We start from the raw sequence: 72,089 nt of genomic DNA, 5'->3' as shown, positions 1-72,089 counted from the left end.
CCCCGCCAATTCAGTGTAGCTGAATATGTATGAGGAACTAGCAATATATTTAAAGCCTAATACGAAAATCAGGCGAACATCTATCTGTGCTCCGAAATGAGAGCGGAAGAAAGTAGCGAACCCCGCCAATTCAGTATAGATGAATGAGTATGAGGAACTAGCAATATATAAAAGCCCAATACGAAAATCAGGCAAACACCTATCTGTGTTCCGAAATGAGAGCGCAAGAAATTAGCTAACCCCGCCAATTCAGTGTAGATGAATGAGTATGAGGAACAAGCAATATATTTAAAGCGCATTACGAAAATCAGGCGAACACCTATCTGTGCTCCGAAATGGGAGCGCAAGAAAGTAGCGAACCCCGCCAATTCAGTGTAGCTGAATATGTATGAGGAACTAGCAATATATTTAAAGCCTAATACGAAAATCACGCGAACACCTATCTGTGCTCCAAAATGAGAGCGCAAGAAATTAGCTAACCCCGCCAATTCAGTGTAGATGAATGAGTATGAAGAACTAGCAATATATTTAAAGCCCAATACGAAAATCAGGCGAACACCTATCTGTGCTCCAAAATGGGAGCGCAAGAAAGTAGCGAACCCCGCCAATTCAGTGTAGATGAATGAGTATGAGGAACAAGCAATATATTTAAAGCCTAATACGAAAATCAGGCGAACACCTATCTGTGCTCCGAAATGAGAGCGCAAGAAATTAGCTAACCCCGCCAATTCAGTGTAGATGAATGAGTATGAGGAACTAGCAATATATTTAAAGCCTAATACGAAAATCAGGCGAACATCTATCTGTGCTCCGAAATGAGAGCGGAAGAAAGTAGCGAACCCCGCCAATTCAGTATAGATGAATGAGTATGAGGAACTAGCAATATATAAAAGCCCAATACGAAAATCAGGCAAACACCTATCTGTGTTCCGAAATGAGAGCGCAAGAAATTAGCTAAACCCGCCAATTCAGTCTAGATGAATGAGTATGAAGAACTAGCAATATATTTAAAGCCCAATACGAAAATCAGGCGAACACCTATCTGTGCTCCGAAATGGGAGCGCAAGAAAGTAGCGAACCCCGCCAATTCAGTGTAGATGAATGAGTATGAGGAACTAGCAATATATTTAAAGCCTAATATGAAAATCAGGCGAACACCTATCTGTGCTCCGAAATGGGAGCGCAAGAAATTGGCGAACCCCGCCAATTCAGTCTAGATGAATGCGTACGAGGAACTAACAATATATTTAAAGCCTAATACGAAAATCAGGCGAACACCTATCTGTGCTCCGAAATGAGAGCGGAAGAAAGTAGCGAACCCCGCCAATTCAGTCTAGATGAATGAGTATGAAGAACTAGCAATATATTTAAAGCCCAATAGGAAAATCAGGCGAACACCTATTTGTGCTCCGAAATGGGAGCGCAAGAAATTAGCGAACCCCGCCAATTCAGTCTAGATGAATGCGTACGAGGAACTAACAATATATTTAAAGCCTAATACGAAAATCAGGCGAACACCTATCTGTGCTCCGAAATGAGAGCGCAAGAAATTAGCTAACCCCGCCAATTCAGTCTAGATGAATGAGTATGAAGAACTAGCAATATATTTAAAGCCCAATACGAAAATCAGGCGAACACCCATCTGTGCTCCGAAATGGGCGCGCAAGAATGTAGCGAACCCCGCCAATTCAGTGCAGATGATTGAGTATGAGGAACAAACAATATATTTAAAGCCTAATACGAAAATCAGGCGAACACCTATCTGTGCTCCGAAATGAGAGCGGAAGAAAGTAGCGAACCCCGCCAATTCAGTCTAGATGAATGAATATGAAGAACTAGCAATATATTTAAAGCTCAATACGGAAATCAGGCGAACACCTATCTGTGCTCCGAAATTGGAGCGCAAGAAAGTAGCGAACCCCGCCAATTCAGTCTAGATGAATGAGTATCAGGAACAAGCAATATATATAAAGCCCAATACGAAAATCAGGCGAACACCTATCTGTGCTCCGAAATGGGAGCGCAAGAAAGTAGCGAACCCCGCCAATTGAGTCTAGATGAATGATTATGAAGAACTAGCAATATATTTAAAGCCCAATACGAAAATCAGGCGAACACCTATCTGTGCTCCGAAATGGGAGCGCAAGAAAGTAGCGAACCCCGCCAATTCAGTGTAGATGAATGAGTATGAGGAACTAGCAATATATTTAAAGCCTAATACGAAAATCAGGCGAACATCTATCTGTGCTCCGAAATGAGAGCGGAAGAAAGTAGCGAACCCCGCCAATTCAGTATAGATGAATGAGTATGAGGAACTAGCAATATATAAAAGCCCAATACGAAAATCAGGCAAACACCTATCTGTGTTCCGAAATGAGAGCGCAAGAAATTAGCTAACCCCGCCAATTCAGTCTAGATGAATGAGTATGAAGAACTAGCAATATATTTAAAGCCCAATACGAAAATCAGGCGAACACCTATCTGTGCTCCGAAATGGGAGCGCAAGAAAGTAGCGAACCCCGCCAATTCAGTGTAGATGAATGAGTATGAGGAACTAGCAATATATTTAAAGCCTAATACGAAAATCAGGCGAACACCTATCTGTGCTCCGATATGGGAGCGCAAGAAAGTAGCGAACCCCGCCAATTCAGTCTAGATGAATGAATATGAAGAACTAGCAATATATTTAAAGCTCAATACGGAAATCAGGCGAACACCTATCTGTGCTCCGAAATGGGAGCGCAAGAAAGTAGCGAACCCCGCCAATTCAGTCTAGATGAATGAGTATGAGGAACTAGCAATATAGAAAAGCCCAATACGAAAATCAGGCAAACACCTATCTGGGCTCTGAAAAGGGAGCGCAATAAATTAGCGAACCCCGCCAATTCAGTCTAGATGAATGCGTACGAGGAACTAGCAATATATTTAAAGCCTAATACGAAAATCACGCGAACACCTATCTGTGCTCCGAAATGAGAGCGCAAGAAATTAGCTAACCCCGCCAATTCAGTGTAGATGAATGAGTATGAAGAACTAGCAATATATTTAAAGCCCAATACGAAAATCAGGCGAACACCTATCTGTGCTCCAAAATGGGAGCGCAAGAAAGTAGCGAACCCCGCCAATTCAGTGTAGATGAATGAGTATGAGGAACTAGCAATATATTTAAAGCCTAATACGAAAATCAGGCGAACACCTATCTGTGCTCCGAAATGAGAGCGCAAGAAATTAGCTAACCCCGCCAATTCAGTCTAGATGAATGAGTATGAGGAACTAGCAATATATTTAAAGCCTAATACGAAAATCAGGCGAACATCTATCTGTGCTCCGAAATGAGAGCGGAAGAAAGTAGCGAACCCCGCCAATTCAGTATAGATGAATGAGTATGAGGAACTAGCAATATATAAAAGCCCAATACGAAAATCAGGCAAACACCTATCTGTGTTCCGAAATGAGAGCGCAAGAAATTAGCTAAACCCGCCAATTCAGTCTAGATGAATGAGTATGAAGAACTAGCAATATATTTAAAGCCCAATACGAAAATCAGGCGAACACCTATCTGTGCTCCGAAATGGGAGCGCAAGAAAGTAGCGAACCCCGCCAATTCAGTGTAGATGAATGAGTATGAGGAACTAGCAATATATTTAAAGCCTAATATGAAAATCAGGCGAACACCTATCTGTGCTCCGAAATGGGAGCGCAAGAAATTAGCGAACCCCGCCAATTCAGTCTAGATGAATGCGTACGAGGAACTAACAATATATTTAAAGCCTAATACGAAAATCAGGCGAACACCTATCTGTGCTCCGAAATGAGAGCGGAAGAAAGTAGCGAACCCCGCCAATTCAGTCTAGATGAATGAGTATGAAGAACTAGCAATATATTTAAAGCCCAATAGGAAAATCAGGCGAACACCTATTTGTGCTCCGAAATGGGAGCGCAAGAAATTAGCGAACCCCGCCAATTCAGTCTAGATGAATGCGTACGAGGAACTAACAATATATTTAAAGCCTAATACGAAAATCAGGCGAACACCTATCTGTGCTCCGAAATGAGAGCGCAAGAAATTAGCTAACCCCGCCAATTCAGTCTAGATGAATGAGTATGAAGAACTAGCAATATATTTAAAGCCCAATACGAAAATCAGGCGAACACCCATCTGTGCTCCGAAATGGGCGCGCAAGAATGTAGCGAACCCCGCCAATTCAGTGCAGATGATTGAGTATGAGGAACAAACAATATATTTAAAGCCTAATACGAAAATCAGGCGAACACCTATCTGTGCTCCGAAATGAGAGCGGAAGAAAGTAGCGAACCCCGCCAATTCAGTCTAGATGAATGAATATGAAGAACTAGCAATATATTTAAAGCTCAATACGGAAATCAGGCGAACACCTATCTGTGCTCCGAAATTGGAGCGCAAGAAAGTAGCGAACCCCGCCAATTCAGTCTAGATGAATGAGTATCAGGAACAAGCAATATATATAAAGCCCAATACGAAAATCAGGCGAACACCTATCTGTGCTCCGAAATGGGAGCGCAAGAAAGTAGCGAACCCCGCCAATTCAGTCTAGATGAATGATTATGAAGAACTAGCAATATCTTTAAAGCCCAATACGAAAATCAGGCGAACACCTATCTGTGCTCCGAAATGGGAGCGCAAGAAAGTAGCGAACCCCGCCAATTCAGTGTAGATGAATGAGTATGAGGAACTAGCAATATATTTAAAGCCTAATACGAAAATCAGGCGAACACCTATCTGTGCTCCGATATGGGAGCGCAAGAAAGTAGCGAACCCCGCCAATTCAGTCTAGATGAATGAATATGAAGAACTAGCAATATATTTAAAGCTCAATACGGAAATCAGGCGAACACCTATCTGTGCTCCGAAATGGGAGCGCAAGAAAGTAGCGAACCCCGCCAATTCAGTCTAGATGAATGAGTATGAGGAACTAGCAATATAGAAAAGCCCAATACGAAAATCAGGCAAACACCTATCTGTGCTCCGAAAAGGGAGCGCAATAAATTAGCGAACCCCGCCAATTCAGTCTAGATGAATGCGTACGAGGAACTAGCAATATATTTAAAGCCTAATACGAAAATCACGCGAACACCTATCTGTGCTCCGAAATGAGAGCGCAAGAAATTAGCTAACCCCGCCAATTCAGTCTAGATGAATGAGTATGAAGAACTAGCAATATATTTAAAGCCCAATACGAAAATCAGGCGAACACCTATCTGTGCTCCGAAATGGGAGCGCAAGAAAGTAGCGAACCCCGCCAATTCAGTGTAGATGAATGAGTATGAGGAACTAGCAATATATTTAAAGCCTAATACGAAAATCAGGCGAACACCTATCTGTGCTCCGAAAAGGGAGCGCAATAAATTAGCGAACCCCGCCAATTCAGTCTAGATGAATGCGTACGAGTAACTAACAATATATTTAAAGCCTAATACGAAAATCAGGCGAACGCCTATCTGTGCTCCGAAATGAGAGCGGAAGAAAGTAGCGAACCCCGCCTATTCAGTCTAGATGAATGAGTATGAAGAACTAACAATATATTTCAAGCCCAATACGAAAATCAGGCGAACACCTATCTGTGCTCCGAAATGGGAGCGCAAGAAAGTAGCGAACCCCGCCAATTCAGTATAGATGAATGAGTATGAGGAACTAGCAATATATAAAAGCCCAATACGAAAATCAGGCAAACAGCTATCTGTGTTCCGAAATGAGAGCGCAAGAAATTAGCTAACCCCGCCAATTCAGTCTAGATGAATGAGTATGAAGAACTAGCAATATATTTAAAGCCCAATACGAAAATCAGGCGAACACCTATCTGTGCTCCGAAATGGGAGCGCAAGAAAGTAGCGAACCCCGCCAATTCAGTGTAGATGAATGAGTATGAGGAACTAGCAATATATTTAAAGCCTAATACGAAAATCAGGCGAACACCTATCTGTGCTCCGAAATTGGAGCGCAAGAAATTAGCGAACCCCGCCAATTCAGTCTAGATGAATGCGTACGAGGAACTAACAATATATTTAAAGCCTATTACGAAAATCAGGCGAACACCTATCTGTGCTCCGAAATGAGAGCGGAAGAAAGTAGCGAATCCCGCCAATTCAGTCTAGATGAATGAGTATGAGGAACTAGCAATATATTCAAAGCCCAATACGAAAATCAGGCGAACACCTATCTGTGCTCCGAAATGGGAGCGCAAGAAAGTAGCGAACCCCGCCAATTCAGTGTAGATGAATGAGTATGAGGAACAAACAATGTATTTAAAGCGCATTACGAAAATCAGGCGAACACCTATCTGTGCTCCGAAATGGGAGCGCAAGAAAGTTGCGAACCCCGCCAATTCAGTGTAGATGAATGAGTATGAGGAACTAGCAATATATTTAAAGCCTAATACGAAAATCAGGCGAACACCTATCTGTGCTCCGAAAAGGGAGCGCAATAAATTAGCGAACCCCGCCAATTCAGTCTAGATGAATGCGTACGAGGAACTAACAATATATTTAAAGCCTAATACGAAAATCAGGCGAACACCTATCTGTGCTCCGAAATGAGAGCGGAAGAAAGTAGCGAACCCCGCCAATTCAGTCTAGATGAATGAGTATGAAGAACTAGCAATATATTTAAAACCCAATACGAAAATCAGGCGAACACCTATCTGTGCTCCGAAATGGGAGCGCAAGAAAGTAGCGAACCCCGCCAATTCAGTGTAGATAAATGAGTATGAGGAACAAACAATATATTTAAAGCGCATTACGAAAATCAGGCGAACACCTATCTGTGCTCCGAAATGGGAGCGCAAGAAAGTAGCGAACCCCGCCAATTCAGTGTAGATGAATGAGTATGAGGAACTAGCAATATATTTAAAGCCTAATAAGAAAATCAGGCGAACACCTATCTGTGCTCCGAAATGGGAGCGCAAGAAAGCAGCGAATCCCGCCAATTCAGTGTAGATGAATGAGTATGAGGAACTAGCAATATATTTAAAGCCTAATACGAAAATCAGGCGAACACCTATCTGTGCTCCGAAATGGAAGCGTAAGAAATTAGCGAACCCCACCAATTCGGTCTAGATGAATGAGTATGAGGAACAAGCAATATATTTAAACCCTAATACGAAAATCAGGCGAACACCTATCTGTGCTCCGAAATGAGAGCGCAAGAAATTAGCTAACCCCGCCAATTCAGTCTAGATGAATGAGTATGAAGAACTAGCAATATATTTAAAGCCCAATACGAAAATCAGGCGAACACCTATCTGTGCTCCGAAATGGGAGCGCAAGAAAGTAGCGAACCCCGCCAATTCAGTGTAGATGAATGAGTATGAGGAACTAGCAATATATTTAAAGCCTAATACGAAAATCAGGCGAACATCTATCTGTGCTCCGAAATGAGAGCGGAAGAAAGTGGCGAACCTCGCCAATTCAGTATAGATGAATGAGTATGAGGAACTAGCAATATATAAAAGCCCAATACGAAAATCAGGCAAACACCTATCTGTGTTCCGAAATTAGAGCGCAAGAAATTAGCTAACCCCGCCAATTCAGTCTAGATGAATGAGTATGATGAACTAGCAATATATTTAAAGCCCAATACGAAAATCAGGCGAACACCTATCTGTGCTCCGAAATGGGAGCGCAAGAAAGTAGCGAACCCCGCCAATTCAGTGTAGATGAATGAGTATGAGGAACAAACAATATATTTAAAGCGCATTACGAAAATCAGGCGAACACCTATCTGTGCTCCGAAATGGGAGCGCAAGAAAGTAGCGAACCCCGCCAATTCAGTGTAGCTGAATGAGTATGAGGAACTAGCAATATATTTAAAGCCTAATACGAAAATCAGGCGAACATCTATCTGTGCTCCGAAATGAGAGCGGAAGAAAGTAGCGAACCCCGCCAATTCAGTATAGATGAATGAGTATGAGGAACTAGCAATATATAAAAGCCCAATACGAAAATCAGGCAAACACCTATCTGTGTTCCGAAATGAGAGCGCAAGAAATTAGCTAACCCCGCCAATTCAGTCTAGATGAATGAGTATGAAGAACTAGCAATATATTTAAAGCCCAATACGAAAATCAGGCGAACACCTATCTGTGCTCCGAAATGGGAGCGCAAGAAAGTAGCGAACCCCGCCAATTCAGTGTAGATGAATGAGTATGAGGAACTAGCAATATATTTAAAGCCTAATACGAAAATCAGGCGAACACCTATCTGTGCTCCGAAATTGGAGCGCAAGAAATTAGCGAACCCCGCCAATTCTCTCTAGATGAATGCGTACGAGGAACTAACAATATATTTAAAGCCTAATACGAAAATCAGGCGAACACCTATCTGTGCTCCGAAATGAGAGCGGAAGAAAGTAGCGAATCCCGCCAATTCAGTCTAGATGAAGGAGTATGAGGAACTAGCAATATATTCAAAGCCCAATACGAAAATCAGGCGAACACCTATCTGTGCTCCGAAATGGGAGCGCAAGAAAGTAGCGAACCCCGCCAATTCAGTGTAGATGAATGAGTATGAGGAACAAACAATGTATTTAAAGCGCATTACGAAAATCAGGCGAACACCTATCTGTGCTCCGAAATGGGAGCGCAAGAAAGTAGCGAACCCCGCCAATTCAGTGTAGATGAATGAGTATGAGGAACTAGCAATATATTTAAAGCCTAATACGAAAATCAGGCGAACACCTATCTGTGCTCCGAAAAGGGAGCGCAATAAATTAGCGAACCCCGCCAATTCAGTCTAGATGAATGCGTACGAGGAACTAACAATATATTTAAAGCCTAATACGAAAATCAGGCGAACACCTATCTGTGCTCCGAAATGAGAGCGGAAGAAAGTAGCGAACCCCGCCAATTCAGTCTAGATGAATGAGTATGAGGAACAAACAATATATTTAAAGCGCATTACGAAAATCAGGCGAACACCTATCTGTGCTCCGAAATGGGAGCGCAAGAAAGTAGCGAACCCCGCCAATTCAGAGTAGATGAATGAGTATGAGGAACTAGCAATATATTTAAAGCCTAATACGAAAATCAGGCGAACACCTATCTGTGCTCCGAAATGGGAGCGCAAGAAAGTAGCGAATCCCGACAATTCAGTGTAGATGAATGAGTATGAGGAACTAGCAATATATTTAAAGCCTAATACGAAAATCAGGCGAACACCTATCTGTGCTCCGAAATGGAAGCGTAAGAAATTAGCGAACCCCACCAATTCAGTCTAGATGAATGAGTATGAGGAACAAGCAATATATTTAAACCCTAATACGAAACTCAGGCGAACACCTATCTGTGCTCTGAAATGAGAGCGCAAGAAATTAGCTAACCCCGCCAATTCAGTCTACATGAATGAGTATGAAGAACTAGCAATATATTTAAAGCCCAATACGAAAATCAGGCGAACACCTATCTGTGCTCCGAAATGGGAGCGCAAGAAAGTAGCGAACCCCGCCAATTCAGTGTAGATGAATGAGTATGAGGAACAAACAATATATTTAAAGCGCATTACGAAAATCAGGCGAACACCTATCTGTGCTCCGAAATGGGAGCGCAAGAAAGTAGCGAACCCCGCCAATTCAGTGTAGATGAATGAGTATGAGGAACTAGCAATATATTTAAAGCCTAATACGAAAATCAGGCGAACACCTATCTGTGCTCCGAAATGGGAGCGCAAGAAAGTAGCGAATCCCGCCAATTCAGTGTAGATGAATGAGTATGAGGAACTAGCAATATATTTAAAGCCTAATACGAAAATCAGGCGAACACCTATCTGTGCTCCGAAATGGAAGCGTAAGAAATTAGCGAACCCCACCAATTCAGTCTAGATGAATGAGTATGAGGAACAAGCAATATATTTAAACCCTAATACGAAAATCAGGCGAACACCTATCTGTGCTCCGAAATGAGAGCGCAAGAAATTAGCTAACCCCGCCAATTCAGTCTAGATGAATGAGTATGAAGAACTAGCAATATATTTAAAGCCCAATACGAAAATCAGGCGAACACCTATCTGTGCTCCGAAATGGGAGCGCAAGAAAGTAGCGAACCCCGCCAATTCAGTGTAGATGAATGAGAATGAGGAACTAGCAATATATTTAAAGCCTAATACGAAAATCAGGCGAACACCAATCTGTGCTCCGAAATGGGAGCGCAAGAAATTAGCGAACCCCGCCAATTCAGTCTAGATGAATGCGCACGAGGAACTAACAATATATTTAAAGCCTAATACGAAAATCAGGCGAACACCTATCTGTGCTCCGAAATGAGAGCGGAAGAAAGCAGCGAACCCCGCCAATTCAGTCTAGATGAATGAGTATGAAGAACTAGCAATATATTTAAAGCCCAATACGAAAATCAGGCGAACACCTATTTGTGCTCCGAAATGGGAGCGCAAGAAATTACGCGAACCCCGCCAATTTAGTCTAGATGAATGCGTACGAGGAACTAACAATATATTTAAAGCCTAATACGAAAATCAGGCGAACACCTATCTGTGCTCCGAAATGAGAGCGCAAGAAATTAGCTAACCCCGCCAATTCAGTCTAGATGAATGAGTATGAAGAACTAGCAATATATTTAAAGCCCAATACGAAAATCAGGCGAACACCTATCTGTGCTCCGAAATGGGAGCGCAAGAAAGTAGCGAACACCGCCAATTCAGTGTAGATGAATGAGTATGAGGAACAAACAATATATTTAAAGCCTAATACGAAAATCAGGCGAACACCTATCTGCGCTCCGAAATGAGACCGGAAGAAAGTAGCGAACCCCGCCAATTCAGTCTAGATGAATGAATATGAAGAACTAGCAATATATTTAAAGCTCAATACGGAAATCAGGTGAACACCTATCTGTGCTCCGAAATGGGAGCGCAAGAAAGTAGCGAACCCCGCCAATTCAGTCTAGATGAATGAGTATCAGGAACAAGCAATATATATAAAGCCCAATACGAAAATCAGGCGAACACCTATCTGTGCTCCGAAATGAGAGCGCAAGAAATTAGCTAACCCCGCCAATTCAGTCTAGATGAATGAGTATGAAGAACTAGCAATATATTTAAAGCCCAATACGAAAATCAGGCGAACACCTATCTGTGCTCCGAAATGGGAGCGCAAGAAAGTAGCGAACACCGCCAATTCAGTGTAGATGAATGAGTATGAGGAACAAACAATATATTTAAAGCCTAATACGAAAATCAGGCGAACACCTATCTGCGCTCCGAAATGAGACCGGAAGAAAGTAGCGAACCCCGCCAATTCAGTCTAGATGAATGAATATGAAGAACTAGCAATATATTTAAAGCTCAATACGGAAATCAGGCGAACACCTATCTGTGCTCCGAAATGGGAGCGCAAGAAAGTAGCGAACCCCGCCAATTCAGTCTAGATGAATGAGTATCAGGAACAAGCAATATATTTAAAGCCTAATACGAAAATCAGGCGAACATCTATCTGTGCTCCGAAATGAGAGCGGAAGAAAGTAGCGAACCTCGCCAATTCAGTATAGATGAATGAGTATGAGGAACTAGCAATATATAAAAGCCCAATACGAAAATCAGGCAAACACCTATCTGTGTTCCGAAATTAGAGCGCAAGAAATTAGCTAACCCCGCCAATTCAGTCTAGACGAATGAGTATGATGAACTAGCAATATATTTAAAGCCCAATACGAAAATCAGGCGAACACCTATCTGTGCTCCGAAATGGGAGCGCAAGAAAGTAGCGAACCCCGCCAATTCAGTGTAGATGAATGAATATGAAGAACTAGCAATATATTTAAAGCTCAATACGGAAATCAGGCGAACACCTATCTGTGCTCCGAAATGGGAGCGCAAGAAAGTAGCGAACCCCGCCAATTCAGTCTAGATGAATGAGTATGAGGAACTAGCAATATAGAAAAGCCCAATACGAAAATCAGGCAAACACCTATCTGTGCTCCGAAAAGGGAGCGCAATAAATTAGCGAACCCCGCCAATTCAGTCTAGATGAATGCGTACGAGGAACTAGCAATATATTTAAAGCCTAATACGAAAATCACGCGAACACCTATCTGTGCTCCGAAATGAGAGCGCAAGAAATTAGCTAACCCCGCCAATTCAGTCTAGATGAATGAGTATGAAGAACTAGCAATATATTTAAAGCCCAATACGAAAATCAGGCGAACACCTATCTGTGCTCCGAAATGAGAGCGCAAGAAATTAGCTAACCCCACCAATTCAGTCTAGATGAATGAGTATGAAGAACTAGCAATATATTTAAAGCCCAATACGAAAATCAGGCGAACACCTATCTGTGCTCCGAAATGGGAGCGCAAGAAAGTAGCGAACCCCGCCAATTCAGTGTAGATGAATGAGTATGAGGAACAAACAATATATTTAAAGCGCATTACGAAAATCAGGCGAACACCTATCTGTGCTCCGAAATGGGAGCGCAAGAAAGTAGCGAACCCCGCCAATTCAGTGTAGCTGAATGAGTATGAGGAACTAGCAATATATTTAAAGCCTAATACGAAAATCAGGCGAACATCTATCTGTGCTCCGAAATGAGAGCGGAAGAAAGTAGCGAACCCCGCCAATTCAGTATAGATGAATGAGTATGAGGAACTAGCAATATATAAAAGCCCAATACGAAAATCAGGCAAACACCTATCTGTGTTCCGAAATGAGAGCGCAAGAAATTAGCTAACCCCGCCAATTCAGTCTAGATGAATGAGTATGAAGAACTAGCAATATATTTAAAGCCCAATACGAAAATCAGGCGAACACCTATCTGTGCTCCGAAATGGGAGCGCAAGAAAGTAGCGAACCCCGCCAATTCAGTGTAGATGAATGAGTATGAGGAACTAGCAATATATTTAAAGCCTAATACGAAAATCAGGCGAACACCTATCTGTGCTCCGAAATTGGAGCGCAAGAAATTAGCGAACCCCGCCAATTCTCTCTAGATGAATGCGTACGAGGAACTAACAATATATTTAAAGCCTAATACGAAAATCAGGCGAACACCTATCTGTGCTCCGAAATGAGAGCGGAAGAAAGTAGCGAATCCCGCCAATTCAGTCTAGATGAATGAGTATGAGGAACTAGCAATATATTCAAAGCCCAATACGAAAATCAGGCGAACACCTATCTGTGCTCCGAAATGGGAGCGCAAGAAAGTAGCGAACCCCGCCAATTCAGTGTAGATGAATGAGTATGAGGAACAAACAATGTATTTAAAGCGCATTACGAAAATCAGGCGAACACCTATCTGTGCTCCGAAATGGGAGCGCAAGAAAGTAGCGAACCCCGCCAATTCAGTGTAGATGAATGAGTATGAGGAACTAGCAATATATTTAAAGCCTAATACGAAAATCAGGCGAACACCTATCTGTGCTCCGAAAAGGGAGCGCAATAAATTAGCGAACCCCGCCAATTCAGTCTAAATGAATGCGTACGAGGAACTAACAATATATTTAAAGCCTAATACGAAAATCAGGCGAACACCTATCGGTGCTCCGAAATGAGAGCGGAAGAAAGTAGCGAACCCCGCCAATTCAGTCTAGATGAATGAGTATGAGGAACAAACAATATATTTAAAGCGCATTACGAAAATCAGGCGAACACCTATCTGTGCTCCGAAATGGGAGCGCAAGAAAGTAGCGAACCCCGCCAATTCAGAGTAGATGAATGAGTATGAGGAACTAGCAATATATTTAAAGCCTAATACGAAAATCAGGCGAACACCTATCTGTGCTCCGAAATGGGAGCGCAAGAAAGTAGCGAATCCCGACAATTCAGTGTAGATGAATGAGTATGAGGAACTAGCAATATATTTAAAGCCTAATACGAAAATCAGGCGAACACCTATCTGTGCTCCGAAATGGAAGCGTAAGAAATTAGCGAACCCCACCAATTCAGTCTAGATGAATGAGTATGAGGAACAAGCAATATATTTAAACCCTAATACGAAACTCAGGCGAACACCTATCTGGGCTCTGAAATGAGAGCGCAAGAAATTAGCTAACCCCGCCAATTCAGTCTACATGAATGAGTATGAAGAACTAGCAATATATTTAAAGCCCAATACGAAAATCAGGCGAACACCTATCTGTGCTCCGAAATGGGAGCGCAAGAAAGTAGCGAACCCCGCCAATTCAGTGTAGATGAATGAGTATGAGGAACAAACAATATATTTAAAGCGCATTACGAAAATCAGGCGAACACCTATCTGTGCTCCGAAATGGGAGCGCAAGAAAGTAGCGAACCCCGCCAATTCAGTGTAGATGAATGAGTATGAGGAACTAGCAATATATTTAAAGCCTAATACGAAAATCAGGCGAACACCTATCTGTGCTCCGAAATGGGAGCGCAAGAAAGTAGCGAATCCCGCCAATTCAGTGTAGATGAATGAGTATGAGGAACTAGCAATATATTTAAAGCCTAATACGAAAATCAGGCGAACACCTATCTGTGCTCCGAAATGGAAGCGTAAGAAATTAGCGAACCCCACCAATTCAGTCTAGATGAATGAGTATGAGGAACAAGCAATATATTTAAACCCTAATACGAAAATCAGGCGAACACCTATCTGTGCTCCGAAATGAGAGCGCAAGAAATTAGCTAACCCCGCCAATTCAGTCTAGATGAATGAGTATGAAGAACTAGCAATATATTTAAAGCCCAATACGAAAATCAGGCGAACACCTATCTGTGCTCCGAAATGGGAGCGCAAGAAAGTAGCGAACCCCGCCAATTCAGTGTAGATGAATGAGTATGAGGAACAAACAATATATTTAAAGCGCATTACGAAAATCAGGCGAACACCTATCTGTGCTCCGAAATGGGAGCGCAAGAAAGTAGCGAACCCCGCCAATTCAGTGTAGATGAATGAGTATGAGGAACTAGCAATATATTTAAAGCCTAATACGAAAATCAGGCGAACATATATCTGTGCTCCGAAATGAGAGCGGAAGAAAGTAGCGAACCCCGCCAATTCAGTATAGATGAATGAGTATGAGGAACTAGCAATATATAAAAGCCCAATACGAAAATCAGGCAAACACCTATCTGTGTTCCGAAATTAGAGCGCAAGAAATTAGCTAACCCAACCAATTCAGTCTAGATGAATGAGTATCAGGAACAAGCAATATATATAAAGCCCAATACGAAAATCAGGCGAACACCTATCTGTGCTCCGAAATGAGAGCGCAAGAAATTAGCTAACCCCGCCAATTCAGTCTAGATGAATGAGTATGAAGAACTAGCAATATATTTAAAGCCCAATACGAAAATCAGGCGAACACCTATCTGTGCTCCGAAATGGGAGCGCAAGAAAGTAGCGAACACCGCCAATTCAGTGTAGATGAATGAGTATGAGGAACAAACAATATATTTAAAGCCTAATACGAAAATCAGGCGAACACCTATCTGCGCTCCGAAATGAGACCGGAAGAAAGTAGCGAACCCCGCCAATTCAGTCTAGATGAATGAATATGAAGAACTAGCAATATATTTAAAGCTCAATACGGAAATCAGGCGAACACCTATCTGTGCTCCGAAATGGGAGCGCAAGAAAGTAGCGAACCCCGCCAATTCAGTCTAGATGAATGAGTATCAGGAACAAGCAATATATTTAAAGCCTAATACGAAAATCAGGCGAACATCTATCTGTGCTCCGAAATGAGAGCGGAAGAAAGTAGCGAACCTCGCCAATTCAGTATAGATGAATGAGTATGAGGAACTAGCAATATATAAAAGCCCAATACGAAAATCAGGCAAACACCTATCTGTGTTCCGAAATTAGAGCGCAAGAAATTAGCTAACCCCGCCAATTCAGTCTAGATGAATGAGTATGATGAACTAGCAATATATTTAAAGCCCAATACGAAAATCAGGCGAACACCTATCTGTGCTCCGAAATGGGAGCGCAAGAAAGTAGCGAACCCCGCCAATTCAGTGTAGATGAATGAATATGAAGAACTAGCAATATATTTAAAGCTCAATACGGAAATCAGGCGAACACCTATCTGTGCTCCGAAATGGGAGCGCAAGAAAGTAGCGAACCCCGCCAATTCAGTCTAGATGAATGAGTATGAGGAACTAGCAATATAGAAAAGCCCAATACGAAAATCAGGCAAACACCTATCTGTGCTCCGAAAAGGGAGCGCAATAAATTAGCGAACCCCGCCAATTCAGTCTAGATGAATGCGTACGAGGAACTAGCAATATATTTAAAGCCTAATACGAAAATCACGCGAACACCTATCTGTGCTCCGAAATGAGAGCGCAAGAAATTAGCTAACCCCGCCAATTCAGTCTAGATGAATGAGTATGAAGAACTAGCAATATATTTAAAGCCCAATACGAAAATCAGGCGAACACCTATCTGTGCTCCGAAATGAGAGCGCAAGAAATTAGCTAACCCCACCAATTCAGTCTAGATGAATGAGTATGAAGAACTAGCAATATATTTAAAGCCCAATACGAAAATCAGGCGAACACCTATCTGTGCTCCGAAATGGGAGCGCAAGAAAGTAGCGAACCCCGGCAATTCAGTGTAGATGAATGAGTATGAGGAACAAACAATATATTTAAAGCGCATTACGAAAATCAGGCGAACACCTATCTGTGCTCCGAAATGGGAGCGCAAGAAAGTAGCGAACCCCGCCAATTCAGTGTAGCTGAATGAGTATGAGGAACTAGCAATATATTTAAAGCCTAATACGAAAATCAGGCGAACATCTATCTGTGCTCCGAAATGAGAGCGGAAGAAAGTAGCGAACCCCGCCAATTCAGTATAGATGAATGAGTATGAGGAACTAGCAATATATAAAAGCCCAATACGAAAATCAGGCAAACACCTATCTGTGTTCCGAAATGAGAGCGCAAGAAATTAGCTAACCCCGCCAATTCAGTCTAGATGAATGAGTATGAAGAACTAGCAATATATTTAAAGCCCAATACGAAAATCAGGCGAACACCTATCTGTGCTCCGAAATGGGAGCGCAAGAAAGTAGCGAACCCCGCCAATTCAGTGTAGATGAATGAGTATGAGGAACTAGCAATATATTTAAAGCCTAATACGAAAATCAGGCGAACACCTATCTGTGCTCCGAAATTGGAGCGCAAGAAATTAGCGAACCCCGCCAATTCTCTCTAGATGAATGCGTACGAGGAACTAACAATATATTTAAAGCCTAATACGAAAATCAGGCGAACACCTATCTGTGCTCCGAAATGAGAGCGGAAGAAAGTAGCGAATCCCGCCAATTCAGTCTAGATGAATGAGTATGAGGAACTAGCAATATATTCAAAGCCCAATACGAAAATCAGGCGAACACCTATCTGTGCTCCGAAATGGGAGCGCAAGAAAGTAGCGAACCCCGCCAATTCAGTGTAGATGAATGAGTATGAGGAACAAACAATGTATTTAAAGCGCATTACGAAAATCAGGCGAACACCTATCTGTGCTCCGAAATGGGAGCGCAAGAAAGTAGCGAACCCCGCCAATTCAGTGTAGATGAATGAGTATGAGGAACTAGCAATATATTTAAAGCCTAATACGAAAATCAGGCGAACACCTATCTGTGCTCCGAAAAGGGAGCGCAATAAATTAGCGAACCCCGCCAATTCAGTCTAGATGAATGCGTACGAGGAACTAACAATATATTTAAAGCCTAATACGAAAATCAGGCGAACACCTATCTGTGCTCCGAAATGAGAGCGGAAGAAAGTAGCGAACCCCGCCAATTCAGTCTAGATGAATGAGTATGAGGAACAAACAATATATTTAAAGCGCATTACGAAAATCAGGCGAACACCTATCTGTGCTCCGAAATGGGAGCGCAAGAAAGTAGCGAACCCCGCCAATTCAGAGTAGATGAATGAGTATGAGGAACTAGCAATATATTTAAAGCCTAATACGAAAATCAGGCGAACACCTATCTGTGCTCCGAAATGGGAGCGCAAGAAAGTAGCGAATCCCGACAATTCAGTGTAGATGAATGAGTATGAGGAACTAGCAATATATTTAAAGCCTAATACGAAAATCAGGCGAACACCTATCTGTGCTCCGAAATGGAAGCGTAAGAAATTAGCGAACCCCACCAATTCAGTCTAGATGAATGAGTATGAGGAACAAGCAATATATTTAAACCCTAATACGAAACTCAGGCGAACACCTATCTGTGCTCTGAAATGAGAGCGCAAGAAATTAGCTAACCCCGCCAATTCAGTCTACATGAATGAGTATGAAGAACTAGCAATATATTTAAAGCCCAATACGAAAATCAGGCGAACACCTATCTGTGCTCCGAAATGGGAGCGCAAGAAAGTAGCGAACCCCGCCAATTCAGTGTAGATGAATGAGTATGAGGAACAAACAATATATTTAAAGCGCATTACGAAAATCAGGCGAACACCTATCTGTGCTCCGAAATGGGAGCGCAAGAAAGTAGCGAACCCCGCCAATTCAGTGTAGATGAATGAGTATGAGGAACTAGCAATATATTTAAAGCCTAATACGAAAATCAGGCGAACACCTATCTGTGCTCCGAAATGGGAGCGCAAGAAAGTAGCGAATCCCGCCAATTCAGTGTAGATGAATGAGTATGAGGAACTAGCAATATATTTAAAGCCTAATACGAAAATCAGGCGAACACCTATCTGTGCTCCGAAATGGAAGCGTAAGAAATTAGCGAACCCCACCAATTCAGTCTAGATGAATGAGTATGAGGAACAAGCAATATATTTAAACCCTAATACGAAAATCAGGCGAACACCTATCTGTGCTCCGAAATGAGAGCGCAAGAAATTAGCTAACCCCGCCAATTCAGTCTAGATGAATGAGTATGAAGAACTAGCAATATATTTAAAGCCCAATACGAAAATCAGGCGAACACCTATCTGTGCTCCGAAATGGGAGCGCAAGAAAGTAGCGAACCCCGCCAATTCAGTGTAGATGAATGAGTATGAGGAACAAACAATATATTTAAAGCGCATTACGAAAATCAGGCGAACACCTATCTGTGCTCCGAAATGGGAGCGCAAGAAAGTAGCGAACCCCGCCAATTCAGTGTAGATGAATGAGTATGAGGAACTAGCAATATATTTAAAGCCTAATACGAAAATCAGGCGAACATATATCTGTGCTCCGAAATGAGAGCGGAAGAAAGTAGCGAACCCCGCCAATTCAGTATAGATGAATGAGTATGAGGAACTAGCAATATATAAAAGCCCAATACGAAAATCAGGCAAACACCTATCTGTGTTCCGAAATTAGAGCGCAAGAAATTAGCTAACCCAACCAATTCAGTCTAGATGAATGAGTATGAAGAACTAGCAATATATTTAAAGCCCAATACGAAAATCAGGCGAACACCTATCTGTGCACCGAAATGGGAGCGCAAGAAAGTAGCGAACCCCGCCAATTCAGTGTAGATGAATGAGAATGAGGAACTAGCAATATATTTAAAGCCTAATACGAAAATCAGGCGAACACCAGTCTGTGCTCCGAAATGGGAGCGCAAGAAATTAGCGAACCCCGCCAATTCAGTCTAGATGAATGCGCACGAGGAACTAACAATATATTTAAAGCCTAATACGAAAATCAGGCGAACACCTATCTGTGCTCCGAAATGAGAGCGGAAGAAAGCAGCGAACCCCGCCAATTCAGTCTAGATGAATGAGTATGAAGAACTAGCAATATATTTAAAGCCCAATACGAAAATCAGGCGAACACCTATTTGTGCTCCGAAATGGGAGCGCAAGAAATTACGCGAACCCCGCCAATTTAGTCTAGATGAATGCGTACGAGGAACTAACAATATATTTAAAGCCTAATACGAAAATCAGGCGAACACCTATCTGTGCTCCGAAATGAGAGCGCAAGAAATTAGCTAACCCCGCCAATTCAGTCTAGATGAATGAGTATGAAGAACTAGCAATATATTTAAAGCCCAATACGAAAATCAGGCGAACACCTATCTGTGCTCCGAAATGGGAGCGCAAGAAAGTAGCGAACACCGCCAATTCAGTGTAGATGAATGAGTATGAGGAACAAACAATATATTTAAAGCCTAATACGAAAATCAGGCGAACACCTATCTGCGCTCCGAAATGAGACCGGAAGAAAGTAGCGAACCCCGCCAATTCAGTCTAGATGAATGAATATGAAGAACTAGCAATATATTTAAAGCTCAATACGGAAATCAGGCGAACACCTATCTGTGCTCCGAAATGGGAGCGCAAGAAAGTAGCGAACCCCGCCAATTCAGTCTAGATGAATGAGTATCAGGAACAAGCAATATATATAAAGCCCAATACGAAAATCAGGCGAACACCTATCTATGCTCCGAAATGGGAGCGCAAGAAAGTAGCGAACCCCGCCAATTCAGTGTAGATGAATGAGTATGATGAACTAGCAATATATTTAAAGCCTAATACGAAAATCAGGCGAACACCTATCTGTGCTCCGAAATGGGAGCGCAAGAAATTAGCGAACCCCGCCAATTCAGTCTAGATGAATGCGTACGAGGAACTAACAATATATTTAAAGCCTAATACGAAAATCAGGCGAACACCTATCTGTGCTCCGAAATGAGAGCGGAAGAAAGTAGCGAACCCCGCCAATTCAGTCTAGATGAATGAGTATGAGGAACAAACAATATATTTAAAGCGCATTACGAAAATCAGGCGAACACCTATCTGTGCTCCGAAATGGGAGCGCAAGAAAGTAGCGAACCCCGCCAATTCAGAGTAGATGAATGAGTATGAGGAACTAGCAATATATTTAAAGCCTAATACGAAAATCAGGCGAACACCTATCTGTGCTCCGAAATGGGAGCGCAAGAAAGTAGCGAATCCCGACAATTCAGTGTAGATGAATGAGTATGAGGAACTAGCAATATATTTAAAGCCTAATACGAAAATCAGGCGAACACCTATCTGTGCTCCGAAATGGAAGCGTAAGAAATTAGCGAACCCCACCAATTCAGTCTAGATGAATGAGTATGAGGAACAAGCAATATATTTAAACCCTAATACGAAACTCAGGCGAACACCTATCTGTGCTCTGAAATGAGAGCGCAAGAAATTAGCTAACCCCGCCAATTCAGTCTACATGAATGAGTATGAAGAACTAGCAATATATTTAAAGCGCATTACGAAAATCAGGCGAACACCTATCTGTGCTCCGAAATGGGAGCGCAAGAAAGTAGCGAACCCCGCCAATTCAGTGTAGATGAATGAGTATGAGGAACTAGCAATATATTTAAAGCCTAATACGAAAATCAGGCGAACACCTATCTGTGCTCCGAAATGGGAGCGCAAGAAAGTAGCGAATCCCGCCAATTCAGTGTAGATGAATGAGTATGAGGAACTAGCAATATATTTAAAGCCTAATACGAAAATCAGGCGAACACCTATCTGTGCTCCGAAATGGAAGCGTAAGAAATTAGCGAACCCCACCAATTCAGTCTAGATGAATGAGTATGAGGAACAAGCAATATATTTAAACCCTAATACGAAAATCAGGCGAACACCTATCTGTGCTCCGAAATGAGAGCGCAAGAAATTAGCTAACCCCGCCAATTCAGTCTAGATGAATGAGTATGAAGAACTAGCAATATATTTAAAGCCCAATACGAAAATCAGGCGAACACCTATCTGTGCTCCGAAATGGGAGCGCAAGAAAGTAGCGAACCCCGCCAATTCAGTGTAGATGAATGAGTATGAGGAACAAACAATATATTTAAAGCGCATTACGAAAATCAGGCGAACACCTATCTGTGCTCCGAAATGGGAGCGCAAGAAAGTAGCGAACCCCGCCAATTCAGTGTAGATGAATGAGTATGAGGAACTAGCAATATATTTAAAGCCTAATACGAAAATCAGGCGAACATATATCTGTGCTCCGAAATGAGAGCGGAAGAAAGTAGCGAACCCCGCCAATTCAGTATAGATGAATGAGTATGAGGAACTAGCAATATATAAAAGCCCAATACGAAAATCAGGCAAACACCTATCTGTGTTCCGAAATTAGAGCGCAAGAAATTAGCTAACCCAACCAATTCAGTCTAGATGAATGAGTATGAAGAACTAGCAATATATTTAAAGCCCAATACGAAAATCAGGCGAACACCTATCTGTGCACCGAAATGGGAGCGCAAGAAAGTAGCGAACCCCGCCAATTCAGTGTAGATGAATGAGAATGAGGAACTAGCAATATATTTAAAGCCTAATACGAAAATCAGGCGAACACCAATCTGTGCTCCGAAATGGGAGCGCAAGAAATTAGCGAACCCCGCCAATTCAGTCTAGATGAATGCGCACGAGGAACTAACAATATATTTAAAGCCTAATACGAAAATCAGGCGAACACCTATCTGTGCTCCGAAATGAGAGCGGAAGAAAGCAGCGAACCCCGCCAATTCAGTCTAGATGAATGAGTATGAAGAACTAGCAATATATTTAAAGCCCAATACGAAAATCAGGCGAACACCTATTTGTGCTCCGAAATGGGAGCGCAAGAAATTACGCGAACCCCGCCAATTTAGTCTAGATGAATGCGTACGAGGAACTAACAATATATTTAAAGCCTAATACGAAAATCAGGCGAACACCTATCTGTGCTCCGAAATGAGAGCGCAAGAAATTAGCTAACCCCGCCAATTCAGTCTAGATGAATGAGTATGAAGAACTAGCAATATATTTAAAGCCCAATACGAAAATCAGGCGAACACCTATCTGTGCTCCGAAATGGGAGCGCAAGAAAGTAGCGAACACCGCCAATTCAGTGTAGATGAATGAGTATGAGGAACAAACAATATATTTAAAGCCTAATACGAAAATCAGGCGAACACCTATCTGCGCTCCGAAATGAGACCGGAAGAAAGTAGCGAACCCCGCCAATTCAGTCTAGATGAATGAATATGAAGAACTAGCAATATATTTAAAGCTCAATACGGAAATCAGGCGAACACCTATCTGTGCTCCGAAATGGGAGCGCAAGAAAGTAGCGAACCCCGCCAATTCAGTCTAGATGAATGAGTATCAGGAACAAGCAATATATATAAAGCCCAATACGAAAATCAGGCGAACACCTATCTATGCTCCGAAATGGGAGCGCAAGAAAGTAGCGAACCCCGCCAATTCAGTGTAGATGAATGAGTATGATGAACTAGCAATATATTTAAAGCCTAATACGAAAATCAGGCGAACACCTATCTGTGCTCCGAAATGGGAGCGCAAGAAATTAGCGAACCCCGCCAATTCAGTCTAGATGAATGCGTACGAGGAACTAACAATATATTTAAAGCCTAATACGAAAATCAGGCGAACATCTATCTGTGCTCCGAAATGAGAGCGGAAGAAAGTAGCGAACCCCGCCAATTCAGTATAGATGAATGAGTATGAGGAACTAGCAATATAGAAAAGCCCAATACGAAAATCAGGCAAACACCTATCTGTGTTCGAAATGAGAGCGCAAGAAGTGAGCTAACCCCGCCAATTCAGTCTAGATGAATGAGTATGAAGAACTAGCAATATATTTAAAGCCCAATACGAAAATCAGGCGAACACCTATCTGTGCGCCGAAATGGGAGCGCAAGAAAGTAGCGAACCCCGCCAATTCAGTGTAGATGAATGAGTATGAGGAACAAACAATATATTTAAAGCGCATTACGAAAATCAGGCGAACACCTATCTGTGCTCCGAAATGGGAGCGCAAGAAAGTAGCGAACCCCGCCAATTCAGTGTAGATGAATGAGTATGAGGAACTAGCAATATATTTAAAGCCTAATACGAAAATCAGGCGAACACCTATCTGTGCTCCGAAATGGGAGCGCAAGAAAGTAGCGAATCCCGCCAATTCAGTGTAGATGAATGAGTATGAGGAACTAGCAATATATTTAAAGCCTAATACGAAAATCAGGCGAACACCTATCTGTGCTCCGAAATGGAAGCGTAAGAAATTAGCGAACCCCACCAATTCAGTCTAGATGAATGAGTATGAGGAACAAGCAATATATTTAAACCCTAATACGAAAATCAGGCGAACACCTATCTGTGCTCCGAAATGAGAGCGCAAGAAATTAGCTAACCCCGCCAATTCAGTCTAGATGAATGAGTATGAAGAACTAGCAATATATTTAAACCCTAATACGAAAATCAGGCGAACACCTATCTGTGCTCCGAAATGAGAGCGCAAGAAATTAGCTAACCCCGCCAATTCAGTCTAGATGAATGAGTATGAAGAACTAGCAATATATTTAAAGCCCAATACGAAAATCAGGCGAACACCTATCTGTGCTCCGAAATGGGAGCGCAAGAAAGTAGCGAACCCCGCCAATTCAGTGTAGATGAATGAGTATGAGGAACAAACAATATATTTAAAGCGCATTACGAAAATCAGGCGAACACCTATCTGTGCTCCGAAATGGGAGCGCAAGAAAGTAGCGAACCCCGCCAATTCAGTGTAGATGAATGAGTATGAGGAACTAGCAATATATTTAAAGCCTAATACGAAAATCAGGCGAACATATATCTGTGCTCCGAAATGAGAGCGGAAGAAAGTAGCGAACCCCGCCAATTCAGTATAGATGAATGAGTATGAGGAACTAGCAATATATAAAAGCCCAATACGAAAATCAGGCAAACACCTATCTGTGTTCCGAAATTAGAGCGCAAGAAATTAGCTAACCCAACCAATTCAGTCTAGATGAATGAGTATGAAGAACTAGCAATATATTTAAAGCCCAATACGAAAATCAGGCGAACACCTATCTGTGCACCGAAATGGGAGCGCAAGAAAGTAGCGAACCCCGCCAATTCAGTGTAGATGAATGAGAATGAGGAACTAGCAATATATTTAAAGCCTAATACGAAAATCAGGCGAACACCAATCTGTGCTCCGAAATGGGAGCGCAAGAAATTAGCGAACCCCGCCAATTCAGTCTAGATGAATGCGCACGAGGAACTAACAATATATTTAAAGCCTAATACGAAAATCAGGCGAACACCTATCTGTGCTCCGAAATGAGAGCGGAAGAAAGCAGCGAACCCCGCCAATTCAGTCTAGATGAATGAGTATGAAGAACTAGCAATATATTTAAAGCCCAATACGAAAATCAGGCGAACACCTATTTGTGCTCCGAAATGGGAGCGCAAGAAATTACGCGAACCCCGCCAATTTAGTCTAGATGAATGCGTACGAGGAACTAACAATATATTTAAAGCCTAATACGAAAATCAGGCGAACACCTATCTGTGCTCCGAAATGGGAGCGCAAGAAAGTAGCGAACCCCGCCAATTCAGTGTAGATGAATGAGTATGAGGAACTAGCAATATATTTAAAGCCTAATACGAAAATCAGGCGAACACCTATCTGTGCTCTGAAAAGGGAGCGCAATAAATTAGCGAACCCCGCCTATTCAGTCTAGATGAATGCGTACGAGGAACTAACAATATATTTGAAGCCTAATACGAAAATCAGGCGAACACCTATCTGTGCTCCGAAATGAGAGCGGAAGAAAGTAGCGAACCCCGCCAATTCAGTCTAGATGAATGAGTATGAAGAACTAGCAATACATTTAAAGCCCAATACGACAATCAGGCGAACACCTATGTGTGCTCCGAAATGGGAGCGCAAGAAAGTAGCGAACCCCGCCAATTCAGTGTAGATGAATGAGTATGAGGAACAAACAATGTATTTAAAGCGCATTACGAAAATCAGGCGAACACCTATCTGTGCTCCGAAATGGGAGCGCAAGAAAGTAGCGAACCCCGCCAATTCAGTGTAGATGAATGAGTATGAGGAACTAGCAATATATTTAAAGCCTAATACGAAAATCAGGCGAACACCTATCTGTGCTCCGAAATGCAAGCGTAAGAAATTAGCGAACCCCGCCAATTCAGTCTAGATGAATGAGTATGAGGAACAAGCAATATATTTAAACCCTAATACGAAAATCAGGCGAACACCTATCTGTGCTCCGAAATGAGAGCGCAAGAAATTAGCTAACCCCGCCAATTCAGTCTAGATGAATGAGTATGAAGAACTAGCAATATATTTAAAGCCCAATACGAAAATCAGGCGAATACCTATCTGTGCTCCGAAATGGGAGCGCAAGAAAGTAGCGAACCCCGCCAATTCAGTGTAGATGAATGAGTATGAGGAACTAGCAATATATTTTAAGCCTAATACGAAAATCAGGCGAACATCTATCAGTGCTCCGAAATGAGAGCGGAAGAAAGTAGCGAACCCCGACAATTCAGTCTAGATGAATGAGTATGAAGAACTAGCAATATATTTAAAGCCCAATACGAAAATCAGGCGAACACCTATCTGTGCTCCGAAATGAGAGCGCAAGAAATTAGCTAACCCCGCCAATTCAGTCTAGATGAATGAGTATGAAGAACTAGCAATATATTTAAAGCCCAATGCGAAAATGAGGCGAACACCTATCTGTGCTCCCAAATGGGAGCGCAAGAAAGTAGCGAACCCCGCCTTTTCAGTGTAGATGAATGAGTATGAGGAACTAGCAATATATTTAAAGCCCAATACGAAAATCAGGCGAACACCTATCTGTGGTCCGAAATGGGAACGCAAGAAAGTAGTGAACCCCGCCAATTCAGTGTAGATGAATGAGTCTGAGGAACAAACAATATATTTAAAGCCCAATAGGAAAATCAGGCGAACACCTATCTGTGCTCCGAAATGGGAGCGCAAGAAATTTGCGAACCCCGCCAATTCAGTGTAGATGAATGAGTATGAAGAACTAACAATATATTTAGAGCCTAATACGAAAATCAGGTGAACACCTATCTGTGCTCCGAAATGAGAGCGGAAGAAAGTAGCGAACCCCGCCAATTCAGTCTAGATGAATGAGTATGAAGAACTAGCAATATATTTAAAGCCCAATACGAAAATCAGGCGAACACCTATTTGTGCTCCGAAATGGGAGCGCAAGAAATTAGCGAACCCCGTCAATTCAGTCTAGATGAATGCGTACGAGGAACTAACAATATATTTATAGCCTAATACGAAAATCAGGCGAACACCTATCTGTGCTCCGAAATGAGAGCGCAAGAAATTAGCTAACCCCGCCAATTCAGTCTAGATGAATGAGTATGAAGAACTAGCAATATATTTAAAGCCCAATACGAAAATCAGGCGAACACCTATCTGTGCTCCGAAATGAGAGCGCAAGAAATTAGCTAACCCCGCCAATTCAGTCTAGATGAATGAGTACGAAGAACTAGCAATATATTTAAAGCCCAATACGAAAATCAGGCGAACACCTGTTTGTGCTCCGAAATGGGAGCGCAAGAAATTAGCGAACCCCGTCAATTCAGTCTAGATGAATGCGTACGAGGAACTAACACTTTATTTAAAGCCTAATACGAAAATCAGGCGAACACCTATCTGTGCTCCGAAATGAGAGCGCAAGAAATTAGCTAACCCCGCCAAATCAGTCTAGATGAATGAGTATGAAGAACTAGCAATATATTTAAAGCCCAATACGAAAATCAGGCGAACACCTATCTGTGCTCCGAAATGAGAGCGCAAGAAATTAGCTAACCCCGCCAATTCAGTCTAGATGAATGAGTATGAAGAACTAGCAATATATTTAAAGCCCAATACGAAAATGAGGCGAACGCCTATCTGTGCTCCCAAATGGGAGCGCAAGAAAGTAGCGAACCCCGCCAATTCAGTCTAGATGAATGAGTATGAAGAACTAGCAATATATTTAAAGCCCAATACGAAAATCAGGCGAACACCTATCTGTGCTCCGAAATGGGAGCGCAAGAAAGTAGCGAACCCCGCCAATTCAGTGTAGATGAATGAGTATGAGGAACAAACAATATATTTAAAGCGCATTACGAAAATCAGGCGAAAACCTATCTGTGCTCCGAAATGGGAGCGCAAGAAATTAGCTAACCCCGCCAATTCAGTCTAGATGAATGAGTATGAAGAACTAGCAATATATTTAAAGCCCAATACGAAAATCAGGCGAATACCTATCTGTGCTCCGAAATGGGAGCGCAAGAAAGTAGCGAACCCCGCGAATTCAGTGTAGATGAATGAGTATGAGGAACAAACAATATATTTAAAGCGCATTACGAAAATCAGGCGAACACCTATCTGTGCTCCGAAATGGGAGCGCAAGAAAGTAGCGAACCCCGCCAATTCAGTGTAGATGAATGAGTATGAGGAACTAGCAATATATTTTCAGCCTAATACGAAAATCAGGCGAACATCTATCTGTGCTCCGAAATGAGAGCGGAAGAAAGTAGCGAACCCCGCCAATTCAGTCTAGATGAATGAGTATGAAGAACTAGCAATATATTTAAAGCCCAATACGAAAATCAGGCGAACACCTGTTTGTGCTCCGAAATGGAAGCGCAAGCAATTAGCGAACCCCGTCAATTCAGTCTAGATGAATGCGTACGAGGAACTAACACTTTATTTAAAGCCTAATACGAAAATCAGGCGAACACCTATCTGTGCTCCGAAATGAGAGCGCAAGAAATTAGCTAACCCCGCCAAATCAGTCTAGATGAGTGAGTATGAAGAACTAGCAATATATTTAAAGCCCAATACGAAAATCAGGCGAACACCTATCTGTGCTCCGAAATGAGAGCGCAAGAAATTAGCTAACCCCGCCAATTCAGTCTAGATGAATGAGTATGAAGAACTAGCAATATATGTAAAGCCCAATACGAAAATGAGGCGAACGCCTATCTGTGCTCCCAAATGGGAGCGCAAGAAAGTAGCGAACCCCGCCAATTCAGTGTTGATGAATGAGTATGAGGAACTAGCAATATATTTAAAGCCTAATACGAAAATCAGGCGAACGCCTATCTGTGCTCCCAAATGGGAGCGCAAGAAAGTAGCGAACCCCGCCAATTCAGTGTTGATGAATGAGTATGAGGAACTAGCAATATATTTAAAGCCTAATACGAAAATCAGGCGAACACCTATCTGTGGTCCGAAATGGGAGCGCAAGAAAGTAGTGAACCCCGCCAATTCAGTGTAGATGAATGAGTCTGAGGAACAAGCAATATATTTAAAGCCCAATACGAAAATCAGGCGAACACCTATCTGTGCTCCGAAATGGGAGCGCAAGAAATTAGCGAACCCCGCCAATTCAGTGTAGATGAATGAGTATGAAGAACTAAATATATTTAGTGCCTAATACGAAAATCAGGCGAACACCTATCTGTGCTCCGAAATGAGAGCGGAAGAAAGTAGCGAACCCCGCCAATTCAGTCTAGATGAATGAGTATGAAGAACTAGCAATATATTTAAAGCCCAATACGAAAATCAGGCGAACACCTGTTTGTGCTCCGAAATGGGAGCGCAAGAAATTAGCGAACCCCGTCAATTCAGTCTAGATGAATGCGTACGAGGAACTAACACTTTATTTAAAGCCTAATACGAAAATCAGGCGAACACCTATCTGTGCTCCGAAATGAGAGCGCAAGAAATTAGCTAACCCCGCCAAATCAGTCTAGATGAATGAGTATGAAGAACTAGCAATATATTTAAAGCCCAATACGAAAATCAGGCGAACACCTATCTGTGCTCCGAAATGAGAGCGCAAGAAATTAGCTAACCCCGCCAATTCAGTCTAGATGAATGAGTAGGAAGAACTAGCAATATATGTAAAGCCCAATACGAAAATGAGGCGAACGCCTATCTGTGCTCCCAAATGGGAGCGCAAGAAAGTAGCGAACCCCGCCAATTCAGTGTTGATGAATGAGTATGAGGAACTAGCAATATATTTAAAGCCTAATACGAAAATCAGGCGAACACCTATCTGTGGTCCGAAATGGGAGCGCAAGAAAGTAGTGAACCCCGCCAATTCAGTGTAGATGAATGAGTCTGAGGAACAAGCAATATATTTAAAGCCCAATACGAAAATCAGGCGAACACCTATCTGTGCTCCGAAATGGGAGCGCAAGAAATTAGCGAACCCCGCCAATTCAGTGTAGATGAATGAGTATGAAGAACTAAATATATTTAGTGCCTAATACGAAAATCAGGCGAACACCTATCTGTGCTCCGAAATGAGAGCGGAAGAAAGTAGCGAACCCCGCCAATTCAGTCTAGATGAATGAGTATGAAGAACTAGCAATATATTTAAATCCCAATACGAAAATCAGGCGCACACCTATCTGTGCTCCGAAATGGGAGCGCAAGAAAGTAGCGAACCCCGCCAATTCAGTGTAGATGAATGAGTATGAGGAACAAACAATATATTTAAAGCGCATTACGAAAATCAGGCGAAAACCTATCTGTGCTCCGAAATGGGAGCGCAAGAAAGTAGCGAACCCCGCCAATTCAGTGTAGATGAATGAGTATGAGGAACTAGCAATATATTTAAAGCCTAATACGAAAATTAGGCGAACACCTATCTGTGCTCCGAAATGGAAGCGTAAGAAATTAGCGAACCACGCCAATTCAGTCTAGATGAATGAGTATGAGGAACTAGCAATATATTTAAACCCTAATGCGAAAATCAGGCGAACACCTATCTGTGCTCCGAAATGAGAGCGCAAGAAATTAGCTAACCCCGCCAGTTCAGTCTAGATGAATGAGTATGAAGAACTAGCAATATATTCAAAGCCCAATACGAAAATCAGGCGAATACCTATCTGTGCTCCGAAATGGGAGCGCAAGAAAGTAGCGAACCCCGCCAATTCAGTGTAGATGAATGAGTATGAGGAACAAACAATATATTTAAAGCGCATTACGAAAATCAGGCGAACACCTATCTGTGCTCCGAAATGGGAGCGCAAGAAAGTAGCGAACCCCGCCAATTCAGTGTAGATGAATGAGTATGAAGAACTAGCAATATATTTAAAGCCCAATACGAAAATCAGGCGAACACCTGTTTGTGCTCCGAAATGGGAGCGCAAGAAATTAGCGAACCCCGTCAATTCAGTCTAGATGAATGCGTACGAGGAACTAACACTTTATTTAAAGCCTAATACGAAAATCAGGCGAACACCTATCTGTGCTCCGAAATGAGAGCGCAAGAAATTAGCTAACCCCGCCAAATCAGTCTAGATGAATGAGTATGAAGAACTAGCAATATATTTAAAGCCCAATACGAAAATCAGGCGAACACCTATCTGTGCTCCGAAATGAGAGCGCAAGAAATTAGCTAACCCCGCCAATTCAGTCTAGATGAATGAGTATGAAGAACTAGCAATATATTTAAAGCCCAATACGAAAATGAGGCGAACGCCTATCTGTGCTCCCAAATGGGAGCGCAAGAAAGTAGCGAACCCCGCCAATTCAGTGTTGATGAATGAGTATGAGGAACTAGCAATATATTTAAAGCCTAATACGAAAATCAGGCGAACACCTATCTGTGGTCCGAAATGGGAGCGCAAGAAAGTATTGAACCCCAACAATTCAGTGTAGATGAATGAGTCTGAGGAACAAGCAATATATTTAAAGCCCAATACGAAAATCAGGCGAACACCTATCTGTGCTCCGAAATGGGAGCGCAAGAAATTAGCGAACCCCGCCAATTCAGTGTAGATGAATGAGTATGAAGAACTAAATATATTTAGAGCTATTACGAAAATCAGGCGAACACCTATCTGTGCTCCGAAATGAGAGCGGAAGAAAGTAGCGAACCCCGCCAATTCAGTCTAGATGAATGAGTATGAAGAACTAGCAATATATTTAAAGCCCAATACGAAAATCAGGCGAACACCTATTTCTGCTCCGAAAAGGGAGCGCAAGAAATTAGCGAACCCCGTGAATTCAGTCTAGATGAATGCGTACGAGGAACTAACAATATACTTAAAGCCTAATACGAAAATCAGGCGAACACCTATCTGTGCTCCGAAATGAGAGCGCAAGAAATTAGCTAACCCCGCCAATTCAGTCTAGATGAATGAGTATGAAGAACTAGCAATATATTTAAAGCCCAATACGAAAATCAGGCGAACACCTATCTGTGCTCCGAAATGGGAGCGCAAGAAAGTAGCCAACCCCGCCAATTCAGTGTAGATGAATGAGTATGAGGAACTAGCAATATATTTAAAGCCTAATACGAAAATCAGGCGAACACCTATCTGTGGTCCGAAATGGAAGCGCAAGAAATTAGCGAACCCCGCCAATTCAGTCTAGATGAATGAGTATGAGGAACAAGCAATATATTTAAAGCCCAATACGAAAATCAGGCGAACACCTATCTGTGCTCCGAAATGGGAGCGCAAGAAAGTAGTGAACCCCACCAATTCAGTGTAGATGAATCAGTCTGAGGAACAAGCAATATATTTAAAGCCCAATACGAAAATCAGGCGAACACCTATCTGTGCTCCGAAATGGGAGCGCAAGAAATTAGCGAACCCCGCCAATTCAGTGTAGATTAATGAGTATGAAGAACTAGCAATATATTTAAAGCCCAATACGAAAATCAGGCGAACACCTATCTGTGCTCCGAAATGAGAGCGGAAGAAAGTAGCGAACCCCGCCAATTCAGTCTAGATGAATGAGTATGAAGAACTAGCAATATATTTAAAGCCCAATACGAAAATCAGGCGAACACCTGTTTGTGCTCCAAAATGGGAGCGCAAGAAATTAGCGAACCCCGTCAATTCAGTCTAGATGAATGCGTACGAGGAACTAACACTTTATTTAAAGCCTAATACGAAAATCAGGCGAACACCTATCTGTGCTCCGAAATGAGAGCGCAAGAAATTAGCTAACCCCGCCAATTCAGTCTAGATGAATGAGTATGAAGAACTAGCAATATATTTAAAGCCCAATACGAAAATCAGGCGAACACCTATCTGTGCTCCGAAATGAGAGCGCAAGAAATTAGCTAACCCCGCCAATTCAGTCTAGATGAATGAGTATGAAGAACTAGCAATATATTTAAAGCCCAATACGAAAATGAGGCGAACACCTATCTGTGCTCCGAAATGGGAGCGCAAGAAATTAGCGAACCCCGTCAATTCAGTCTAGATGAATGCGTACGAGGAACTAACAATATATTTAAAGCCTAATACGAAAATCAGGCGAACACCTATCTGTGCTCCGAAATGAGAGCGCAAGAAATTAGCTAACCCCGCCAATTCAGTCTAGATGAATGAGTATGAAGAACTAGCAATATATTTAAAGCCCAATACGAAAATGAGGCGAACACCTATCCGTGCTCCGAAATGAGAGCGGAAGAAAGTAGGGAACCCCGCCAATTCAGTCTAGATGAATGAGTATGAAGAACTAGCAATATATTTAAAGTCCAATACGAAAATCAGGCGAACACCTATTTGTGCTCCGAAATGGGAGCGCAAGAAATTAGCGAACCCCGTCAATTCAGTCTAGATGAATGCGTACGAGGAACTAACAATATATTTAAATCCTAATACGAAAATCAGGCGAACACCTATCTGTGCTCCGAAATGAGAGCGCAAGCAATTAGCTAACCCCGCCAATTCAGTCTAGATGAATGAGTATGAAGAACTAGCAATATATTTAAAGCCCAATACGAAAATGAGGCGAACACCTATCTGTGCTCCGAAATGGGAGCGCAAGAAAGTAGCGAACCCCGCCATTTCAGTGTAGATGAATGAGTATGAGGAACTAGCAATATATTTAAAGCCTAATACAAAAATCAGGCGAACACCTATCTGTGCTCCGAAATGGGAGTGCAAGAAATTAGCGAACCCCGCCAATTAAGTATAGATGAATGAGTATGAGGAACAAGCAATATATTTAAAGCCCAATACGAAAATCAGGCGAACACCTATCTGTGCTCCGAAATGGGAGCGCAAGAAATTAGCGAACCCCGCCAATTCAGTATAGATGAATGAGTATGAGGAACTAGCAATATATTTAAAGCCTAATACGAAAATCAGGCGAACACCTATCTGTGCTCCGAAATGGGAGCGAAATAAAGTAGCGAACCCCGCCAATTCAGTGTAGATGAATGAGTATGAGGAACTAGCAATATATTTAAAGCCTAATACGAAAATCAGGTGAACACCTATCTGTGCTCCGAAATGGGAGCGCAAGAAATTAGCGAACCCCGCCAATTCAGTCTAGATGAATGCGTACGAGGAACTAACAATATATTTAAAGCCCAACACGAAAATCAGGCGAACACCTATCTGTGCTCCGAAATGGGAGCGAAATAAAGTAGCGAACCCCGCCAATTCAGTGTAGATGAATGAGTATGAGGAACTAGCAATATATTTAAAGCCTAATACGAAAATCAGGTGAACACCTATCTGTGCTCCGAAATGGGAGCGCAAGAAATTAGCGAATCACGCCAATTCAGTACAGATGAATGAGTATGAGGAACTAGCAATATATTTAAATCCTAATACGAAAATCAGGCGAACACCTATCTGTGCTCCTAAATGGGAGCGGAAGAAAGTAGCGAACCCCGCCAATTCAGTGTAGATGAATGAGTATGAGGAACAAACAATATATTTAAAGCGCATTACGAAAATCAGGCGAACACCTATCTGTGCTCCGAAATGGGAGCGCAAGAAAGTAGCGAACCCCGCCAATTCAGTGTAGATGAATGAGTATGAGGATCTAGCAATATATTTAAAGCCTAATACGAAAATCAGGCGAACACCTATCTGTGCTCCGAAATGGGAGCGCAAGAAAGTAGCGAACCCCGCCAATTCAGTCTAGATGAATGAGTATCAGGAACAAGCAATATATATAAAGCCCAATACGAAAATCAGGCGAACACCTATCTGTGCTCCGAAATGGGAGCGCAAGAAAGTAGCGAACCCCGCCAATTCAGTGTAGATGAATGAGTATGATGAACTAGCAATATATTTAAAGCTTAATACGAAAATCAGGCGAACACCTATCTGTGCTCCGAAATGGGAGCGCAAGAAATTAGCGAACCCCGCCAATTCAGTCTAGATGAATGCGTACGAGGAACTAACAATATATTTAAAGCCTAATACGAAAATCAGGCGAACATCTATCTGTGCTCCGAAATGAGAGCGGAAGAAAGTAGCGAACCCCGCCAATTCAGTATAGATGAATGAGTATGAGGAACTAGCAATATATATAAAGCCCAATACGAAAATCAGGCGAACACCTATCTGTGCTCCGAAATGGGAGTGCAAGAAATTAGCGAACCCCGCCAATTCAGTCTAGATGAATGAGCATAAGCAACTAGCAATATATATAAAGCCCAATACGAAAATCAGGCGAACACCCATTTGTGATACGAAATGGGAGCGCAAGAAATTAGCGAACCCCGCCAATTCAGTCTAGATGAATGAGTATGAGGAACTAGCAATATATATAAAGCCCAATACGAAAATCAGGCAACCACCCATTTGCGCTCCGAAATGGGAGCGCAAGAAATTAGCGAACCCCGCCAATTCAGTCTAGATGAATGCGTACGAGGAACTACCAATCTATTTTAAGCCGAATACGAAAATCAGGCGAACACCTATCTGTGCTCCGAAATGAGAGCGGAAGAAAGCAGCGAACCCCGCCAATTCAGTCTAGATAAATGCGTACGAGGAACTACCAATATATTTTAAGCCCAATACGAAAATCAGGCGAACACCTATCTGTGCTCCGAAATGGAAGCGCAAGAAATTAGCGAACCCCACCAATTCAGTCTAGATGAATGAGTATGAGGAACAAGCAATATATATAAAGCCCAATACGAAAATCAGGCGAACACATATCTGTGCTCCGAAATGAGAGCGGAAGAAAGTAGCGAACCCCGCCAATTCAGTCTAGATGAATGAGCATGAAGAAGTAGCAATATATTTAAATCCCAATACGAAAATCAGGCGAACACCTATCTGTGCTCCGAAATGGGAGCGCAAGAAAGTAGCGAACCCCGCCAATTCAGTGTAGATGAATGAGTATGAGGAACTAGCAATATATTTAAAGTCTAATACGAAAATCAGGCGAACACCTATCTGTGCTCCGAAATGGGAGCGCAAGAAATTAGCGAACCCCGCCAATTCAGTATAGATGAATGAGTATGAGGAACTAGCAATATATTTAAAGCCTAATACGAAAATCAGGCGAACACCTATCTGTGCCCCGAAATGAGAGCGGAAGAAAGTAGCGAACCCCGCCAATTCAGTCTAGATGAATGAATATGAAGAACTAGCAATATATTTAAAGCTCAATACGAAAATCAGCCGAACACCTATCTGTGCTCCGAAATGGGAGCGCAAGAAAGTAGCGAACCCCGCCAATTCAGTCTAGATGAATGAGTATGAGGAACAAGCAATATATATAAAGCCCAATACGAAAATCAGGCGAACACCAATCTGTGCTCCGTAATGGGAGCGCAAGAAAGTAGCGAACCCCGCCAATTCAGTGTTGATGAATGAGTATGAGGAACTAGCAATATATTTAAAGCCTAATACGAAAATCAGGCGAACACCTATCTGTGCTCCAAAATGAGAGCGGAAGAAAGTAGCGAACCCCGCCAATTCAGTCTAGATGAATGAGTATGAAGAACTATCAATATATTTAAAGCCCAATACGAAAATCAGGCGAACACCTATCTGTGCTCCGAAATGGGAGCGCAAGAAAGTAGCGAACCCCGCCAATTCAGTGTAGATGAATGAGTATGAGGAACTAGCAATATATTTAAAGCGTAATACGAAAATCAGGCGAACACCTATCTGTGCTCCGAAATGAGAGCGGAAGAAAGTAGCGAACCCCGCCAATTCAGTCTAGATGAATGAGTATGAAGAACTAGCAATATATTTAAAGCCCAATACGAAAATCAGGCGAACACCTATTCGTGCTCCGAAATGGGAGCGCAAGAAATTAGCGAACCCCGCCAATTCAGTCTAGATGAATGCGTACGAGGAACTAACAATATATTTAAAGCCTAATACGAAAATCAGGCGAACACCTATCTGTGCTCCGAAATGAGAGCGCAAGAAATTAGCTAACCCCGCCAATTCAGTCTAGATGAATGAGTATGAAGAACTAGCAATATATTTAAAGCCCAATACGAAAATCAGGCGAACACCTATCTGTGCTCCGAAATGGGAGCGCAAGAAAGTAGCGAACCCCGCCAATTCAGTGTAGATGAATGAGTATGAGGAACAAACAATATATTTAAAGCGCATTACGAAAATCAGGCGGACACCTATCTGTGCTCCGAAATGGGAGCGTAAGAAAGTAGCCAACCCCGCCAATTCAGTGTAGATGAATGAGTATGAGGAACTAGCAATATATTTAAAGCCTAATACGAAAATCAGGCGAACACCTTTGTGTGGTCCGAAATGGAAGCGCAAGAAATTAGCGAACCCCGCCAATTCAGTCTAGATGAATGAGTATGAGGAACAAGCAATATATATAAAGCCCAATACGAAAATCAGGCGAACACCAATCTGTGCTCCGTAATGGGAGCGCAAGAAAGTAGCGAACCCCGCCAATTCAGTGTTGATGAATGAGTATGAGGAACTAGCAATATATTTAAAGCCTAATACGAAAATCAGGCGAACACCTATCTGTGCTCCAAAATGAGAGCGGAAGAAAGTAGCGAACCCCGCCAATTCAGTCTAGATGAATGAGTATGAAGAACTATCAATATATTTAAAGCCCAATACGAAAATCAGGCGAACACCTATCTGTGCTCCGAAATGGGAGCGCAAGAAAGTAGCGAACCCCGCCAATTCAGTGTAGATGAATGAGTATGAGGAACTAGCAATATATTTAAAGCGTAATACGAAAATCAGGCGAACACCTATCTGTGCTCCGAAATGAGAGCGGAAGAAAGTAGCGAACCCCGCCAATTCAGTCTAGATGAATGAGTATGAAGAACTAGCAATATATTTAAAGCCCAATACGAAAATCAGGCGAACACCTATTTGTGCTCCGAAATGGGAGCGCAAGAAATTAGCGAACCCCGCCAATTCAGTCTAGATGAATGCGTACGAGGAACTAACAATATATTTAAAGCCTAATACGAAAATCAGGCGAACACCTATCTGTGCTCCGAAATGAGAGCGCAAGAAATTAGCTAACCCCGCCAATTCAGTCTAGATGAATGAGTATGAAGAACTAGCAATATATTTAAAGCCCAATACGAAAATCAGGCGAACACCTATCTGTGCTCCGAAATGGGAGCGCAAGAAAGTAGCGAACCCCGCCAATTCAGTGTAGATGAATGAGTATGAGGAACAAACAATATATTTAAAGCGCATTACGAAAATCAGGCGGACACCTATCTGTGCTCCGAAATGGGAGCGTAAGAAAGTAGCCAACCCCGCCAATTCAGTGTAGATGAATGAGTATGAGGAACTAGCAATATATTTAAAGCCTAATACGAAAATCAGGCGAACACCTTTGTGTGGTCCGAAATGGAAGCGCAAGAAATTAGCGAACCCCGCCAATTCAGTCTAGATGAATGAGTATGAGGAACAAGCAATATATTTAAAGCCCAATACGAAAATCAGGCGAACACCTATCTGTGCTCCGAAATGGGAGCGCAAGAAAGTAGTGAACCCCGCCAATTCAGTGTAGATGAATGAGTCTGAGGAACAAGCAATATATTTAAAGCCCAATACGAAAATCAGGCGAACACCTATCTGTGCTCCGAAATGGAAGCGCAAGAAATTAGCGAACCCCGCCAATTCAGTGTAGATTAATGAGTATGAAGAACTAGCAATATATTTAAAGCCCAATACGAAAATCAGGCGAACACCTATCTGTGCTCCGAAATGAGAGCGGAAGAAAGTAGCGAACCCCGCCAATTCAGTCTAGATGAATGCGTACGAGGAACTAACACTTTATTTAAAGCCTAATACGAAAATCAGGCGAACACCTATCTGTGCTCCGAAATGAGAGCGCAAGAAATTAGCGAACCCCGCCAATTCAGTATAGATGAATGAGAATGAGGAACTAGCAATATATTTAAAGCCTAATACAAAAATCAGGCGAACACCTATCTGTGCTCCTTAATGGGAGCGCAAGAAAGTAGCGAACCCCGCCAATTCAGTGTAGATGAATGAGTCTGAGGAACAAGCAATATATTTAAAGCCCAATACGAAAATCAGGCGAACACCTATCTGTGCTCCGAAATGGGAGCGCAAGAAATTAGCGAACCCCGCCAATTCAGTCTAGATGAATGCGTACGAGGAACTAACAATATGTTTAAAGCGCAATACGAAAATCAGGCGAACACCTATCTGTGCTCCGAACTGGGAGCGAAATAAAGTAGCGAACCCCGCCAATTCAGTGTAGATGAATGAGTATGAGGAACTAGCAATATATTTAAAGCCTAATACGAAAATCAGGCGAACACCTATCTGTGCTCCGAAATGGGAGCGCAAGAAATTAGCGAATCACGCCAATTCAGTACAGACGAATGAGTATGAGGAACTAGCAATATATTTAAAGCCTAATACGAAAATCAGGCGAACACCTATCTGTGCTCCTAAATGGGAGCGGAAGAAAGTAGCGAACCCCGCCAATTCAGTGTAGATGAATGAGTATGAGGAACAAACAATATATTTAAAGCGCATTACGAAAATCAGGCGAACACCTATCTGTGCTCCGAAATGGGAGCGCAAGAAAGTAGCGAACCCCGCCAATTCAGTGTAGATGAATGAGTATGAGGAACTAGCAATATATTTAAAGCCTAATACGAAAATCAGGCGAACACCTATCTGTGCTCCGAAATGGGAGCGCAAGAAAGTAGCGAACCCCGCCAATTCAGTGTAGATGAATGAGTATGAGGAACTTGCAATATATTTAAAGCCTAATACGAAAATCAGGCGAACACCTATCTGTGCTCCGAAATGGGAGCGCAAGAAATTAGCGAACCCCGCCAATTCAGTATAGATGAATGAGTATGAGGAACTAGCAATATATTTAAAGCCTAATACGAAAATCAGGCGAACACCTATCTGTGCTCCGAAATGAGAGCGGAAGAAAGTAGCGAAACCCGCGAATTCAGTCTAGATGAATGAATATGAAGAACTAGCAATATATTTAAAGCTCAATACGGAAATCAGGCGAACACCTATCTGTGCTCCGAAATGAGAGCGGAAGAAAGTAGCGAACCCCGCCAATTCAGTATAGATGAATGAGTATGAGGAACAAGCAATATATATAAAGCCCAATACGAAAATCAGGCGAACACCTATCTGTGCTCCGAAATTGGAGTGCAAGAAATTAGCGAACCCCGCCAATTCAGTCTAGATGAATGAGTATGAAGAACTAGCAATATATTTAAAGCCCAATACGAAAATCAGGCGAACACCTATTTGTGCTCCGAAATGGGAGCGCAAGAAATTAGCGAACCCCGCCAATTCAGTCTAGATGAATGCGTACGAGGAACTAACAATATATTTAAAGCCTAATACGAAAATCAGGCGAACACCTATCTGTGCTCCGAAATGAGAGCGGAAGAAAGCAGCGAACCCCGCCAATTCAGTCTAGATGAATGCGTACGAGGAACTACCAATATAATTTAAGCCCAATACGAAAATCAGGCGAATACCTATCTGTGCTCCGAAATGGGAGCGCAAGAAATTAGCGAACCCCGCCAATTCAGTCTAGATGAATGCGTACGAGGAACTGCCAATATATTTTAAGCCCAATACGAAAATCAGGCGAACACCTATCTGTGCTCCGAAATGGGAGCGCAAGAAAGTATCGAAGCCCGCCAATTCAGTCTAGATGAATGAGTCTGAGGAACAAGCAATATATATAAAGCCCAATACGAAAATCATGCGAACACATATCTGTGCTCCGAAATGAGAGCGGAAGAAAGTAGCGAACCCCGCCAATTCAGTGTAGATGAATGAGTATGAGGAACTAGCAATATATTTAAAGCATAATACGAAAATCAGGCGAACACCTATCTGTGCTCCGAAATGGGAGCGCAAGAAAGTAGCGAACCCCGCCAATTCAGTCTAGATGAATGAGTATGAGGAACAAGCAATATATTTAAAGCCCAATACGAAAATCAGGCGAACACCTATCTGTGCTCCGAAATGGGAGCGCAAGAAAGTAGCGAACCCCGCCAATTCAGTGTAGATGAATGAGTATGATGAACTAGCAATATATTTAAACCCTAATACGAAAGTCAGGCGAACACCTATCTGTGCTCCGAAATGAGAGCGCAAGAAATTAGCGAACCCCGCCAATTCAGTATAGATGAATGAGAATGAGGAACTAGCAATATATTTAAAGCCTAATACAAAAATCAGGCGAACACCTATCTGTGCTCCTTAATGGGAGCGCAAGAAAGTAGCGAACCCCGCCAATTCAGTGTAGATGAATGAGTCTGAGGAACAAGCAATATATTTAAAGCCCAATACGAAAATCAGGCGAACACCTATCTGTGCTCCGAAATGGGAGCGCAAGAAATTAGCGAACCCCGCCAATTCAGTCTAGATGAATGCGTACGAGGAACTAACAATATGTTTAAAGCCCAATACGAAAATCAGGCGAACACCTATCTGTGCTCCGAACTGGGAGCGAAATAAAGTAGCGAACCCCGCCAATTCAGTGTAGATGAATGAGTATGAGGAACTAGCAATATATTTAAAGCCTAATACGAAAATCAGGCGAACACCTATCTGTGCTCCGAAATGGGAGCGCAAGAAATTAGCGAATCACGCCAATTCAGTACAGACGAATGAGTATGAGGAACTAGCAATATATTTAAAGCCTAATACGAAAATCAGGCGAACACCTATCTGTGCTCCTAAATGGGAGCGGAAGAAAGTAGCGAACCCCGCCAATTCAGTGTAGATGAATGAGTATGAGGAACAAACAATATATTTAAAGCGCATTACGAAAATCAGGCGAACACCTATCTGTGCTCCGAAATGGGAGCGCAAGAAAGTAGCGAACCCCGCCAATTCAGTGTAGATGAATGAGTATGAGGAACTAGCAATATATTTAAAGCCTAATACGAAAATCAGGCGAACACCTATCTGTGCTCCGAAATGGGAGCGCAAGAAAGTAGCGAACCCCGCCAATTCAGTGTAGATGAATGAGTATGAGGAACTTGCAATATATTTAAAGCCTAATACGAAAATCAGGCGAACACCTATCTGTGCTCCGAAATGGGAGCGCAAGAAATTAGCGAACCCCGCCAATTCAGTATAGATGAATGAGTATGAGGAACTAGCAATATATTTAAAGCCTAATACGAAAATCAGGCGAACACCTATCTGTGCTCCGAAATGAGAGCGGAAGAAAGTAGCGAAACCCGCGAATTCAGTCTAGATGAATGAATATGAAGAACTAGCAATATATTTAAAGCTCAATACGGAAATCAGGCGAACACCTATCTGTGCTCCGAAATGAGAGCGGAAGAAAGTAGCGAACCCCGCCAATTCAGTATAGATGAATGAGTATGAGGAACAAGCAATATATATAAAGCCCAATACGAAAATCAGGCGAACACCTATCTGTGCTCCGAAATTGGAGTGCAAGAAATTAGCGAACCCCGCCAATTCAGTCTAGATGAATGAGCATAAGCAACTAGCAATATATATAAAGCCCAATACGAAAATCACGCGAACACCCATTTGTGCTCCGAAATGGGAGCGCAAGAAATTAGCGAACCCCGCCAATTCAGTCTAGATGAATGAGTATGAGGAACTAGCAATACATATAAAGCCCAATACGAAAATCAGGCAACCACCCATTTGCGCTCCGAAATGGGAGCGCAAGAAATTAGCGAACCCCGCCAATTCAGTCTAGATGAATGAGTATGAAGAACTAGCAATATATTTAAAGCCCAATACGAAAATCAGGCGAACACCTATTTGTGCTCCGAAATGGGAGCGCAAGAAATTAGCGAACCCCGCCAATTCAGTCTAGATGAATGCGTACGAGGAACTAACAATATATTTAAAGCCTAATACGAAAATCAGGCGAACACCTATCTGTGCTCCGAAATGAGAGCGGAAGAAAGCAGCGAACCCCGCCAATTCAGTCTAGATGAATGCGTACGAGGAACTACCAATATAATTTAAGCCCAATACGAAAATCAGGCGAATACCTATCTGTGCTCCGAAATGGGAGCGCAAGAAATTAGCGAACCCCGCCAATTCAGTCTAGATGAATGCGTACGAGGAACTGCCAATATATTTTAAGCCCAATACGAAAATCAGGCGAACACCTATCTGTGCTCCGAAATGGGAGCGCAAGAAAGTATCGAAGCCCGCCAATTCAGTCTAGATGAATGAGTCTGAGGAACAAGCAATATATATAAAGCCCAATACGAAAATCATGCGAACACATATCTGTGCTCCGAAATGAGAGCGGAAGAAAGTAGCGAACCCCGCCAATTCAGTGTAGATGAATGAGTATGAGGAACTAGCAATATATTTAAAGCATAATACGAAAATCAGGCGAACACCTATCTGTGCTCCGAAATGGGAGCGCAAGAAAGTAGCGAACCCCGCCAATTCAGTCTAGATGAATGAGTATGAGGAACAAGCAATATATTTAAAGCCCAATACGAAAATCAGGCGAACACCTATCTGTGCTCCGAAATGGGAGCGCAAGAAAGTAGCGAACCCCGCCAATTCAGTGTAGATGAATGAGTATGATGAACTAGCAATATATTTAAACCCTAATACGAAAGTCAGGCGAACACCTATCTGTGCTCCGAAATGAGAGCGGAAGAAAGTAGCGAACCCCGCCAATTCAGTCTAGATGAATGAGTATGAGGAACAAGCAATATATTTAAAGCCCAATACGAAAATCAGGCGAACACCTATCTGTGTTCCGAAATGGGAGCGCAAGAAATTAGCGAACCCCGCCAATTCAGTGTAGATGAATGAGTATGAAGAACTAACAATATATTTAAAGCCTAATACGAAAATCAGGCGAACACCTATCTGTGCTCCGAAATGAGAGCGGAAGAAAGTAGCGAACGCCGCCAATTCAGTCTAGATGAATGAGTATGAAGAACTAGCAATATATTTAAAGCCCAATACGAAAATCAGGCGAACACCTATTTGTGCTCCGAAATGGGAGCGCAAGAAATTAGCGAACCCCGTCAATTCAGTCTAGATGAATGCGTACGAGGAACTAGCAATATATTTAAACCCTAATACGAAAGTCAGGCGAACACCTATCTGTGTTCCGAAATGGGAGCGCAAGAAATTAGCGAACCCCGCCAATTCAGTGTAGATGAATGAGTATGAAGAACTAACAATATATTTAAAGCCTAATACGAAAATCAGGCGAACACCTATCTGTGCTCCGAAATGAGAGCGGAAGAAAGTAGCGAACGCCGCCAATTCAGTCTAGATGAATGAGTATGAAGAACTAGCAATATATTTAAAGCCCAATACGAAAATCAGGCGAACACCTATTTGTGCTCCGAAATGGGAGCGCAAGAAATTAGCGAACCCCGTCAATTCAGTCTAGATGAATGCGTACGAGGAACTAGCAATATATTTAAAGCCTAATACGAAAATCAGGCGAACACCTATCTGTGCTCCGAAATGAGAGCGCAAGAAATTAGCTAACCCCACCAATTCAGTCTAGATGAATGAGTATGAAGAACTAGCAATATATTTAAAGCCCAATACGAAAATGAGGCGAACACCTATCTGTGCTCCGAAATGGGAGCGCAAGAAAGTAGCGAACCCCGCCAATTCAGTGTAGATGAATGAGTATGAGGAACTAGCAATATATTTAAAGTCTAAAACAAAAATCAGGCGAACACCTATCTGTGCTCCGAAATGGGAGTGCAAGAAATTAGCGAACCCCGCCAATTAAGTATAGATGAATGAGTATGAGGAACAAGCAATATATTTAAAGCCCAATACGAAAATCAGGCGAACACCTATCTGTGCTCCGAAATGGGAGCGCAAGAAATTAGCGAGCCCCGCCAATTCAGTATAGATGAATGAGTATGTGGAACTAGCAATATATTTAAAGCCTAATACAAAAATCAGGCGAACACCTATCTGTGCTCCTTAATGGGAGCGCAAGAAAGTAGCGAACCCCGCCAATTCAGTGTAGATGAATGAGTCTGAGGAACAAGCAATATATTTAAAGCCCAATACGAAAATCAGGCGAACACCTATCTGTGCTCCGAAATGGGAGCGAAATAAAGTAGCGAACCCCGCCAATTCAGTGTAGATGAATGAGTATGAGGAACTAGCAATATATTTAAAGCCTAATACAAAAATCAGGCGAACACCTATCTGTCCTCCGAAATGGGAGTGCAAGAAATTAGCGAACCCCGCCAATTAGGTATAGATGAATGAGTATGAGGAACAAGCAATATATTTAAAGCCCAATACGAAAATCAGGCGAACACCTATCTGTGCTCCGAAATGGGAGCGCAAGAATTTAGCGAATCACGCCAATTCAGTACAGACGAATGAGTATGAGGAACTAGCAATATATTTAAAGCGCATTACGAAAATCAGGCGAACACCTATCTGTGCTCCGAAATGGGAGCGCAACAATGTAGCGAACCCCGCCAATTCAGTGTAGATGAATGAGTATGAGGAACTAGCAATATATTTAAAGCCTAATACGAAAATCAGGCGAACACCTATCTGTGCTCCGAAATGGGAGCGCAAGAAAGTAGCGAACCCCGCCAATTCAGTGTAGATGAATGAGTATGAGGAACTAGCAATATATTTAAAGCCTAATACGAAAATCAGGCGAACACCTATCTGTGCTCCGAAATGGGAGCGCAAGAATTTAGCGGACCCCGCCAATTCAGTATAGATGAATGAGTATGTGGAACTAGCAATATATTTAAAGCCTAATACGAAAATCAGGCGAACACCTATCTGTGCTCCGAAATGAGAGCGGAAGAAAGTAGCGAACCCCGCGAATTCAGCCTAGATGAATGAATATGAAGAACTAGCAATATATTTAAAGCTCAATACGGAAATCAGGCGAACACCTATCTGTGCTCCGAAATGGAAGCGCAAAAAAGTAGCGAACCCCGCCAATTCAGTCTAGATGAATGAGTATCAGGAACAAGCAATATATATAAAGCCCAATACAAAAATCAGGCGAACACCTATCTGTGCTCCGAAATGGGAGCGCAAGAAAGTAGCGAACCCCGCCAATTCAGTGTAGATGAATGAGTATGATGAACTAGCAATATATTTAAAGCCTAATACGAAAATCAGGCGAACATGTATCTGTGCTCCGAAATGAGAGCGGAAGAAAGTAGCGAACCCCGCCAATTCAGTATAGATGAATGAGTATGAGGAACAAGCAATATATATAAAGCCCAATACGAAAATCAGGCGAACACCTATCTGTGCTCCGAAATTGGAGTGCAAGAAATTAGCGAACCCCGCCAATTCAGTCTAGATGAATGAGCATAAGCAACTAGCAATATATATAAAGCCCAATACGAAAATCAGGCGAACACCCATTTGTGCTCCGAAATGGGAGCGCAAGAAATTAGCGAACCCCGCCAATTCAGTCTAGATGAATGAGTCTGAGGAACAAGCAATATATTTAAAGCCCAATACGAAAATCAGGCGAACACCTATCTGTGCTCCGAAATGGGAGCGCAAGAAATTAGCGAACCCCGCCAATTCAGTCTAGATAAATGCGTACGAGGAACTAACAATATATTTAAAGCCCAATACGAAAATCAGGCGAACACCTATCTGTGCTCCGAAATGGGAGCGAAATAAAGTAGCGAACCCCGCCAATTCAGTGTAGATGAATGAGTATGAGGAACTAGCAATATATTTAAAGCCTAATACGAAAATCAGGCGAACACCTATCTGTGCTCCGAAATGGGAGCGCAAGAAATTAGCGAATCACGCCAATTCAGTACAGACGAATGAGTATGAGGAACTAGCAATATATTTAAAGCCTAATACGAAAATCAGGCGAACACCTATCTGTGCTCCTAAATGGGAGCGGAAGAATGTAGCGAACCCCGCCAATTCAGTGTAGATGAATGAGTATGAGGAACAAACAATATATTTAAAGCGCATTACGAAAATCAGGCGAACACCTATCTGTGCTCCTAAATGGGAGCGCAAGAAAGTAGCCAACCCCGCCAATTCAGTGTAGATGAATGAGTATGAGGAACTAGCAATATATTTAAAGCCTAATACGAAAATCAGGCGAACACCTATCTGTGCTCCGAAATGGGAGCGCAAGAAAGTAGCGAACCCCGCCAATTCAGTGTAGATGAATGAGTATGAGGAACTAGCAATATATTTAAAGCCTAATACGAAAATCAGGCGAACACCTATCTGTGCTCCGAAATGGGAGCGCAAGAAATTATCGAACCCCGCCAATTCAGTATAGATGAATGAGTATGTGGAACTAGCAATATATTTAAAGCCTAATACGAAAATCAGGCGAACACCTATCTGTGCTCCGAAATGAGAGCGGAAGAAAGTAGCGAACCCCGCGAATTCAGTCTAGATGAATGAATATGAAGAACTAGCAATATATTTAAAGCTCAATACGGAAATCAGGCGAACACCTATCTATGCTCCGAAATGGGAGCGCAAGAAAGTAGCGAACCCCGCCAATTCAGTGTAGATGAATGAGTATGATGAACTAGCAATATATTTAAACCCTAATACGAAAGTCAGGCGAACACCTGTCTGTGCTCCGAAATGAGAGCGGAAGAAAGTAGCGAACCCCGCCAATTCAGTCTAGATGAATGAGTATGAGGAACAAGCAATATATTTAAAGCCTAATACGAAAATCAGGCGAACACCTATCTGTGCTCCGAAATGAGAGCGGAAGAAAGTAGCGAACCCCGCCAATTCAGTCTAGATGAATGAGTATGAAGAACTAGCAATATATTTAAAGCCCAATACGAAAATGAGGCGAACACCTATCTGTGCTCCGAAATGGGAGCGCAAGAAAGTAGCGAACCCCGCCAATTCAGTGTAGATGAATGAGTATGAGGAACTAGCCATATATTTAAAGCCTAATACAAAAATCAGGCGAACACCTATCTGTGCTCCGAAATGGGAGTGCAAGAAATTAGCGAACCCCGCCAATTAAGTATAGATGAATGAGTCGAAAGTGGACGTGGAGGAGCCCAAATGGTGAGACTAGAAATGAAATCGACTTCATACTCTGCGCGAACCCTGGCATCATACAAGATGTAGACGTGCCCGGCAAGGTACGCTGCAATGACCATAGGATGGTAAGAACTCGAATTAGCCTAGACTTGAGGAGGGAACGGAAGAAACTGGTACACAAGAAGCCAATCAATGAGTTAGCTGTAAGAGGGAAACTAGAGGAATTCCGGATCAAGCTACAGAACAGGTATTCGGCTTTAACTCAGGAAGAGGACCTTAGTGTTGAAGCAATGAACGACAATCTCTCGGGCATCCTTAAGGAATGCGCAATAGAAGTCGGTGGTAACGCCGTTAGACAGGAAACCAGTAAGCTATCGCAGGAGACAAAAGCTCTGATCAAGAAACGCCAATGTATGAAAGCGTCTAACCCTACAGCTAGAATAGAACTGGCAGAACTTTCTAAGTTAATCAGCAAGCGTAAGACAGCGGACATCAGGAACTATAATATGGATAGAATTGAACAGGCTCTCAGGAACGGAGGAAGCCTAAAAACAGTCAAGAAGAAACTAGGAATAGGCAAGAATCAGATGTGTGCGTTGAGAGACAAAGCCGGCAATATAGTTTCTAATATGGATGAGATAGTTCAAGTGGCTGAGGAGTTCTACAGAGATTTATATAGTACCAGTGGCACCCACGACGATCGTGGAAGAGAGAATAGCCTAGAGGAATTCGAAATCCCACAGGTAACGCCAGAAGAAGTAAAGAAAGCCTTAGGAGCTATGCAAAGGGGGAAGGCAGCTGGGGAGGATCAGGTAACAGCAGATTTGTTGAAGGATGGTGATCAGATTGTTCTAGAGAAACTGGCCACCCTGTATACGCAATGCCTCATAACCTCGAGCGTACAGTAATCTTGGAAGAACGCTAACATAATCCTAATCCATAAGAAAGGGGACGCCAAAGACTTGAAAAATTATAGACCGATCAGCTTACAGTCCGTTGCTTACAAAGTATTTACTAAGGTAATCGCAAGTAGAATCAGGCACACTTTAGACTTCTGTCAACCAAAAGACCAGGCAGGTTACCGTAAAGGCTACTCAACAATAGACCATATTCACACTATCAATCAGGTGATAAAAAAATGTGCAGAATATAACCAACCCTTATATATAGCTTTCATTGATTACGAGAAAGCGTTTGATTCAGTCGAAACCTCAGCAGTCATGGAGGCATTACGGAATCAGGGTGTAGATGAGCCATATGTAAAAATACTGGAAGATATCTATAGCGGCTCGACAGCCACCGTAGTCCTCCACAAAGAAAGCAACAAAATCCCAATGAAGAAAGGCGTCAGACAGGGAGATACGATCTCTCCAATGCTATTCACCGCATGTGTACAGGAGGTATTCAGACACCTGGAGTGGGAAGAATGGGGGATAAAAGTTGATGGAGAATACCTTAGCAACTTGCGATTCGCTGATGATATTGCCTTGCTTAGTAACTCAGGAGACCAATTGCAATGCATGCTCACTGACCTGGAGAGGCAAAGCAGAAGGGTGGGTCTGAAAATTAATCTGCAGAAAACTAAAGTAATGTTTAACAGTCTCGGAAGAGAACGGCAGTTTACGATAGGTAGCGAGGCACTGGAAGTGGTAAGGCAATACATCTACTTAGGGCAGGTAGTGACCACGGATCCGGATCATGAGACTGAAATAACCAGAAGAATAAGAATGGGCTGGGGTGCGTTTGGCAGGCATTCTCAAATCATGAACAGCAGGTTGCCACTATCCCTCAAAAGGAAAGTGTATAACAGCTGTGTGTTACCAGTACTCACATATGGGGCAGAAACCTGGAGGCTTACGAAAAGGGTTCTGCTGAAATTGAGGACGACGCAACGAGCTATGGAAAGAAGAATGATGGGTGTAACGTTAAGGGATAAGAAAAGAGCAGATTGGGTGAGGCAACAAACGCGGGTAAATGACATCTTAGTTGAAATCAAGAAAAAGAAATGGGCATGGGCCGGACATGTAATGAGGAGGGAAGATAACCGATGGTCATTAAGGGCTACGGACTGGATTCCAAGGGAAGGGAAGCGTAGCAGGGGGTGGCAGAAAGTTAGGTGGGCGGATGACATTAAGACGTTTGCAGGGACAACATGGCCACAATTAGTACATGACCGGGGTAGTTGGAGAAGTATGGGAGAGGCCTTTGCCCTGCAGTGGGCGTAACTAGGCTGATGATGATGATGAATGAGTATGAGGAACAAGCAATATATTTAAAGCCCAATACGAAAATCAGGCGAACACCTATCTGTGCTCCGAAATGGGAGCGCAAGAAATTAGCGAACCCCGCCAATTCAGTATAGATGAATGAGTATGTGGAACTAGCAATATATTTAAAGCCTAATACAAAAATCAGGCGAACACCTATCTGTGCTCCTTAATGGGAGCGCAAGAAAGTAGCGAACCCCGCCAATTCAGTGTAGATGAATGAGTCTGAGGAACAAGCAATATATTTAAAGCCCAATACGAAAATCAGGCGAACACCTATCTGTGCTCCGAAATGGGAGCGCAAGAAATTAGCGAACCCCGCCAATTCAGTCTAGATGAATGCGTACGAGGAACTAACAATATATTTAAAGCCCAATACGAAAATCAGGCGAACACCTATCTGTGCTCCGAAATGGGAGCGAAATAAAGTAGCGAACCCCGCCAATTCAGTGTAGATGAATGAGTATGAGGAACTAGCAATATATTTAAAGCCTAATACGAAAATCAGGCGAACACCTATCTGTGCTCCGAAATGGGAGCGCAAGAAATTAGCGAACCCCGCCAATTCAGTATAGATGAATGAGTATGAGGAACTAGCAATATATTTAAAGCCTAATACGAAAATCAGGTGAACACCTATCTGTGCTCCGAAATGAGAGCGGAAGAAAGTAGCGAACCCCGCGAATTCAGTCTAGATGAATGAATATGAAGAACTAGCAATATATTTAAAGCTCAATACGGAAATCAGGCGAACACCTATTTGTGCTCCGAAATGGGAGCGCAAAAAAGTAGCGAACCCCGCCAATTCAGTCTAGATGAATGAGTATCACGAACAAGCAATATATATAAAGCCCAATACGAAAATCAGGCGAACACCTATCTGTGCTCCGAAATGGGAGCGCAAGAAAGTAGCGAACCCCGCCAATTCAGTGTAGATGAATGAGTATGATGAACTAGCAATATATTTAAAGCCTAATACGAAAATCAGGCGAACATCTATCTGTGCTCCGAAATGAGAGCGGAAGAAAGTAGCGAACCCCGCCAATTCAGTATAGATGAATGAGTATGAGGAACTAGCAATATATATAAAGCCCAATACGAAAATCAGGCGAACACCTATCAGTGCTCCGAAATGGGAGTGCAAGAAATTAGCGAACCCCGCCAATTCAGTCTAGATGAATGAGCATAAGCAACTAGCAATATATATAAAGCCCAATACGAAAATCAGGCGAACACCCATTTGTGCTCCGAAATGGGAGCGCAAGAAATTAGCGAACCCCGCCAATTCAGTCTAGATGAATGAGTATGAGGAACTAGCAATATATATAAAGCCCAATACGAAAATCAGGCGAACACCTATCTGTGCTCCTTAATGGGAGCGCAAGAAAGTAGCGAACCCCGCCAATTCAGTGTAGATGAATGAGTCTGAGGAACAAGCAGTATATTTAAAGCCCAATACGAAAATCAGGCGAACACCTATCTGTGCTCCGAAATGGGAGCGCAAGAAATTAGCGAACCCCGCCAATTCAGTCTAGATGAATGCGTACGAGGAACTAACAATATATTTAAAGCCCAATACGAAAATCAGGCGAACACCTATCTGTGCTCCGAAATGGGAGCGAAATAAAGTAGCGAACCCCGCCAATTCAGTGTAGATGAATGAGTATGAGGAACTAGCAATATATTTAAAGCCTAATACGAAAATCAGGCGAACACCTATCTGTGCTCCGAAATGAGAGCGGAAGAAAGTAGCGAACGCCGCCAATTCAGTCTAGATGAATGAGTATGAAGAACTAGCAATATATTTAAAGCCCAATACGAAAATCAGGCGAACACCTATTTGTGCTCCGAAATGGGAGCGCAAGAAATTAGCGAACCCCGTCAATTCAGTCTAGATGAATGCGTACGAGGAACTAGCAATATATTTAAACCCTAATACGAAAGTCAGGCGAACACCTATCTGTGTTCCGAAATGGGAGCGCAAGAAATTAGCGAACCCCGCCAATTCAGTGTAGATGAATGAGTATGAAGAACTAACAATATATTTAAAGCCTAATACGAAAATCAGGCGAACACCTATCTGTGCTCCGAAATGAGAGCGGAAGAAAGTAGCGAACGCCGCCAATTCAGTCTAGATGAATGAGTATGAAGAACTAGCAATATATTTAAAGCCCAATACGAAAATCAGGCGAACACCTATTTGTGCTCCGAAATGGGAGCGCAAGAAATTAGCGAACCCCGTCAATTCAGTCTAGATGAATGCGTACGAGGAACTAGCAATATATTTAAAGCCTAATACGAAAATCAGGCGAACACCTATCTGTGCTCCGAAATGAGAGCGCAAGAAATTAGCTAACCCCACCAATTCAGTCTAGATGAATGAGTATGAAGAACTAGCAATATATTTAAAGCCCAATACGAAAATGAGGCGAACACCTATCTGTGCTCCGAAATGGGAGCGCAAGAAAGTAGCGAACCCCGCCAATTCAGTGTAGATGAATGAGTATGAGGAACTAGCAATATATTTAAAGTCTAAAACAAAAATCAGGCGAACACCTATCTGTGCTCCGAAATGGGAGTGCAAGAAATTAGCGAACCCCGCCAATTAAGTATAGATGAATGAGTATGAGGAACAAGCAATATATTTAAAGCCCAATACGAAAATCAGGCGAACACCTATCTGTGCTCCGAAATGGGAGCGCAAGAAATTAGCGAGCCCCGCCAATTCAGTATAGATGAATGAGTATGTGGAACTAGCAATATATTTAAAGCCTAATACAAAAATCAGGCGAACACCTATCTGTGCTCCTTAATGGGAGCGCAAGAAAGTAGCGAACCCCGCCAATTCAGTGTAGATGAATGAGTCTGAGGAACAAGCAATATATTTAAAGCCCAATACGAAAATCAGGCGAACACCTATCTGTGCTCCGAAATGGGAGCGAAATAAAGTAGCGAACCCCGCCAATTCAGTGTAGATGAATGAGTATGAGGAACTAGCAATATATTTAAAGCCTAATACAAAAATCAGGCGAACACCTATCTGTCCTCCGAAATGGGAGTGCAAGAAATTAGCGAACCCCGCCAATTAAGTATAGATGAATGAGTATGAGGAACAAGCAATATATTTAAAGCCCAATACGAAAATCAGGCGAACACCTATCTGTGCTCCGAAATGGGAGCGCAAGAATTTAGCGAATCACGCCAATTCAGTACAGACGAATGAGTATGAGGAACTAGCAATATATTTAAAGCGCATTACGAAAATCAGGCGAACACCTATCTGTGCTCCGAAATGGGAGCGCAACAATGTAGCGAACCCCGCCAATTCAGTGTAGATGAATGAGTATGAGGAACTAGCAATATATTTAAAGCCTAATACGAAAATCAGGCGAACACCTATCTGTGCTCCGAAATGGGAGCGCAAGAAAGTAGCGAACCCCGCCAATTCAGTGTAGATGAATGAGTATGAGGAACTAGCAATATATTTAAAGCCTAATACGAAAATCAGGCGAACACCTATCTGTGCTCCGAAATGGGAGCGCAAGAAATTAGCGGACCCCGCCAATTCAGTATAGATGAATGAGTATGTGGAACTAGCAATATATTTAAAGCCTAATACGAAAATCAGGCGAACACCTATCTGTGCTCCGAAATGAGAGCGGAAGAAAGTAGCGAACCCCGCGAATTCAGCCTAGATGAATGAATATGAAGAACTAGCAATATATTTAAAGCTCAATACGGAAATCAGGCGAACACCTATCTGTGCTCCGAAATGGAAGCGCAAAAAAGTAGCGAACCCCGCCAATTCAGTCTAGATGAATGAGTATCAGGAACAAGCAATATATATAAAGCCCAATACAAAAATCAGGCGAACACCTATCTGTGCTCCGAAATGGGAGCGCAAGAAAGTAGCGAACCCCGCCAATTCAGTGTAGATGAATGAGTATGATGAACTAGCAATATATTTAAAGCCTAATACGAAAATCAGGCGAACATGTATCTGTGCTCCGAAATGAGAGCGGAAGAAAGTAGCGAACCCCGCCAATTCAGTATAGATGAATGAGTATGAGGAACAAGCAATATATATAAAGCCCAATACGAAAATCAGGCGAACACCTATCTGTGCTCCGAAATTGGAGTGCAAGAAATTAGCGAACCCCGCCAATTCAGTCTAGATGAATGAGCATAAGCAACTAGCAATATATATAAAGCCCAATACGAAAATCAGGCGAACACCCATTTGTGCTCCGAAATGGGAGCGCAAGAAATTAGCGAACCCCGCCAATTCAGTCTAGATGAATGAGTCTGAGGAACAAGCAATATATTTAAAGCCCAATACGAAAATCAGGCGAACACCTATCTGTGCTCCGAAATGGGAGCGCAAGAAATTAGCGAACCCCGCCAATTCAGTCTAGATAAATGCGTACGAGGAACTAACAATATATTTAAAGCCCAATACGAAAATCAGGCGAACACCTATCTGTGCTCCGAAATGGGAGCGAAATAAAGTAGCGAACCCCGCCAATTCAGTGTAGATGAATGAGTATGAGGAACTAGCAATATATTTAAAGCCTAATACGAAAATCAGGCGAACACCTATCTGTGCTCCGAAATGGGAGCGCAAGAAATTAGCGAATCACGCCAATTCAGTACAGACGAATGAGTATGAGGAACTAGCAATATATTTAAAGCCTAATGCGAAAATCAGGCGAACACCTATCTGTGCTCCTAAATGGGAGCGGAAGAATGTAGCGAACCCCGCCAATTCAGTGTAGATGAATGAGTATGAGGAACAAACAATATATTTAAAGCGCATTACGAAAATCAGGCGAACACCTATCTGTGCTCCTAAATGGGAGCGCAAGAAAGTAGCCAACCCCGCCAATTCAGTGTAGATGAATGAGTATGAGGAACTAGCAATATATTTAAAGCCTAATACGAAAATCAGGCGAACACCTATCTGTGCTCCGAAATGGGAGCGCAAGAAAGTAGCGAACCCCGCCAATTCAGTGTAGATGAATGAGTATGAGGAACTAGCAATATATTTAAAGCCTAATACGAAAATCAGGCGAACACCTATCTGTGCTCCGAAATGGGAGCGCAAGAAATTATCGAACCCCGCCAATTCAGTATAGATGAATGAGTATGTGGAACTAGCAATATATTTAAAGCCTAATACGAAAATCAGGCGAACACCTATCTGTGCTCCGAAATGAGAGCGGAAGAAAGTAGCGAACCCCGCGAATTCAGTCTAGATGAATGAATATGAAGAACTAGCAATATATTTAAAGCTCAATACGGAAATCAGGCGAACACCTATCTGTGCTCCGAAATGGGAGCGCAAAAAAGTAGCGAACCCCGACAATTCAGTCTAGATGAATGAGTATCAGGAACAAGCAATATATATAAAGCCCAATACGAAAATCAGGCGAACACCTATCTGTGCTCCGAAATGGGAGCGCAAGAAAGTAGCGAACCCCGCAAATTCAGTCTAGGTGATTGAGTATGAGGAACAAGCAATATATATAAAGCCCAATACGAAAATAGGCGAACACCTATCTGTGCTCCGAAATGGGAGCGCAAGAAAGTAGCGAACCCCGCCAATTCAGTCTAGATGAATGAGTATGAGGAACAAGCAATATATTTAAAGCCCAATACGAAAATCAGGCGAACACCTATCTATGCTCCGAAATGGGAGCGCAAGAAAGTAGCGAACCCCGCCAATTCAGTGTAGATGAATGAGTATGATGAACTAGCAATATATTTAAACCCTAATACGAAAGTCAGGCGAACACCTATCTGTGCTCCGATATGAGAGCGCAAGAAAGTAGCGAACCCCGCCAATTCAGTCTAGATGAATGAGTATGAGGAACAAGCAATATATTTAAAGCCCAATACGAAAATCAGGCGAACACCTATCTATGCTCCGAAATGGGAGCGCAAGAAAGTAGCGAACCCCGCCAATTCAGTGTAGATGAATGAGTATGATGAACTAGCAATATATTTAAACCCTAATACGAAAGTCAGGCGAACACCTGTCTGTGCTCCGAAATGAGAGCGGAAGAAAGTAGCGAACCCCGCCAATTCAGTCTAGATGAATGAGTATGAGGAACAAGCAATATATTTAAAGCCTAATACGAAAATCAGGCGAACACCTATCTGTGCTCCGAAATGAGAGCGGAAGAAAGTAGCGAACCCCGCCAATTCAGTCTAGATGAATGAGTATGAAGAACTAGCAATATATTTAAAGCCCAATACGAAAATGAGGCGAACACCTATCTGTGCTCCGAAATGGGAGCGCAAGAAAGTAGCGAACCCCGCCAATTCAGTGTAGATGAATGAGTATGAGGAACTAGCCATATATTTAAAGCCTAATACAAAAATCAGGCGAACACCTATCTGTGCTCCGAAATGGGAGTGCAAGAAATTAGCGAACCCCGCCAATTAAGTATAGATGAATGAGTCGAAAGTGGACGTGGAGGAGCCCAAATGGTGAGACTAGAAATGAAATCGACTTCATACTCTGCGCGAACCCTGGCATCATACAAGATGTAGACGTGCCCGGCAAGGTACGCTGCAATGACCATAGGATGGTAAGAACTCGAATTAGCCTAGACTTGAGGAGGGAACGGAAGAAACTGGTACACAAGAAGCCAATCAATGAGTTAGCTGTAAGAGGGAAACTAGAGGAATTCCGGATCAAGCTACAGAACAGGTATTCGGCTTTAACTCAGGAAGAGGACCTTAGTGTTGAAGCAATGAACGACAATCTCTCGGGCATCCTTAAGGAATGCGCAATAGAAGTCGGTGGTAACGCCGTTAGACAGGAAACCAGTAAGCTATCGCAGGAGACAAAAGCTCTGATCAAGAAACGCCAATGTATGAAAGCGTCTAACCCTACAGCTAGAATAGAACTGGCAGAACTTTCTAAGTTAATCAGCAAGCGTAAGACAGCGGACATCAGGAACTATAATATGGATAGAATTGAACAGGCTCTCAGGAACGGAGGAAGCCTAAAAACAGTCAAGAAGAAACTAGGAATAGGCAAGAATCAGATGTGTGCGTTGAGAGACAAAGCCGGCAATATAGTTTCTAATATGGATGAGATAGTTCAAGTGGCTGAGGAGTTCTACAGAGATTTATATAGTACCAGTGGCACCCACGACGATCGTGGAAGAGAGAATAGCCTAGAGGAATTCGAAATCCCACAGGTAACGCCAGAAGAAGTAAAGAAAGCCTTAGGAGCTATGCAAAGGGGGAAGGCAGCTGGGGAGGATCAGGTAACAGCAGATTTGTTGAAGGATGGTGGTCAGATTGTTCTAGAGAAACTGGCCACCCTGTATACGCAATGCCTCATAACCTCGAGCGTACAGTAATCTTGGAAGAACGCTAACATAATCCTAATCCATAAGAAAGGGGACGCCAAAGACTTGAAAAATTATAGACCGATCAGCTTACAGTCCGTTGCTTACAAAGTATTTACTAAGGTAATCGCAAGTAGAATCAGGCACACTTTAGACTTCTGTCAACCAAAAGACCAGGCAGGTTACCGTAAAGGCTACTCAACAATAGACCATATTCACACTATCAATCAGGTGATAAAAAAATGTGCAGAATATAACCAACCCTTATATATAGCTTTCATTGATTACGAGAAAGCGTTTGATTCAGTCGAAACCTCAGCAGTCATGGAGGCATTACGGAATCAGGGTGTAGATGAGCCATATGTAAAAATACTGGAAGATATCTATAGCGGCTCGACAGCCACCGTAGTCCTCCACAAAGAAAGCAACAAAATCCCAATGAAGAAAGGCGTCAGACAGGGAGATACGATCTCTCCAATGCTATTCACCGCATGTGTACAGGAGGTATTCAGACACCTGGAGTGGGAAGAATGGGGGATAAAAGTTGATGGAGAATACCTTAGCAACTTGCGATTCGCTGATGATATTGCCTTGCTTAGTAACTCAGGAGACCAATTGCAATGCATGCTCACTGACCTGGAGAGGCAAAGCAGAAGGGTGGGTCTGAAAATTAATCTGCAGAAAACTAAAGTAATGTTTAACAGTCTCGGAAGAGAACGGCAGTTTACGATAGGTAGCGAGGCACTGGAAGTGGTAAGGCAATACATCTACTTAGGGCAGGTAGTGACCACGGATCCGGATCATGAGACTGAAATAACCAGAAGAATAAGAATGGGCTGGGGTGCGTTTGGCAGGCATTCTCAAATCATGAACAGCAGGTTGCCACTATCCCTCAAAAGGAAAGTGTATAACAGCTGTGTGTTACCAGTACTCACATATGGGGCAGAAACCTGGAGGCTTACGAAAAGGGTTCTGCTGAAATTGAGGACGACGCAACGAGCTATGGAAAGAAGAATGATGGGTGTAACGTTAAGGGATAAGAAAAGAGCAGATTGGGTGAGGCAACAAACGCGGGTAAATGACATCTTAGTTGAAATCAAGAAAAAGAAATGGGCATGGGCCGGACATGTAATGAGGAGGGAAGATAACCGATGGTCATTAAGGGCTACGGACTGGATTCCAAGGGAAGGGAAGCGTAGCAGGGGGTGGCAGAAAGTTAGGTGGGCGGATGACATTAAGACGTTTGCAGGGACAACATGGCCACAATTAGTACATGACCGGGGTAGTTGGAGAAGTATGGGAGAGGCCTTTGCCCTGCAGTGGGCGTAACTAGGCTGATGATGATGATGAATGAGTATGAGGAACAAGCAATATATTTAAAGCCCAATACGAAAATCAGGCGAACACCTATCTGTGCTCCGAAATGGGAGCGCAAGAAATTAGCGAACCCCGCCAATTCAGTATAGATGAATGAGTATGTGGAACTAGCAATATATTTAAAGCCTAATACAAAAATCAGGCGAACACCTATCTGTGCTCCTTAATGGGAGCGCAAGAAAGTAGCGAACCCCGCCAATTCAGTGTAGATGAATGAGTCTGAGGAACAAGCAATATATTTAAAGCCCAATACGAAAATCAGGCGAACACCTATCTGTGCTCCGAAATGGGAGCGCAAGAAATTAGCGAACCCCGCCAATTCAGTCTAGATGAATGCGTACGAGGAACTAACAATATATTTAAAGCCCAATACGAAAATCAGGCGAACACCTATCTGTGCTCCGAAATGGGAGCGAAATAAAGTAGCGAACCCCGCCAATTCAGTGTAGATGAATGAGTATGAGGAACTAGCAATATATTTAAAGCCTAATACGAAAATCAGGCGAACACCTATCTGTGCTCCGAAATGGGAGCGCAAGAAATTAGCGAACCCCGCCAATTCAGTATAGATGAATGAGTATGAGGAACTAGCAATATATTTAAAGCCTAATACGAAAATCAGGTGAACACCTATCTGTGCTCCGAAATGAGAGCGGAAGAAAGTAGCGAACCCCGCGAATTCAGTCTAGATGAATGAATATGAAGAACTAGCAATATATTTAAAGCTCAATACGGAAATCAGGCGAACACCTATTTGTGCTCCGAAATGGGAGCGCAAAAAAGTAGCGAACCCCGCCAATTCAGTCTAGATGAATGAGTATCACGAACAAGCAATATATATAAAGCCCAATACGAAAATCAGGCGAACACCTATCTGTGCTCCGAAATGGGAGCGCAAGAAAGTAGCGAACCCCGCCAATTCAGTGTAGATGAATGAGTATGATGAACTAGCAATATATTTAAAGCCTAATACGAAAATCAGGCGAACATCTATCTGTGCTCCGAAATGAGAGCGGAAGAAAGTAGCGAACCCCGCCAATTCAGTATAGATGAATGAGTATGAGAAACTAGCAATATATATAAAGCCCAATACGAAAATCAGGCGAACACCTATCAGTGCTCCGAAATGGGAGTGCAAGAAATTAGCGAACCCCGCCAATTCAGTCTAGATGAATGAGCATAAGCAACTAGCAATATATATAAAGCCCAATACGAAAATCAGGCGAACACCCATTTGTGCTCCGAAATGGGAGCGCAAGAAATTAGCGAACCCCGCCAATTCAGTCTAGATGAATGAGTATGAGGAACTAGCAATATATATAAAGCCCAATACGAAAATCAGGCGAACACCTATCTGTGCTCCTTAATGGGAGCGCAAGAAAGTAGCGAACCCCGCCAATTCAGTGTAGATGAATGAGTCTGAGGAACAAGCAGTATATTTAAAGCCCAATACGAAAATCAGGCGAACACCTATCTGTGCTCCGAAATGGGAGCGCAAGAAATTAGCGAACCCCGCCAATTCAGTCTAGATGAATGCGTACGAGGAACTAACAATATATTTAAAGCCCAATACGAAAATCAGGCGAACACCTATCTGTGCTCCGAAATGGGAGCGAAATAAAGTAGCGAACCCCGCCAATTCAGTGTAGATGAATGAGTATGAGGAACTAGCAATATATTTAAAGCCTAATACGAAAATCAGGCGAACACCTATCTGTGCTCCGAAATGGGAGCGCAAGAAATTAGCGAATCACGCCAATTCAGTACAGACGAATGAGTATGAGGAACTAGCAATATATTTAAAGCCTAATACGAAAATGAGGCGAACACCTATCTGTGCTCCTAAATGGGAGCGGAAGAAAGTAGCGAACCCCGCCAATTCAGTGTAGATGAATGAGTATGAAGAACTAGCAATATATTTAAAGCCTAATACGAAAATCAGGCGAACATCTATCTGTGCTCCGAAATGGGAGCGCAAGAAATTAGCGAACCCCGCCAATTCAGTATATATGAATGAGTATGAGGAACTAGCAATATATTTAAAGCCTAATACAAAAATCAGGCGAACACCTATCTGTGCTCCGAAATGAGAGCGGAAGAAAGTAGCGAACCCCGCGAATTCAGTCTAGATGAATGAATATGAAGAACTAGCAATATATTTAAAGCTCAATACGGAAATCAGGCGAACACCTATCTGTGCTCCGAAATGGGAGCGCAAGAAAGTAGCGAACCCCGCCAATTCAGTTTAGATGAATGAGTATGATGAACTAGCAATATATTTAAAGCCTAATACGAAAATCAGGCGACCACCTATCTGTGCTCCGAAATGGGAGCGCAAGAAATTAGCGAACCCCGCCAATTCAGTCTAGATGAATGCGTACAAGGAACTAACAATATATTTAAAGCCTAATACGAAAATCAGGCGAACATCTATCTGTGCTCCGAAATGAGAGCGGAAGAAAGTAGCGAACCCCGCCAATTCAGTATAGATGAATGAGTATGAGGAACTAGCAATATATATATAAAGCCCAATACGAAAATCAGGCGAACACCTATCTGTGCTCCGAAATGGGAGTGCAAGAAATTAGCGAACCCCGCCAATTCAGTCTAGATGAATGAGCATAAGCAACTAGCAATATATATAAAGCCCAATACGAAAATCAGGCGAACACCCATTTGTGCTCCGAAATGGGAGCGCAAGAAATTAGCGAACCCCGCCAATTCAGTCTCGATGAATGAGTATGAGGAACTAGCAATATATATAAAGCCCAATACGAAAATCAGGCAACCACCCATTTGCGCTCCGAAATGGGAGCGCAAGAAATTAGCGAACCCCGCCAATTCAGTCTAGATGAATGCGTACGAGGAACTACCAATCTATTTTAAGCCCAATACGAAAATCAGGCGAACACCTATCTGTGCTCCGAAATGAGAGCGGAAGAAAGCAGCGAACCCCGCCAATTCAGTCTAGATGAATGCGTACGAGGAACTACCAATATATTTTAAGCCCAATACGAAAATCAGGCGAACACCTATCTGTGCTCCGAAATGGGAGCGCAAGAAATTAGCGAACCCCGCCAATTCAGTCTAGATGAATGCGTACGAGGAACTGCCAATATATTTTAAGCCCAATACGAAAATCAGGCGAACACCTATTTGTGCTCTGAAATGGGAGCGCAAGAAAGTATCGAAGCCCGCCAATTCAGTCTAGATGAATGAGTATGAGGAACAAGCAATATATATAAAGCCCAATGCGAAAATCAGGCGAACACATATCTGTGCTCCGAAATGAGAGCGGAAGAAAGTAGCGAACCCCGCCAATTCAGTCTAGATGAATGAGCATGAAGAAGTAGCAATATATTTAAATCCCAATACGAAAATCAGGCGAACACCTATCTGTGATCCGAAATGGGAGCGCAAGAAAGTAGCGAACCCCGCCAATTCAGTGTAGATGAATGAGTATGAGGAACTAGCAATATATATAAAGCCCAATACGAAAATCAGGCGAACACCTATCTGTGCTCCTTAATGGGAGCGCAAGAAAGTAGCGAACCCCGCCAATTCAGTGTAGATGAATGAGTCTGAGGAACAAGCAGTATATTTAAAGCCCAATACGAAAATCAGGCGAACACCTATCTGTGCTCCGAAATGGGAGCGCAAGAAATTAGCGAACCCCGCCAATTCAGTCTAGATGAATGCGTACGAGGAACTAACAATATATTTAAAGCCCAATACGAAAATCAGGCGAACACCTATCGGTGCTCCGAAATGGGAGCGAAATAAAGTAGCGAACCCCGCCAATTCAGTGTAGATGAATGAGTATGAGGAACTAGCAATATATTTAAAGCCTAATACGAAAATCAGGCGAACACCTATCTGTGCTCCGAAATGGGAGCGCAAGAAATTAGCGAATCACGCCAATTCAGTACAGACGAATGAGTATGAGGAACTAGCAATATATTTAAAGCCTAATACGAAAATGAGGCGAACACCTATCTGTGCTCCTAAATGGGAGCGGAAGAAAGTAGCGAACCCCGCCAATTCAGTGTAGATGAATGAGTATGAAGAACTAGCAATATATTTAAAGCCTAATACGAAAATCAGGCGAACATCTATCTGTGCTCCGAAATGGGAGCGCAAGAAATTAGCGAACCCCGCCAATTCAGTATAGATGAATGAGTATGAGGAACTAGCAATATATTTAAAGCCTAATACGAAAATCAGGCGAACACCTATCTGTGCTCCGAAATGAGAGCGGAAGAAAGTAGCGAACCCCGCGAATTCAGTCTAGATGAATGAATATGAAGAACTAGCAATATATTTAAAGCTCAATACGGAAATCAGGCGAACACCTATCTGTGCTCCGAAATGGGAGCGCAAAAAAGTAGCGAACCCCGCCAATTCAGTCTAGATGAATGAGTATCAGGAACAAGCAATATATATAAAGCCCAATACGAAAATCAGGCGAACACCTATCTGTGCTCCGAAATGGGAGCGCAAGAAAGTAGCGAACCCCGCCAATTCAGTTTAGATGAATGAGTATGATGAACTAGCAATATATTTAAAGCCTAATACGAAAATCAGGCGACCACCTATCTGTGCTCCGAAATGGGAGCGCAAGAAATTAGCGAACCCCGCCAATTCAGTCTAGATGAATGCGTACAAGGAACTAACAATATATTTAAAGCCTAATACGAAAATCAGGCGAACATCTATCTGTGCTCCGAAATGAGAGCGGAAGAAAGTAGCGAACCCCGCCAATTCAGTATAGATGAATGAGTATGAGGAACTAGCAATATATATATAAAGCCCAATACGAAAATCAGGCGAACACCTATCTGTGCTCCGAAATGGGAGTGCAAGAAATTAGCGAACCCCGCCAATTCAGTCTAGATGAATGAGCATAAGCAACTAGCAATATATATAAAGCCCAATACGAAAATCAGGCGAACACCCATTTGTGCTCCGAAATGGGAGCGCAAGAAATTAGCGAACCCCGCCAATTCAGTCTCGATGAATGAGTATGAGGAACTAGCAATATATATAAAGCCCAATACGAAAATCAGGCAACCACCCATTTGCGCTCCGAAATGGGAGCGCAAGAAATTAGCGAACCCCGCCAATTCAGTCTAGATGAATGCGTACGAGGAACTACCAATCTATTTTAAGCCCAATACGAAAATCAGGCGAACACCTATCTGTGCTCCGAAATGAGAGCGGAAGAAAGCAGCGAACCCCCCCAATTCAGTCTAGATGAATGCGTACGAGGAACTACCAATATATTTTAAGCCCAATACGAAAATCAGGCGAACACCTATCTGTGCTCCGAAATGGGAGCGCAAGAAATTAGCGAACCCCGCCAATTCAGTCTAGATGAATGCGTACGAGGAACTGCCAATATATTTTAAGCCCAATACGAAAATCAGGCGAACACCTATTTGTGCTCTGAAATGGGAGCGCAAGAAAGTAGCGAACCCCGCCAATTCAGTTTAGATGAATGAGTATGATGAACTAGCAATATATTTAAAGCCTAATACGAAAATCAGGCGACCACCTATCTGTGCTCCGAAATGGGAGCGCAAGAAATTAGCGAACCCCGCCAATTCAGTCTAGATGAATGCGTACAAGGAACTAACAATATATTTAAAGCCTAATACGAAAATCAGGCGAACATCTATCTGTGCTCCGAAATGAGAGCGGAAGAAAGTAGCGAACCCCGCCAATTCAGTATAGATGAATGAGTATGAGGAACTAGCAATATATATATAAAGCCCAATACGAAAATCAGGCGAACACCTATCTGTGCTCCGAAATGGGAGTGCAAGAAATTAGCGAACCCCGCCAATTCAGTCTAGATGAATGAGCATAAGCAACTAGCAATATATATAAAGCCCAATACGAAAATCAGGCGAACACCCATTTGTGCTCCGAAATGGGAGCGCAAGAAATTAGCGAACCCCGCCAATTCAGTCTCGATGAATGAGTATGAGGAACTAGCAATATATATAAAGCCCAATACGAAAATCAGGCAACCACCCATTTGCGCTCCGAAATGGGAGCGCAAGAAATTAGCGAACCCCGCCAATTCAGTCTAGATGAATGCGTACGAGGAACTACCAATCTATTTTAAGCCCAATACGAAAATCAGGCGAACACCTATCTGTGCTCCGAAATGAGAGCGGAAGAAAGCAGCGAACCCCGCCAATTCAGTCTAGATGAATGCGTACGAGGAACTGCCAATATATTTTAAGCCCAATACGAAAATCAGGCGAACACCTATTTGTGCTCTGAAATGGGAGCGCAAGAAAGTATCGAAGCCCGCCAATTCAGTCTAGATGAATGAGTATGAGGAACAAGCAATATATATAAAGCCCAATGCGAAAATCAGGCGAACACATATCTGTGCTCCGAAATGAGAGCGGAAGAAAGTAGCGAACCCCGCCAATTCAGTCTAGATGAATGAGCATGAAGAAGTAGCAATATATTTAAATCCCAATACGAAAATCAGGCGAACACCTATCTGTGATCCGAAATGGGAGCGCAAGAAAGTAGCGAACCCCGCCAATTCAGTGTAGATGAATGAGTATGAGGAACTAGCAATATATTTAAAGCGTAATACGAAAATCAGGCGAACACCTAACTGTGCTCCGAAATGGGAGCGCAAGAGATTAGCGAACCCCGCCAATTCAGTATAGATGAATGAGTATGAGGAACTAGCAATATATTTAAAGCCTAATACGAAAATCAGGCGAACACCTATCTGTGCTCCGAAATGAGAGCGGAAGAAAGTAGCGAACCTCGCCAATTCAGTCTAGATGAATGAATATGAAGAACTAGCAATATATTTAAAGCTCAATACGAAAATCAGCCGAACACCTGTCTGTGCTCCGAAATGGGAGCGCAAGAAAGTTGCGAACCCCGCCAATTTAGTCTAGATGAATAAGTATGAGGAACAAGCAATATATATAAAGCCCAATACGAAAATCAGGCGAACACCAATCTGTGCTCCGTAATGGGAGCGCAAGAAAGTAGCCAACCCCGCCAATTCAGTGTTGATGAATGAGTATGAGGAACTAGCAATATATTTAAAGCATAATACGTAAATCAGGCGAAGACCAACCTGCGCTCCAAAATGAGAGCGGAAGAAAGTAGCGAACCCCGCAAATTCAGTCTAGGTGAATGAGTATGAGGAACAAGCAATATATATAAAGCCCAATACGAAAAAAGGCGAACACCTATCTGTGCTCCGAAATGGGAGCGCAAGAAAGTAGCGGACGCCGCCAATTCAGTCTAGATGAATGAGTATGAGGAACAAGCAATATATTTAAAGCCCAATACGAAAATCAGGCGAACACCTATCTATGCTCCGAAATGGGAGCGCAAGAAAGTAGCGAACCCCGCCAATTCAGTGTAGATGAATGAGTATGATGAACTAGCAATATATTTAAACCCTAATACGAAAGTCAGGCGAACACCTATCTGTGCTCCGAAATGAGAGCGGAAGAAAGTAGCGAACCCCGCCAATTCAGTCTAGATGAATGAGTATGAGGAACAAGCAATATATTTAAAGCCCAATACGAAAATCAGGCGAACACCTATCTGTGCTCCGAAATGGGAGCGCAAGAAAGTAGCGAACCCCGCCAATTCAGTGTAGATGAATGAATATGAGGAACTAGCAATATATTTAAAACCTAATACGAAAATCAGGCGAACACCTATCTGTGCTCCGAAATGAGAGCGGCAGAAAGTAGCGAACCCCGCCAATTCAATCTAGATGAATGAGTATGAAGAACTAGGAATATATTTAAAGCCCAATACGAAAATCAGGCGAACACCTATCTGTGCTCCGAAATGGGAGCGAAATAAAGTAGCGAACCCCGCCAATTCAGTGTAGATGAATGAGTATGAGGAACTAGCAATATATTTAAAGCCTAATACGAAAATCAGGCGAACACCTATCTGTGCTCCGAAATGGGAGCGCAAGAAATTAGCGAATCACGCCAATTCAGTACAGATGAATGAGTATGAGGAACTAGCAATATATTTAAAGCCTAATACGAAAATCAGGCGAACACCTATCTGTGCTCCTAAATGGGAGCGGAAGAAAGTAGCGAACCCCGCCAATTCAGTCTAGATGAATGCGTACGAGGAACTAACAATATATTTAAAGCCTAATACGAAAATCAGGCGAACATCTATCTGTGCTCCGAAATGAGAGCGGAAGAAAGTAGCGAACCCCGCCAATTCAGTATAGATGAATGAGTATGAGGAACTAGCAATATAGAAAAGCCCAATACGAAAATCAGGCAAACACCTATCTGTGCTCCGAAAAGGGAGCGCAATAAATTAGCGAACCCCGCCAATTCAGTCTAGATGAATGCGTACAGGGAAGTAACCATATATTTAAAGCCTAATACGAAAATCAGGCGAACACCTATCTGTGCTCCGAAATGAGAGCGGAAGAAAGTAGCGAACCCCGCCAATTCAGTCTAGATGAATGAGTATGAAGAACTAGCAATATATTTAAAGCCCAATACGAAAATCAGGCGAACACCTATCTGTGCTCCGAAATGGGAGCGCAAGAAAGTAGCGAACCCCGCCAATTCAGTGTAGATGAATGAGTATGAGGAACAAACAATATATTTAAAGCGCATTACGAAAATCAGGCGAACACCTATCTGTGCTCCGAAATGGGAGCGCAAGAAAGTAGCGAACCCCACCAATTCAGTGTAGATGAATGAGTATGAGGAACTAGCAATGTATTTAAAGCCTAATACGAAAATCAGGCGAACACCTATCTGTGCTCCGAAATGGAAGCGTAAGAAATTAGCGAACCCCGCCAATTCAGTCTAGATGAATGAGTATGAGGAACAAGCAATATATTTAAACCCTAATACGAAAATCAGGCGAACACCTATCTGTGCTCCGAAATGAGACCGCAAGAAATTAGCTAACCCCGCCAATTCAGTCTAGATGAATGAGTATGAAGAACTAGCAATATATTTAAATCCCAATACGAAAATCAGGCGAACACCTATCTGTGCTCCGAAATGGGAGCGCAAGAAAGTAGCGAACCCCGCCAATTCAGTGTAGATGAATGAGTATGAGGAACTAGCAATATATTTAAAGCCTAATACGAAAATCAGGCGAACACCTATCTGTGCTCCGAAATGAAAGCGGAAGAAAGTAGCGAACCCCGCCAATTCAGTCTAGATGAATGAATATGAAGAACTAGCAATATATTTAAAGCTCAATACGAAAATCAGGCGAACACCTATCTGTGCTCCGAAATGAGAGCGGAAGAAAGTAGCGAACCCCGCCAATTCAGTCTAGATGAATGAGTATGAAGAACTAGCAATATATTTAAAGCCCAATACGAAAATCAGGCGAACACCTATCTGTGCTCCGAAATGGGAGCGCAAGAAAGTAGCGAACCCCGCCAATTCAGTGTAGATGAATGAGTATGAGGAACAAACAATATATTTAAAGCGCATTACGAAAATCAGGCGAACACCTATCTGTGCTCCGAAATGGGAGCGCAAGAAAGTAGCGAACCCCACCAATTCAGTGTAGATGAATGAGTATGAGGAACTAGCAATGTATTTAAAGCCTAATACGAAAATCAGGCGAACACCTATCTGTGCTCCGAAATGGAAGCGTAAGAAATTAGCGAACCCCGCCAATTCAGTCTAGATGAATGAGTATGAGGAACAAGCAATATATTTAAACCCTAATACGAAAATCAGGCGAACACCTATCTGTGCTCCGAAATGAGACCGCAAGAAATTAGCTAACCCCGCCAATTCAGTCTAGATGAATGAGTATGAAGAACTAGCAATATATTTAAATCCCAATACGAAAATCAGGCGAACACCTATCTGTGCTCCGAAATGGGAGCGCAAGAAAGTAGCGAACCCCGCCAATTCAGTGTAGATGAATGAGTATGAGGAACTAGCAATATATTTAAAGCCTAATACGAAAATCAGGCGAACACCTATCTGTGCTCCGAAATGAAAGCGGAAGAAAGTAGCGAACCCCGCCAATTCAGTCTAGATGAATGAATATGAAGAACTAGCAATATATTTAAAGCTCAATACGAAAATCAGCCGAACACCTATCTGTGCTCCGAAATGGGAGCGCAAGAAAGTAGCGAACCCCGCCAATTCAGTCTAGATGAATGAGTATGAGGAACAAGCAATATATATAAAGCCCAATACGAAAATCAGGCGAACACCAATCTGTGCTCCGCAATGGGAGCGCAAGAAAGTAGCGAACCCCGCCAATTCAGTGTTGATGAATGAGTATGAAGAACTAGCAATATATTTAAAGCCTAATACGAAAATCAGGCGAACACCTATCTGTGCTCCAAAATGAGAGCGGAAGAAAGTAGCGAACCCCGCCAATTCAGTCTAGGTGAATGAGTATGAGGAACAAGCAATATATATAAAGCCCAATATGAAAATAGGCGAACACCTATCTGTGCTCCGAAATGGGAGCGCAAGAAAGTAGCGAACCCCGCCAATTCAGTCTAGATGAATGAGTATGAGGAACAAGCAATATATTTAAAGCCCAATACGAAAATTAGGCGAACACCTATCTATGCTCCGAAATAGGAGCGCAAGAAAGTAGCGAACCCCGCCAATTCAGTGTAGATGAATGAGTATGATGAACTAGCAATATATTTAAACCCTAATACGAAAGTCAGGCGAACACCTATCTGTGCTCCGAAATGAGAGCGGAAGAAAGTAGCGAACCCCGCCAATTCAGTCTAGATGAATGAGTATGAGGAACAAGCAATATATTTAAAGCCCAATACGAAAATCAGGCGAACACCTATCTGTGCTCCGAAATGGGAGCGCAAGAATGTAGCGAACCCCGCCAATTCAGTGTAGATGAATGAGTATGAGGAACTAGCAATATATTTAAAACCTAATACGAAAATCAGGCGAACACCTATCTGTGCTCCGAAATGAGAGCGGCAGAAAGTAGCGAACCCCGCCAATTCAGTCTAGATGAATGAGTATGAAGAAGAAGGAATATATTTAAAGCCCAATACGAAAATCAGGCGAACACCTATCTGTGCTCCGAAATGGGAGCGAAATAAAGTAGCGAACCCCGCCAATTCAGTGTAGATGAATGAGTATTAGGAACTAGCAATATATTTAAAGCCTAATACGAAAATCAGGCGAACACCTATCTGTGCTCCGAAATTGGAGCGCAAGAAATTAGCGAATCACGCCAATTCAGTACAGATGAATGAGTATGAGGAACTAGCAATATATATAAAGCCCAATACGAAAATCAGGCAACCACCCATTTGCGCTCCGAAATGGGAGCGCAAGAAATTAGCGAACCCCGCCAATTCAGTCTAGATGAATGCGTACGAGGAACTACCAATCTAATTTAAGCCCAATACGAAAATCAGGCGAACACCTATCTGTGCTCCGAAATGGGAGCGCAAGAAATTAGCGAACCCCGCCAATTCAGTCTAGATGAATGCGTACGAGGAACTGCCAATATATTTTAAGCCCAATACGAAAATCAGGCGAACACCTATCTGTGCTCCGAAATGAGAGCGGAAGAAAGTAGCGAACCCCGCCAATTCAGTCTAGATGAATGAGCATGAAGAAGTAGCAATATATTTAAATCCCAATACGAAAATCAGGCGAACACCTATCTGTGCTCCGAAATGGGAGCGCAAGAAAGTAGCGAACCCCGCCAATTCAGTGTAGATGAATGAGTATGAGGAACCAGCAATATATTTTAAGCCTAATACGAAAATCAGGCGAACACCTATCTGTGCTCCGAAATGGGAGCGTAAGAAATTAGCGAACCCCGCCAATTCAGTATAGATGAATGAGTATGAATAACAAGCAATATATATAAAGCCCAATACGAAAATCAGGCGAACACCAATCTGTGCTCCGTAATGGGAGCGCAAGAAAGTAGCGAACCCCGCCAATTCAGTGCTGATGAATGAGTCTGAGGAACTAGCAATATATTTAAAGCATAATACGAAAATCAGGCGAACACCTATCCGTGCTCCAAAATGAGAGCGGAAGAAAGTAGCGAACCCCGCAAATTCAGTCTAGGTGAATGAGTATGAGGAACAAGCAATATATATAAAGCCCAATAAGAAAATAGGCGAACACCTATCTGTGCTCCGAAATGGGAGCGCAAGAAAGTAGCGAACCCCGCCAATTCAGTCTAGATGAATGAGTATGAGGAACAAGCAATATATTTAAAGCCCAATACGAAAATGAGGCGAACACCTATCTATGCTCCGAAATGGGAGCGCAAGAAAGTAGCGAACCCCGCCAATTCAGTGTAGATGAATGAGTATGATGAACTAGCAATATATTTAAACACTAATACGAAAGTCAGGCGAACACCTATCTGTGCTCCGAAATGAGAGCAGAAGAAAGTAGCGAACCCCGCCAATTCAGTCTAGATGAATGAGTATGAGGAACAAGCAATATATTTAAAGCCCAATACGAAATCAGGCGAACACCTATCTGTGCTCCGAAATGGGAGCGCAAGAAAGTAGCGAACCCCGCCAATTCAGTGTAGATGAATGAGTATGAGGAACTAGCAATATATTTAAAACCTAATACGAAAATCAGGCAAACACCTATCTGTGCTCCGAAATGAGAGCGGCAGAAAGTAGCGAACCCCGCCAATTCAGTCTAGATGAATGAGTATGAAGAACTAGGAATATATTTAAAGCCCAATACGAAAATCAGGCGAACACCTATCTGTGCTCCGAAATGGGAGCGAAATAAAGTAGCGAACCCCACCAATTCAGTGTAGATGAATGAGTATGAGGAACTAGCAATATATTTAAAGCCTAATACGAAAATCAGGCGAACACCTATCTGTGCTCCGAAATGGGAGCGCAAGAAATTAGCGAATCACGCCAATTCAGTACAGATGAATGAGTATGAGGAACTAGCAATATATTTAAAGCCTAATACGAAAATCAGGCGAACACCTCTCTGTGCTCCTAAATGGGAGCGGAAGAAAGTAGCGAACCCCGCCAATTCAGTCTAGATGAATGCGTACGAGGAACTTA

This window comes from Dermacentor andersoni, unplaced genomic scaffold (assembly GCF_023375885.2).
Source record: "Dermacentor andersoni unplaced genomic scaffold, qqDerAnde1_hic_scaffold ctg00000039.1, whole genome shotgun sequence".
In the NCBI taxonomy this organism is placed as follows: Eukaryota; Metazoa; Arthropoda; class Arachnida; order Ixodida; family Ixodidae; genus Dermacentor; species Dermacentor andersoni.
Note: the sequence above shows the minus strand (reverse complement) of the source record.